Source organism: Taudactylus pleione, unplaced genomic scaffold, assembly GCF_031769625.1.
Source record: "Taudactylus pleione unplaced genomic scaffold, aTauple2 ptg000770l, whole genome shotgun sequence".
In the NCBI taxonomy this organism is placed as follows: domain Eukaryota; kingdom Metazoa; phylum Chordata; class Amphibia; order Anura; family Myobatrachidae; genus Taudactylus; species Taudactylus pleione.
In genome coordinates, this window is record NW_028285172.1 from 78,213 (window position 1) to 150,301 (window position 72,089).

General features: G+C 43.8%; 1 protein-coding gene across 3 annotated transcripts; it reads right to left on the minus strand.

Annotated features, from left to right (window-relative positions):
- Positions 1–3,929: 3,929 nt before the first annotated feature.
- On the minus strand, positions 3,930–43,169 carry FBXO44 (F-box protein 44). Of its 3 annotated transcripts, none has more exons than XM_088457579.1 (6): positions 43,019–43,169; positions 16,419–16,696; positions 14,245–14,371; positions 9,418–9,513; positions 9,151–9,286; positions 3,930–6,413 (listed from the first exon to the last, which is right to left on the minus strand). In XM_088457579.1, the coding sequence occupies exons 2-6, from the start codon at positions 16,675–16,677 to the stop codon at positions 6,264–6,266; spliced, it is 768 nt and encodes a 255-aa protein (XP_088313705.1). In that variant the 5' UTR covers positions 16,678–16,696; positions 43,019–43,169; the 3' UTR covers positions 3,930–6,263. The 3 variants fall into 3 exon arrangements, with proteins under 3 accessions (XP_088313705.1, XP_088313707.1, XP_088313706.1); XM_088457581.1 differs by lacking the exon at positions 43,019–43,169 and adding an exon at positions 41,899–41,920; XM_088457580.1 differs by lacking the exon at positions 43,019–43,169 and adding an exon at positions 24,092–24,149.
- Between the last annotated feature and the right edge of the window lie 28,920 nt (positions 43,170–72,089).

The following is a 72,089-nucleotide window of genomic DNA, read 5'->3' on the forward strand; positions in this document are numbered from 1 at the left end:
CACATAAATCTGGTGTTGCCACCACAGACTGACATGTAGATATGGGGGAGGGGGTGGACACACGGGGTCCGAGTTGCTGAGTGTCGGTGGCGTACTGGGGATGTGGATAGTGCAGGGTGGGAGGGCCCTGCTTGTGGGAGCTTACAGTCTAGGGGAATGGGGGAAAACTAGGATGAGATAATGAGGGAGGATAGGGGGAACGAGTGAAGATTGTGAGGAGAGATTATATTATACTAGCTGGGATACTCTGGTTGCCTGTGTTGAAGAATGGACCTTGAAGTACATCTGCAGCCTTCATATATTACATTGGAGACCATGGCTGGTGACCATGAGCTTGGAGGAAATGAGTAACTGTCGGTGCAGTGTGACAGTTGGAGGATATTAGGAACTGTCGGTGCAGTGTTACAGTTGGAGGATATTAGGAACTGTCAGTGCAGGTGCAGTGTGACAGTTGATCCTACTGCTCGACCTGCTCCCCACTGGTACATATCAGCTTGTGCCTTAAGATCACTGCAGTTTTAGGCACTTGAAGATATCCTGAGTGTACTTGCTTAAACCAAAGTTTCACAGACTCCACCAACTACTTGGTGGGCACTATGTAGCGCTCCATGACCCTGACTAACTTCACACAGCCTAATCCTGGTTAAATTACATCACCATGCCAAATTTGGTGAAGCTACAGTAGGTATAAAACTCTGGCCGTGCATAAAGGATGGACGGACACGATCTCTCTCTCTCATTTTGTTACAGGAAATCTGTTTAAAGAAAAACAATATAACGTTTTCTTGGGTGTATAAGTGAAGAAACTCCTATAGGGAAATCCATATAGATGGGTCAGGTGATCTGGATTTGACACACAATGTGTTAGAGCAGACGATCTCAAACTCCTCCATTACAGTCCAGGTTTTAAGGATATCCATGATTGAGTCCAGATGGTTAAATCAAATTGACCGAGGTGCTAATTAAGTCACCCCTGCACAAGCATGGATATCCTTAAAACCTGGACTGTAAAAGGTGGAGTTTGGGAACTGTGTTAGGGAAAAGGACCAATGTGAAGCGTCAGTTGTCTAATATCCACAGAGGTCTCTTACACGGGGTTCAATGTGTCCAATAAATTATTACACTGGCTCAGATGCCCCACTCTCCAGCTGGCACATACAGAGGGTACAGAGATACTGAATGTACAGCGATAGAGAGGGTATAAAATGTACAGAGAGACAGAATATACAAAGGTACAGAGCCATAGAGAGTACATTCTGTATCGCTGTATCCCCTGTGCTCTCTGCACCTTTGTACATTCTCTATTCGATATAGAGAGTACAGAGATACAGAGGGTACTGTCACCTCCCCTTCCCTCTCTTATTGGCTTCTGTCACCTCCCCTCCCCTCCCCTTTTCTTATTGGCTTCTGTCACCTCCCCTCTCCTTTTCTTATTGGCTTCTGTCACCTCCCCTCTCTTCTTATTGGCTTCTGTCACCTCCCCTCCCCTCTCTTATTGGCTTCTGTCACCTCCCCTCCCCTCTCTTATTGGCTTCTCTCCCCTCCCCTCTCTTATTGGCTTCTGTCACCTCCCCTCCCCTCTCTTATTGGCTTCTGTCACCTCCCCTCTCCTTTTCTGAAATAATAATGGTGGTAGACAGAACATGGTTAGTAATACTCACATAATATAGGTGCAATGTATATTTGGGAAGCAGGAGCATAGCTGAGAATGGAGCTTCCCATAGGTGTCCCCCCTCCAGTGACAGCTGCTTGGGGCAGTCATCGCAGTAATAAGCTGGGCACCCTGTGTAATATCACTCTATTATATATTCTGATCATTTAACTTAAATTGACAGAATACATGTGCTAATCTCCTCTATAGACTAATAACAATGATTCAAAGGAGATAATAGTCAGATCCTAGGAGCTATACATAAATAAAGCAGTGCCAAATGAACGACCCCTTAATGTCAGATAGTGCATCCCTGAAGCATTCTATTCCCCCAATGGGACCTCAATGCCCAGCGCTATATTGTCACTGTTTATCTATTCAGTATAACCCCCCCAGGCTGGCCATACCCCACTAGCACGCCAGCGCTATGACATGCACTTTCTCCAGGAGCCATGTTTCCATGCTACTCCACTGCTAGTGAGGCTACAGTCACTTGAGCTGCTGTGAGAAAACTGACCCCGCCCCCATATATGAATCGACCAATCTCCACAGCAAGCTCTCATTCATTACACTGGCTCAGATATAAGATCCTCCCTCCTGGCTGCTGCATATGGGTGGAAGACACCACTGTGGCCACAATACAGTATATACTAGTAGAAAACACTTAATATATATATTTATTTGATCTCGGTAAAATAAAATTTTAGATACAGTATGTATCAATGATAAATAGCCAGTTCAAATAAAATACATTAATCACTTGTTATAGAGCACTATTATGCTTAAACAAAGATAGCAGTGAATGGAAATTAGTATGCAGACAGTTAGCGGCCAGTCCTAGTAAGTACACAACACCGGGTACCGGGTTTATTTTGGCAACCACTGAAATCATGCGTCTCCCTGTTCTTCCTGAACATACTAATGCACTGGAAATATACATTACCACACACAATTGTTACTGGAGCTGATGTAATTGTATGAGATCTTGTGCATTCCGCAGGGGCCCGGTACAGTTATGGGAGTAATTTAGTTACCAGCTAATTGTCTGACCAGATGGCCCCACGCATGGGCTGATTTATACAGACAAATACAAGAAATTGCCAACACGATGAGAACTATCTAAGCATCTTCCTGGTTATACCGGATATGATCAGATGGGCAACAGCCAAGTGCAGCTATCACCAGCAGACAGCAGGGATCAGCTACTGTAGGCACTATATACACAATAAAGTATATACACAGTAAAGTATAGAAACCAAGCAGAGTCTTTCACCAGACGAATGGACGCTGCGGTTCTGGGTTCATTCTGCACCTAAATGTAATGTATGAGAGTGAGCTATACTATATTCAGTACGACGCAGGCTGCCTCATAGGTAATGTATGAGAGTGAGCTATACTATATTCAGTACGACGCAGGCTGCCTCATAGGTAATGTATGAGAGTGAGCTATACTATATTCAGGAGGACACAGGATGCCTCATAGGTAATGTATGAGAGTGAGCTATACTATATTCAGTACGACGCAGGCTGCCTCATAGGTAATGTATGAGAGTGAGCTATACTATATTCAGGAGGACGCAGGCTGCCTCATAGGTAATGTATGAGAGTGAGCTATACTATATTCAGGAGGACACAGGATGCCTCATAGGTAATGTATGAGAGTGAGCTATACTATATTCAGTACGACGCAGGCTGCCTCATAGGTAATGTATGAGAGTGAGCTATACTATATTCAGGAGGACACAGGATGCCTCATAGGTAATGTATGAGAGTGAGCTATACTATATTCAGTACGACGCAGGCTGCCTCATAGGTAATGTATGAGAGTGAGCTATACTATATTCAGTACGACGCAGGCTGCCTCATAGGTAATGTATGAGAGTGAGCTATACTATATTCAGGAGGACACAGGATGCCTCATAGGTAATGTATGAGAGTGAGCTATACTATATTCAGTACGACGCAGGCTGCCTCATAGGTAATGTATGAGAGTGAGCTATACTATATTCAGTACGACGCAGGCTGCCTCATAGGTAATGTATGAGAGTGAGCTATACTATATTCAGGAGGACACAGGATGCCTCATAGGTATAGTATAGCTCACTCTCATACATTACCTATGAGGCAGCCTGCGTCGTACTGAATATAGTATAGCTCACTCTCATACATTACCTATGAGGCAGCCTGCGTCGTACTGAATAATTGAATATAGTATATCTCACTCTCATATATTACATTATTCAGTACGACGCAGGCTGCCTCATAGGTAATATATGAGAGTGAGCTATACTATATTCAGAGGATACAGGCTGCCTCATAGGTAATGTATGAGAGTGAGCTATACTCTATTCAGTATGACGCAGGATGCCTCATAGGTAATGTAATGCATTCCTATCCAACTTGCAATTTCTTTCCAATGTTCTCTCCATCTATATCATAGACAAAGGCTTGTTGTACATTGTGTGACAGTGTAAAGCCGCCCGTGTGAAGCTCTATCATTCTGCCATATACAATACTATAAATGCATATTATATCACCCTGACTGCAGCCTGGAGAGATTTCCATTTGCACTTCAGAATTTATTTTTTTTAAACTGCGTTATCCTGGGCCCAATGGAGTGATAGCGAGCGCGGAGATGGGCCAGGCTGCATTACTAATCGGGCGTTTGGTTAGATGGGAGGGGGCAGGAGGGTAACATCTGTGACTGGCAAATGGTTTCCATTAATATTTTCCCTGCACATAACAAAAGCTGTGAGGCCAGGAGACAGCACATGTCCCTCATCAGTAACGGATTAGGGATTCCGCCATGAGAAGGGGGATTGTACATAAATAGGAGTGATTAGTGGAGGAGGGGACGTCCATGTTATTACAGCATCCGCCCGTGATCAGGGAACCCTAATTGTGTGCGGCCTGTGGCAGGCAATGGGGCGAGGACAAAGGTTATTGGACGCAGGGCAGGACGTTATCTGACCTATATACCTGAGCATTATATACAGTAAATATGATAAAATATAATCTGGGCAGACGATGTGACCTGATGGTCTCCCTAGTGACGGTCTCTTACCACAGGGGGAAGGGGGGGCATCTAATCTTAGCACAGGGGGAAGGGGGGCATCTAATCTTAGCACAGGGGGAAGGGGGGCATCTAATCTTAGCACAGGGGGAAGGGGGGGCATCTAATCTTAGCACAGGGGGAAGGGGGGGCATCTAATCTTAGCACAGGGGGAAGGGGGGGCATCTAATCTTAGCACAGGGGGAAGGGGGGCATCTAATCTTAGCACAGGGGGAAGGGGGGCATCTAGAAGCCTTATAATGACGTCATTCTCAGGTTGATTGTCAGGAGAGGATGGTGACATTGATGCAAATATAAACTGATGATGATCCATCAAGCCTAGAATTATGCAGGTGAATCAATACGTAATAAAGAACAATTTCTGTTTTCAAAGTCACATTAACCTTGTTGGGAAGCTCGGCCAGCCAATGACAGGAGAGCTGCGATGACATCACTCAGGGGGACGCCCGATGCGGAGATGTGTATTAGTGGAAATAGTCAGACTTTGGAGCTGCGCCGATTTCTCGCCATCGGAAGATACAACCTGTCTGTTCCATTTCCTATCAGCTTTCGGTCTTTGGGCTGAGCGGTTATACACATATTGTCTATTATTAATGTCGGCTTTTTATTATCATCATGAATCTGTATAATGAAGCATTGGGCTCTATTTGTAAGTGTTTCTTCATTATTCAGTTCCTGTATGGCCAGCGAGGAAGCGCTCACTGTACGTCCATGTCACCGTCAGACTAGCGAGGAAGCGCTCACTGTACGTCCACGTCACCCTCAGACTAATGAGGAAGCGCTCACTGTACTGTACGTCCATGTCACCCTCAGACTAATGAGGAAGCGCTCACTGTACGTCCACGTCACCCTCAGACTAATGAGGAAGCGCTCACTGTACGTCCACGGCACAGTCAGACTAGTGAACGGATAGATAGTCACAATTGCGCACTCTCTGAGACAAAGATGATTAGGGCCTGGATATCTCAGGGGTGGCAGGGCACTGGGTGATACAGACACTTACACCCCTTATGTAACAGTGAGCACAGTGGTGATAAATGATAATAGAAGGTAAAACAGTGAGCACAGTGGTGATAAATGATAATAGAAGGTATAACAGTGAGCACAGTGGTGATAAATGATAATAGAAGGTATAACAGTGAGCACAGTGGTGGTAAATGATAATAGAAGGTATAACAGTGAGCCCGGCCTTCTATATGTTAGGGGCTGGGATCTGCACAAGCTCAGGCCTGACAGATGCCCTAAGGCCGCGCCCAACAGAAGGAGGACCACGGGGAGAATTAGTGCAATATATTTGCAGCATTTTGCAGGGACCACAATGCTAACAACAGTGTACAGACCACATATCTGGTAAAGCAGAATTATATTACACAAAGTCACACGGTAGAAATAATATCCGATCAGTCTGGTTGTTATACACAGCGTCCTGCAGGAGATGCCATTTTGTCAGGAACACGGAGCCAGCTGCACCTTTCTTCTGAGATCAGAACGCGCTCAGCAGAACTTTATGCAGCTGGAATCGCCTTAGCGTCCTCTCAGTTACACAGTGATATTCCCGGGGTCCACGGTCACACTGCTATTGGTGACTCTTATACCGTACCAGCCAGCCCAGAACTGGGTGTCTTGCCCACCGTGCTGGAAGAGTATATAGCGAACTCCAGGACCGTAGCTGGTGAAGGTGTGCTCCATCTGGAAGACAGGGAACACAAAGCCTTCGTCACAGTCCAGTAAGTGACAGATCAGTATTTACCAGATTACAGACAGGGGGGCTATGGATCCTGTAGGTGCTGCGCCCTGTCACCAACGCCATGATTCTGTAATAGAGATAACTATTGGATGATGCAATGCAGACATGATTAGTCCACGTAATGCAGTATCCAATCACACCGGGCTACTCAACCAAGCCTACTCCAACTGTACATACACCAGCAGGTCACTGGCCAGGCGGCTGCCAGTCTTCACTATTACTATCTGCATGGTCAATACCGATAGTATGAGAGATATCAGCCACAAAGCATCACGGTTTAGAAGAAGCTATTTTTATCCTTTAAAGGGCAAAACAAACTTCTGCAGCTTTAAATCTGAGCTCTACATCGCCGAAATCTCGCTGCTACCCGCAAACCGCAGGCGGCCTTCTTCATTACAAAAGAACACAGAAAGCGGTAGTTCAATGGTGCACCACCCGATTTGATAAAAGTTATATTTTAAATCTAATAAGTATTATTTAAGAAAGATATTTCCCCTCCGGGAGTAGGTTGACGAAATATTGAAATTGAAAATAAAAATAAATAAATTAAATAAAAATTGTGTTAAAACCAGTGTGTCAGGGATATACTCAGTCTATTGACTATATTGACTAAGCGGAACAAACCCCATATACAGCAAATCTTACACTAATGGAATATTGGAGCTATTGTAGTTATTCCATATAAGCTAATAATCTCCACCAGTGTTGGTTATATACACGGATATGACAGTGTGACTTGAAGTTAGGTGGACAGCTGTTGAAAGCTGCTTATACTGTATCACATATTATGCTGATAATTACCCCCGGCAGTCATATATATATTCACTGCACCCGTGTTCAGCATTTATATTGTTTGATAATATAGTAATCATGGTTACCATGATTAAGCTCTAGGCGGGCGAAATGCACATCGGTATGCGTGTGTCAGGGGTCAAAAATCTTTACTGCGGACCGCATATGCAACGCTGACCACGGCAGCAGTGACTGTATCTGACTGCCGGTGGTATTTATTAGCGTGCTATGTGACACTCTGTAACAGCTATTAGCAACTGTATATTTAACTCTGAGCCATACTATAGACTCAGTTTTGAACGCTGACGGCGGCATAGCTGTAGCGGTCCTCCATGTATGTTAAATGTTTGAACACAGTTCCAGTGAATGCACTAGACTGCCAGTGGTAATTAATAATATAGCACATAACTGACTCTATATAAGCTGCCCATATTGATCCACTGTTGATATATTGTTTGATAATATAGTAACAATATAAATGCTGAACACGGGTGCAGTGAATATATATATGACTGCCGGGGGTAATTATCAGCATAATATGTGATACAGTATAAGCAGCTTTCAACAGCTGTCCACCTAACTTCAAGTCACACTGTCATATCCGTGTATATAACCAACACTGGTGGAGATTATTAGCTTATATGGAATAACTACAATAGCTCCAATATTCCATTAGTGTAAGATTTGCTGTATATGGGGTTTGTTCCGCTTAGTCAATATAGTCAATAGACTGAGTATATCCCTGACACACTGGTTTTAACACAATTTTTATTTAATTTATTTATTTTTATTTTCAATTTCAATATTTCGTCAACCTACTCCCGGAGGGGAAATATCTTTCTTAAATAATACTTATTAAAAGTTATATTTTAAATCTATCAAATCGGTTGGTGCACCATTGAACTACCGCTTTCTGTGTTCTTTTGTTGGGATCATTGGCAGTTGGTAGCACACCCCTCCTTCAATAGGTAATTTGTTTCTTTCATTATAATTTGAGGGGGTACCGATTAAGAGCTAGTGCAGTAGTATCTTTTGCTTTATCTACGGCCTTCTTCATTAGTCAGGAACCCGAACTAATTCTTCTAAAGAACTTAATTGCCTATTAATTATAAAGTAAAACGAACATGTATCAATATAGAAACGGCGTCATTGGTCTAAAGCCGACCACACAAGCGGCAAGGTGTTTCCAAATGAGCAATCGCACTTTCTGCACAAGGAGCACAATATACCACACATAAGGCTAGGCAGAGAATATGGGGAAAGGCAACGCAAATCCCTACAGTCCCTACACAAGTGAGCATTCATCCTCTGTGCCCACCGCCTAGTGCATGTGCGCATGACTGTCCCTTAGTCGCAGAGACCGCTGCCCCCGGTCAGTGTGGGCGCTCGCTGACAATCTAGACGGGTACCTGGAAGCTGCAGTTTACGTGGCTTCTGTCTGGCTGCTTCTCCAAGGGTCACAGGACAGTGTAATGCAGCCGATGGGGGCACATGCTGCTACCACTTACCCTCCTACAGTATGTGCCGCGTTACTGTTCCCAATTCTCGCTGGCCAACCACATTATTCCTTTCTACATCACATATGGGCAAAGCGGCATGTCCTGGCTTACCTACAGTATCTGTAATATTGTCTCACGGTCTGTGCTCTCCTACAATCCCCCATTCAGTGGGTTTTACACCCTCAAACAACTTGGAATAATTGGCTTCTACACGTCCAGCATTACTACATAGATCGTCTGTGTTCCCTGGTCCCCATTCGCCTTCACCCACCCAGGCAGAGGCGCTTATTTCTGTCGCTCTCCGGCATCAGCCGCAGTTTGCTGCGCAGTAACGTGATGTATTCTGGGTTATGGCAGCACATGGTCATAGGAATAGAGGGGGGGATACCTGGGACCACTTGGCCTTACTCCATTGCGGTATATAGATCGGCTCTGGCTGGAACTCTTCTATAACAGTATGATCTTTAGACAAGAGTTGTACAAGTACGGTGTATTTACAGCCGCAGTCCTGTCTAGCTGCGTACCTGGGGGGACAAAACAAGAACCCTCAGCAGAATGCATTATAAACGCTCATCCCACCCATGCCTACTGCTGGCAGTGCCAATGGGCGCACACTCCCTTAGCAACCGCTGATATTACTATGGCAAACACTTGCCAGTCCTTGATGACTATAGCCGGCTGCATAACATCCATCATTGCGTCACCGTAGCCTTCCTCCCGCAGGACAATGAGCTGCGATTTTATGCAGCACCTGAAAACAATATAAATAATATCAGCTATTAAACATGTTACGGAGCGTATTTGTGATTGTGAATGAGGATGAACAGATGCGCAAACTGCAGAAATAATCCTAATAAAACAGCAATTACATAGTTATTAATGCAAAGCTGCACACAACGATCATCATATATATGTATAGCGCCATCATATTACGCAGTATTCACCATAGACCAACAACTTCAGCGCTTACGCCATTAAGCGGAGGATGTTTTATTACGGTACATTGGTAATAATGGTTTGAGCCTACTAGGGAGACCAATCCCAGGGATTCTTTTTGAAAACCCGGAATTCGGGATTGATAAATGCTCGATCCTGGGATTCCCGGGATTGAGTTGTTCAATGAGGCGGACAGGGCGTGCCTGAAGGGGCGGGCTGGGGCTGCGCAGCGTTACCTCTGATGTCACGTTCTGCGTACAGCAGGGGGCCAGGCAACGTCTGAGCGAGTGCTGCAGGTGCTCAGTGCTGCCCGGCATTAAAGAAAGAAACGTAAACAGCGCAAAAATAACCTGCGCTCGCTGCTCCCGATCCCAGGATTGGCCTCCGTAGTGCCTACTCTCAGCATTTGTGCCAACTGAAGCTGCTCCAAATACTTTAATACAAGGAATATATACTAAGACAATCAATCAGAGCAATATTGTCTTAGTATATATTTCTTATATTAATGAGAGCAATATTGTATTACAGGTTGAGTCTCCCATATCCAAATATTCCGAAATACGGAATATTCCGAATTACGGAATATTTTTAGTATGACTGAGAAAGTGAAACCTTTGCTTTCTGATGGTTCAATGTACACAAGCTTTTTTAAAGCACAAAATCATTAAAATAAAGTATAAAATGACCTTCAGGCTGTGTGTATAAGGTGTATATGTGTACATACATGAAATTCATTTATGTTTCAAACTTTTTTTGATGCTCTAAATTATTAAAAATATTATATAACATGACCTGCAAGCTGTGTGTACGAGGTGCATATAGAACATAAATGCATTCTGTGTTTAGATTTGGGTCCCATACCCAAGATAAATCATTATGGTATGCAAATATTCCAAAATACGGAATATTCCGATATCCAAAATACCCCTGGTCCCAAGCATTTTGGATATGGGAGACTCAACCTGTAGTATATATTCCTTATATTAATCAGAGCAATACTGTATTAGTATATATTCCTTATATTAATCAGAGCAATACTGTATTAGTATATATTCCTTATATTAATGAGAGCAATATTGTATTAGTATATATTCCTTATATTAATCAGAGCAATACTGTATTAGTATATATTCCTTATATTAATGAGAGCAATATTGTATTAGTATATATTCCTTATATTAATCAGAGCAATACTGTATTAGTATATATTCCTTATATTAATCAGAGCAATACTGTATTAGTATATATTCCTTATATTAATGAGAGCAATATTGTCTTAGTATATATTCCTTATATTAATCAGAGCAATACTGTATTAGTATATATTCCTTATATTAATCAGAGCAATACTGTATTAGTATATATTCCTTATATTAATCAGAGCAATACTGTATTAGTATATATTCCTTATATTAATCAGAGCAATACTGTATTAGTATATATTCCTTATATTAATGAGCAATACTGTATTAGTATATATTCCTTATATTAATCAGAGCAATACTGTATTAGTATATATTCCTTATATTAATCAGAGCAATATTGTCTTAGTATATATTCCTTATATTAATGAGAGCAATATTGTCTTAGTATATATTCCTTATATTAATCAGAGCAATACTGTATTAGTATATATTCCTTATATTAATGAGAGCAATACTGTATTAGTATATATTCCTTATATTAATCAGAGCAATACTGTATTAGTATATATTCCTTATATTAATGAGCAATATTGTCTTAGTATATATTCCTTATATTAATCAGAGCAATATTGTCTTAGTATATATTCCTTATATTAATCAGAGCAATACTGTATTAGTATATATTCCTTATATTAATCAGAGCAATACTGTATTAGTATATATTCCTTATATTAATCAGAGCAATACTGTATTAGTATATATTCCTTATATTAATCAGAGCAATACTGTATTAGTATATATTCCTTATATTAATCAGAGCAATACTGTATTAGTATATATTCCTTATATTAATGAGCAATACTGTATTAGTATATATTCCTTATATTAATGAGAGCAATACTGTATTAGTATATATTCCTTATATTAATGAGAGCAATATTGTCTTAGTATATATTCCTTATATTAATGAGAGCAATATTGTCTTAGTATATATTCCTTATATTAATGAGAGCAATACTGTATTAGTATATATTCCTTATATTAATCAGAGCAATACTGTATTAGTATATATTCCTTATATTAATGAGCAATACTGTATTAGTATATATTCCTTATATTAATGAGAGCAATATTGTCTTAGTATATATTCCTTATATTAATCAGAGCAATACTGTATTAGTATATATTCCTTATATTAATCAGAGCAATACTGTATTAGTATATATTCCTTATACTAATGAGAGCAATACTGTCTTAGTATATATTCCTTATATTAATCAGAGCAATACTGTATTAGTATATATTCCTTATATTAATCAGAGCAATACTGTATTAGTATATATTCCTTATATTAATCAGAGCAATACTGTATTAGTATATATTCCTTATATTAATGAGCAATACTGTATTAGTATATATTCCTTATATTAATGAGAGCAATATTGTATTAGTATATATTCCTTATATTAATGAGAGCAATACTGTATTAGTATATATTCCTTATATTAATGAGAGCAATACTGTATTAGTATATATTCCTTATATTAATGAGAGCAATATTGTCTTAGTATATATTCCTTATATTAATCAGAGCAATACTGTATTAGTATATATTCCTTATATTAATGAGAGCAATACTGTATTAGTATATATTCCTTATATTAATCAGAGCAATACTGTATTAGTATATATTCCTTATATTAATCAGAGCAATACTGTATTAGTATATATTCCTTATATTAATCAGAGCAATACTGTATTAGTATATATTCCTTATATTAATCAGAGCAATACTGTATTAGTATATATTCCTTATATTAATGAGCAATACTGTATTAGTATATATTCCTTATATTAATGAGAGTAATACTGTATTAGTATATATTCCTTATATTAATGAGAGCAATATTGTCTTAGTATATATTCCTTATATTAATGAGAGCAATACTGTATTAGTATATATTCCTTATATTAATGAGCAATACTGTATTAGTATATATTCCTTATATTAATGAGAGCAATATTGTCTTAGTATATATTCCTTATATTAATCAGAGCAATACTGTATTAGTATATATTCCTTATATTAATCAGAGCAATACTGTATTAGTATATATTCCTTATACTAATGAGAGCAATACTGTCTTAGTATATATTCCTTATATTAATGAGAGCAATACTGTATTAGTATATATTCCTTATATTAATGAGAGCAATATTGTCTTAGTATATATTCCTTATATTAATGAGAGCAATATTGTATTAGTATATATTCCTTATATTAATGAGAGCAATATTGTATTACAGGTTGAGTCTCCCATAGGGGACCGTACAGTTCTTCTGATTACCCTTTTTATTTTAAGAAATTGTTATGCATTTATAGATGTCAAACCATTATCACATCTTCAATTTAACACCTATTGTGACTTTGTCATATTAAATTAAAACATTCTGTCTTTGTGTTCTTGAGTACATAATTTAGGTCTCAGAATTGCATTGGTTTATATAACACTGCATTTACACATTTAATAGTTTAATTTATAGTAATGCTGATCTAAAGCAGCAGTTAGTTTAAAAAGGTAAAAATCAACCTGGCTGAGCCATAGAATCCACCCCGTACTCACTGGTAAACCCATAACGGCACCGGATTAGTTACACACACGTACCCATAAAAGGTAACACATGAGTTACACACACGTACCCATAAAAGGTAACACATGAGTTACACACACGTACCCATAAGAGGTAACACATGAGTTACACACACGTACCCATAAGAGGTAACACATGAGTTACACACACGTACCCATAAGAGGTAACACATGAGTTACACACACGTACCCATAAGAGGTAACACATGAGTTACACACACGTACCCATAAGAGGTAACACATGAGTTACACACACGTACCCATAAGAGGTAACACATGAGTTACACACACGTACCCATAAAAGGTAACACATGAGTTACACACACATACCCATAAGAGGTAACACATGAGTTACACACACATACCCATAAGAGGTAACACATGAGTTACACACACGTACCCATAAGAGGTAACACATGAGTTACACACACGTACCCATAAGAGGTAACACATGAGTTACACACACATACCCATAAGAGGTAACACATGAGTTACACACACGTACCCATAAGAGGTAACACATGAGTTACACACACGTATCCATAAGAGGTAACACATGAGTTACACACACGTACCCATAAGAGGTAACACATGAGTTACACACACGTACCCATAAAAGGTAACACATGAGTTACACACACATACCCATAAGAGGTAACACATGAGTTACACACACATACCCATAAGAGGTAACACATGAGTTACACACACATACCCATAAGAGGTAACACATGAGTTACACACACATACCCATAAGAGGTAACAAAGTATTTCTTTATCCTGTCCTCCGGGAAGCTTTGTCCGTGGTCTCCGGGAAGATTCTCCACTTTCCATCCATCTCCTAAATCTTCATTTTTATGCCAGAAGTTAAAGTCATCTGTAGCAAAATAAAACATGGGGGGGGGGGGAGATAATCAGGAGCCACAGATCCAGAAGGGAAAATGTGGGAGTTTCTCAGAGCAACCAGACAGAGATTGGTTACTATGGACAATACCACAGAGTTCTCATCATGGACATTCAGCAAATTCTGCAGGAATGAAATTAATACTGTAACAGCCGGCGATTCGTGGGATCTGGCGCGATTACGGTGAGGTGGTCACTAGATCTAAAGCAGCAGTTAGTTTAAAAAGGTAAAAATCAACCTGGCTGAGCCATAGAATCCACCCCGTACTCACTGGTAAACCCATAACGGCACCGGATTAATCACCAGGAACGCTGCCGGTATTCCCAGGTTTTTGCATTGTCAGCATTAAATTCTGTACATCAGACAACTTATAGATTTTAGCATTAATTCGGGGGCAACAAGATGGTGTAGAACATTGTTTGTGCATATTTTCTGAGGTTTAGTTGCTTGTGATCCTAATAATGCTCATATATAATAACCTGTAGGATATCCGCAAACTTTTTGGCACCATCTTTAAACCAAAAACACTGATGTCTCCTATCTGCACAAGTGTGAAGCCTCGCACGTCGTCACATCATGGTATCACATATACACATCTGCCGCGTCACTGTACCTCACATCAGGGGATCACATGTACACATCTGCCGCGTCACTGTACCTCACATCACGGGATCACATATACACATCTGCCGCGTCACTGTACCTCACATCAGGGGATCACATATACACATCTGCCGCGTCACTGTACCTCACATCAGGGGATCACATGTGCACATCTGCCGTGTCACTGTACCTCACATCACGGGATCACATATACACATCTGCCGCGTCACTGTACCTCACATCACGGGATCACATATACACATCTGCCGCGTCACTGTACCTCACATCAGGGGATCACATATACACATCTGCCGCGTCACTGTACCTCACATCAGGGGATCACATGTACACATCTGCCGCGTCACTGTACCTCACATCACGGGATCACATATACACATCTGCCGCGTCACTGTACCTCACATCAGGGGATCACATATACACATCTGCCGCGTCACTGTACCTCACATCAGGGGATCACATGTGCACATCTGCCGTGTCACTGTACCTCACATCACGGGATCACATATACACATCTGCCGCGTCACTGTACCTCACATCAGGGGATCACATATACACATCTGCCGCGTCACTGTACCTCACATCAGGGGATCACATGTGCACATCTGCCGTGTCACTGTACCTCACATCACGGGATCACATATACACATCTGCCGCGTCACTGTACCTCACATCAGGGGATCACATATACACATCTGCCGCGTCACTGTACCTCACATCAGGGGATCACATGTGCACATCTTCCGTGTCACTGTACCTCACATCACGGGATCACATATACAGCACATAAGAGCACAGATGACAGCGTATGATAAAGGAGAGAATAAAAGCTCCATTCATACAAAAACAAAACAAGACGGGACAAAGAACAGACCAGAGGAGTGTGAAAGAGCGCCCAGTGACTCCGCCCACTGCGAAGCTCCTAGTCCCCCAGCGGGCGGCACACAGCCCTGGACTACGTCTCCTTGCAGACCGGTGCAGCGCACTGGAGGTAACACACTGCTAATCACATAACATAAAACACACATTTTATTTAAATACATGATGCTGGTGATACATATAAAATTGGCGTCTGATTGATCCATTTAAAGAGGTCGCCACGGCACGAGGGTTAACCCATTCAGAGTGCCACGGGCGCTGGGACCCGCCCACAATAACTATAAAGGCAGCTCCATCAGACAACCAATCGGTATAGAGTGGGAGGAGCATTTCAAGCCTCCATCCCCCAGAATTCCAATGACAAGGTAAACAGTAAAGGATTGGAGGTACAGACACAGGACATTGGAGGTACAGACACAGGACATTGGAGGCACAGACACAGGACATTGGAGGTACAGACACAGGACATTGGAGGTACAGACAGGACATGGAGAGACCTGTGCGTGACGAGGGCGCTCACCTTCAGCACACGGGTTTTTCAGTAAGTTTCTTTTCATGACGTTGAGGAAGTAGAACATTCGCCAGTCGGGCGGATTCCTCCTGCAATGCTTGGGAAGAAACCCATCGCGCTGGCATTTTGTCTTCCATAGAGAGTGCGAGTCTATAATATCTCGCCATTGGGTACAGACCAGACGACAGAGGAGGATCAGATCCCGGGCAGGGACCGAGGACAGGATTTCTACCAGAGCTCCATCGGGAACATCGCTAATGGCGGCCATTTTGTGTGCTGCGCTATTCCTGCAAACGACAGACGGAAAGAAAAGGAAGGAACTATATAGATAACAAAAAATTCAGGCGCAAGAGTATATATAAATAATTATTATTAAACTGAAGAACCCCTTTAGGTCTAAGCAGCTCCTATATAGTGACTAAGTAACACCACAGTTATATAGAAGAAAGGTATTTAGTATAAAGAGCGCTATATTCTGTATCAAATTCATTTAAATTATGCATATAAAATCAAAAACATAAAAAATATATACTGTATATATAAATTATTCACATGTTACATATGTAAAAAGCCTTAATATACCGTATATCACTGCATTAGGCACCTGTCCAGTCTGCCGAACAAAATAGTCTGCGTCAATCTGATTCCAATATAGAGAGTTCTGTACTCAGATGCCCGGTCCCTTAGGTTACAGCGCACTTCAACGTCTTTACGGTAACACCCTTCGCTGCCAGCGCTGGTCTAACCTGGAATCACTTACCCTGGTTACCCGCTCCTCCTGGCCGCATCCCGACGCCTGCGCAATCGATCTGTCAGGCACCAGGACCAGCGCATGCGCACTAGTGGCGGGGAGCCGGGCATGTACATGCCACCGGCATCCAAAGGGCTGAATTGTCTGCAGCCCCTAGGAGCCGGTCAGGGCTGGTGGAAAGGCTGCTAATATAAGCCCGGACTGGCAGTGCCAGGGGGAGGAGACACCTGATCAGAGAAGGGGGAGGAGACACCTGATCAGAGAGGGGGGAGGAGACACCTGATCAGAGAGGGGGGAGGAGACACCTGATCAGAGAGGGGGGAGGAGACACCTGATCAGAGAGGGGGGAGGAGACACCTGATCAGAGAGGGTGGAGGAGACACCTGATCAGAGAGGGGGGAGGAGACACCTGATCAGAGAGGGGGGAGGAGACACCTGATCAGAGAGGGGGGAGGAGACACCTGATCAGAGAGGGGGGAGGAGACACCTGATCAGAGAGGGGGAGGAGACACCTGATCAGAGAGGGGGGAGGAGACACCTGATCAGAGGGGGAGGAGACACCTGATCAGAGAGGGGGAGGAGACACCTGATCAGAGGGGGAGAGGAGACACCTGATCAGAGAGGGGGAGGAGACACCTGATCAGAGAGGGGGAGGAGACACCTGATCAGAGAGGGGGAGGAGACACCTGATCAGAGAGGGGGAGGAGACACCTGATCAGAGAGGGGGAGGAGACACCTGATCAGAGGGGGAGGAGACACCTGATCAGAGGGGGAGGAGACACCTCCCCGTGGGACTGCCTGTTGTGTATGTGACTGGCAGGTGACACTTCCAATAAGAAACCACCTCCAGTCACACAGTGTAGCCAGTTACAGACTGCACTGAGGTGGTGGATATTACTGGAGGGGCTGCAGCCTCGCAGACCCTAGGCCATATCTGCCAGTGTTCAGTAGGTGTCCTCACCCATATGTGGGCAGTAGCTCTGAGTCTTAGTCCTTCTCCTGTGATGCAGGGGAGGGAGAGCGGTGCCCAGGAGGCGGCAGGTTACACAGGCAGCAATCAGCAAGGATCGGCCTAATGTATAAAGGGGAGTATGGACACCGGACAAATGCTCAGCAAGTTATTCCACAGAAAGGGCCACATGCAGGAGCAGCCCTAACAGCGGCTTCCTCACAGGGATCAGGCGTGCGCTGGCCGGGTGCATTCTCTCTCTCTATATATGTCTAGAGCGTCCAATCAAAATGTAGCACCATAATCACGTAATGGATAACATGTGTGACAAGAAAACACCTATATACATACATATCAAATACAAAGATTTTACAATTCTAAAATAGGGGTTCACCAGATAATTGTCAAATACTTATAAGATCTTCATGTAGAGAATATATACAGTCAGGTGCATAAATATTGGGACATTGACAGAATTTTCATATTTTGGCCTCTAGTCACCACCACAATGGCTTTGAAATGAAACAAACAAGATGTGCTTTACCTGCAGACTTTCAGATTTAATTTGAGGGTAATTACATCCAAATCAGGTGATCGGTGTAGGAATTACAACGGTTTCTATATGTGCCTCCCACTTTAAGGGGCCAACAGTAATGGGGCTATCAACTCAAAAGCTATTCATGGACAGGTGTGGGCTATTCCCTCGTTATTTCATTATCAATTAAGCAGGTAAAAGGTCTGGAGTTGATTCTAGGTGTGACATTTGCATTTGGAATCAGTTGTTGTCAACTCTCTATATGAGATCCAAAGAGCTGTCACTATCAGTGAAGCCATCATTAGGCTGAGAAATCAAAGCAAACCCATCAGAGAGATAGCAAAAACATTAGGTGTGGCCAAATCAACTGTTTGGAACATTCTTAAAAAGAAAGAACGCACAAGAGAGCTCAGCAACACCAAAAGACCCGGAAGACCACGGAAATCAACTGTGGTGGATGACAGAAGAATTATTTCCCTGGTGAAGAAAAACCCCTTCACAACAGTTGGCCAAATCAAGAACACTCTCCAGGAGGTAGGTGTATATGTGTCAAAGTCAACAATCAAGAGAAGACTTCACAAGAGTGAATATAGAGGGTTCACCACAAGATGTAAACCATTGGTGAGCCACAAAAACAGGAAGACCAGATTAGAGTTTGCCAAACAACATCTAAAAAGCCATTACAGTTCTGGAACAACATCCTATGGACAGATGAGACAAAGATCAACTTGTACCAGAGTGATGGGAAGAGAAGAGTATGGAGAAGGAAAGGAACTGCTCATGATCCAAAACATACCACCTCATCAGTGAAGCATGGCGGTGGTAGTGTCATGGCGTGGGCATGTATGGCTGCCAATGGAACTGGTTCCCTTGTATTTTTTGATGATGTGACTGCTGACAAAAGCAGCAGAATGAATTCTGAAGTGTTTCAGGCAATATTATATGCTCATATTCAGTCAAATGCTTCAGAACTCATTGGACGGCGCTTCACAGTGGAGATGGACAATGACCCGAAGCATACAGCAAAAGCAACCAAAGAGTTTTTTTAAGGCTAAAAAGTGGAATGTTATGCAATGGCCAAGTCAGTCCCCTGACCTGAATCCGATTGAGCATGGATTTCACTTGATGAAGACAAAACTGAAGGGAAAATGCCCCAAGAACAAGCAGGAACTGAAGACATTTGCAGTAGAGGCCTGGCAGAGCAACACCAGGGATGAAACCCAGTGTCTGGTGATGTCTATGCGTTCCAGTCTTCAGGCTGTAATTGCCTGCAAAGGATTTGCAACAAAGTATTAAAAAGTGAAAGTTAGATTTAGGATTGTTTAGTTTGTCCCATTACTTTTGGCTCATTAAAAAGTGGGAGGCACATATAGAAACCGCTGTAATTCCTACACCGTTCACCTGATTTGGATGTAATTACCCTCAAATTAAATCTGAAAGTCTGCAGGTAAAGCACATCTTGTTTGTTTCATTTCAAAGCAATTGTGGTGGTGACTAGAGGCCAAAATATGAGAATTCTGTCAATGTCCCAATATTTATGCACCTGACTGTGTGTGTGTGTATTATAAAATATAATATATATATATATATATATATATATATATATATATATATTTAAAAAAAAATAATCCGTATTACCGGCACTCCTCCACTATGAGCAAATAATACCTTGCTGTGGTACTCACCCTGGGGCATAGGATCCCCTTCATATACCAAATTCCAATAAGGAGGCACTCACAGACTGGATAGGCATGGAAAAAATGTAATGCTTTACTGCATTAGTGCATTGACGTTTCGGGGTCCATTCCCCGTCGTCAGGATGATGGGGAATGGACGCCGAAACGTCGATGCACTAAAGCATTAGATTTTGTCCACCCCTACCCAGTCTGTGAGTGCCTCCTTATTGGAATTTGGTATAATATATTTGGTATAATATATATACATATATACACACACACACACATATATATTTATACATAAATGTTTGTTTCATTACATTGAAAACAAAAATACATTAATTGGAAACAGGGTGAAGTACAAATATATCTAAAATAATCCCCTGCTATTGGCTATGTTCCAACTTCTCAGTGTGCAGAGCGTCCTGGGTTCAGTGTTACCATCAGAAGCTCCATATCTTAAACTTTATTCAGCTAAAAGCAAAGTGTAAAATAGATAGATGTAGAATAAGCCCATGCTGTTGGCTATATTCCGGTAGCCTAATAGACTAAACCAACCCTTCAATGTACAAAGCGTCATGGGTTCAATTCCTATCAGGAACGCTAGGTTTTAAGATCTTTAGCAAAAAGCTATTTACAATCCCCAAATATATAATAATCCTGCAGATTCTACATTTCTATATTATTCAAGGGATCAATACATTTTGACCATCTCCATTTGAAGACATCTTATTAAAAATAAACATTATAAAAATAAATAATAATAATAATAATAATAAATTAAAGCTTTCAAAGGCTCATCAGCAAACATCTTGTTGGCGTAGTGGGTTGATCCCAAGCACAGATACAAGCTCCAATCCCATCTCTGAAACTTACTTATTATGTTCATAGACTATTATATTCTTACAACTATTTAGAAGGATGAATAATTATCCTAATATACCAGCAGAATCCAAGGTTCAGCCCCTGACCCAAAGTCGCTGCGTGTGAGCGGCAAGAGGGTGATGCCAGATAATCACCGTATCAATATCAAAAGCTTATTACTGAGCAGTGGTGGCTCCAGCGGCCGGGACGCAGCGCACGCCAAATATCATATAGGGGAGCTACACTGTCACCCCAACTGCTGCCACAGATCACCAGCCGGGACTCGCTGGCAGTTGGGGTGACCTCCCCTATTTAAATTTAGGGCTGCGCTGCAACCCCACCCCTGGAGCCGCCACTTTTATTGAGCATTGCGGAAAGGAGTGGTCTGCAGATGATTGCAACTGACCGGTGAGTATTGAGAGAGTCTTCCAACCGCACTAATCGGAATCAACTTTATTGGCCACGTATACAAACATATAAGAGGCTGGGAGGGATCCGATGCACGACCCAAGTAGCAGGACCAGCATGCATTGCAAATAACGTAATAATGGTCATGTGGTCTGTTCATATAGCGAATGAAACCGACAGATCTCCAACATTCTCACCTTCATATTTATCCTAAACCCTCGGATTGGCGACATCATTTCCACCAGCTCTAGGACGTATATTTCCTACATTGTTTTTTCAAAGCCACATTCTCTATGGCTTAGAGGTTTGGATTTAAAGGGGACAATGAATACAAGCAAAGCAAGCCTGATTCTGCATGTATTATTACTGCCCTCCACGCCGAAAATCTGTGGCACCTGGAGCGACATATCTGGATAGGTGAGGTCATGCTGCTGCAACACCTCCTAGTTGGGGATGGCTAATTCTCCTCTCCCCACTCTCTATGGATCAGTGCTGAACTTGGTTGCAGGCAGTGGGCTGAGCTTGGAGACCCTGGGCTGCAACCTCAGGACAGGTGGAGAACAGTGTAACATATAATGCTTATCTGGTGGTCACAGGATACAAGCAGATGCAGGCGTCTTGAAGCGAGAGGATGTTACTTGCTCCAATTATTATGTAATTAAAATGTAAATTATGCTACATTGAAGGTACCAGGACCATCACAGCATACAAATGTTCTTAGATGGTTCAGGTGTAATACAACCCTCTAAATCAGGGGATACTGAAATGACTCCCTCCAGCTGCAGTGGAACTACACATCGCAGCACGCATAGTTCCACAGCAGCTGAAGGGTCACATGTTGAACCCCCCTGCTCTATATGGTCAATAGTATACATGTACGCATAGACCAGGCTTGCAGAGCCTTATAAAAGCCACACCGGGGGAAATGCAGCCCGTCATTTAAACCAATCCAGGTGAATTGGGCTCTGGGCATGGTACCAGAGAAGTTTCATCATTTTTTAACATTGTTGCCCATTCCCTGGGCAGGGGGACATTTCCAGATGTCTGAAAGTTTAGGAGGGTTAGAATCTTATCTGATCTGCTCCAGGGTCTATCTCGCCTCTCTGGCCAAAATTGCGTTACAGAGGGTAGGGATGGCCATCGATGATTTCATACCATCGAGGTTAACTACCAATGGTACCACCATCGACGGTTTTGCCAAGTGATGGTCATCCCTGCTCTATTACTCACTGGGCAAATCAATCAGCGGTCGGGGCAGGGTTCCACTTGAAGTGTCAGGGAACGGAGCTAGACTCTGCATTCCAGCGCCAGGGAGAAAGAAAAAAACATCATGGGGATGTGTCACCGATGGCAGAAAGCCATTGGACCTATGCGCCAGTGGGAGGGGATAGGAGATGGCAGGGCAGGCACCAGTGGGAGGGCATAGGAGCGAGCAGGGCAGGCACCAGTGGGAGGGCATAGGAGCGAGCAGGGCAGGCACCAGTGGGAGAGGATAAGAGCGAGCAGGGCATGCACCAGTGGGAGAGGAGAAGAGCGAGCAGGGCAGGCACCAGTGGGAGGGGATAGGAGCAAGCAGGGCAGGCACCAGTGGGAGGGGATAGGAGCAAGCAGGGCAGGCACCAGTGGGAGAGGATAAGAGCGAGCAGGGCAGGCACCAGTGGGAGAGGATAAGAGCGAGCAGGGCAGGCACCAGTGGGAGGGCATAGGAGCGAGCAGGGCAGACACCAGTGGGAGAGGATAGGAGTGAGCAGGGCAGGCACCAGTGGGAGGGGATATGGCTGTAGGAGAAGGTAGGTGAGTTGCATTATAGGGTCACTGGGAAGACCTCACCCTGGCTGCTGCTATGTACAGTTCTGGGGGCCCAATAACATTAATGACATAGGAAAAGGTCAGAGAGTGGCTGTATAACACAACACTCAGGGCAGACAGGAGCTGACCATAGAGAGAAGCCAGGCCAATGGAGATAACCCTCCTCATAGAGCATCGTACAACAGATTAGGAACCAGCATTTATTACAATGCAGAAAGAAAACCACAAGAGCAACAAATATCCCCTAAGAAACCAAACATACAAATAGAAACTGGTGTGCGAGAGCCAGATGCCTCCCCGGTCCTGCCCTCTCGCTGCTATTCCTATGGGCACACATACACTGTGCACGGGGCGGCTGTGTATCAGATTTGGGGGCCTCTTGTGACGCAGGTTGCGCGGACGTCAGGGGTCCCCGGATGGTGAGATGTGCAGCTCATTGTGGGGTCACACAAACATAAGACAGACAGGTGGGTGAGTCAGATGTACAGAGCCCAGCACGTTATATACAAGAGCACACACTCTAATGCACATAGCCTAGACTCTGCCACAACAATGTACATATTAGCAGGGATGTATCTAGGGGTCCGAGTACCGCTGGCAAAGTAAGGGACTGGTACCACCACCCCCCCATCCCCCGAGTGCCATTCTGGCCAATAGGAAGATACCCCCTGCACATTAGTGATACATTACCACTTGTATGCGAGCGTAGCGGCAGGCAGATCACACTCCCAGCATGCCGTGTACAGCCATGATCTACAAGTGAAAGCAAATGCTGGATGTAAGGGGGGAACCTCAGTGTCAGTACGGTCACTTTCACTTTCATGTGTGCTCTAATGACAGGCCTGTAACCCCTACCATAGGAACACGCTGGGGTCCCAAACATGCCTCAAAGCCTTCCTGCCAGGGCCACCAGCACACCTTCCAACACAGACTGCACACCCTAAACACACATATATACACACACACCCCCTAAACACACACACATATATACACACACCCCCCCTAAACACACACACATATATACACACACACACATATATACACACACACCCCCTAAACACACACACACACACATATATATACATACACACACACACACACGTGTATATATATATATATATATATATATATATATATAGTGATGCAGTCAGATTAGGGGGTCCCTCTCCTGGGTAGGGGACTCCTTCCTTACACACACAGCAGCCAGGAAACAGTACGCCAGACTGGATTCGAGTACAAGCTGGTCGGCGCCAGTCTTTATTGTGCAAAACAGAAACAGCAAAAGAAACCATAAACATAAAACCTAGCCCTGGCCGGGCTCTAACTTTACAGGTGGTTCCCTCACTACCAGAACCTGGCAGGGCCTAATGCCCTCACCAGCAACAAAGGCACAGCACTTAGTTAGGTTTTCAAGTGTCTCTGAGCAAACTCCCTGCCTGCTCTCCCAGGTGAGACACTCAGCCCTAAACACACTAGGCTTATATTGGCCACTCTCAGGTGGAAACCCTAACAAGCCTGTTACCAGGCTGCAAGGCCCAAAACCTGGAGCGGCCGTGGGTGGAGCCCTCCCTCTCCTCTCACCCACAACCCCCAGGTCCCAAACCGGCTTTTCAAAAAGCCGAGACTCAAGCCTGCTACACTGCAGACTTTCTCCTGGGGGTTTAAAACACATAAGACAGGAATCTGGGACAAATGTACCTGCCACAGACCACTTTACCAGTGATCCTATCACATATCCCCCCACTTTGTTTCGACCTGTGGGGCGGAACAACTGAAGCCCCCAAACAATGAACACGTGACAACGCGTCTGCATTGGCCAGCTGGCTTCCTGGCCTGTGTTCCACTGAAAACTTAAAAGTTTGTAACGCCAAGAGCCACCTCGAAATTCTCGCATTACTGTCCTTATTTTTGGACATCCACTTCAAAGGGGCATGATCAGTGATCAATTTGAACTTTCTTCCAACCAAGTAGTACCTGAGAGCCTCTAACGCCCACTTTATGGCCAACGCCTCCTTCTCCACTGTGGCATAGTTTCTCTCATGTACATTCAACTTTCTACTTCGATAGAAAATAGGGTGTTCCTCACCCTCCTTGTTCTGGGACAGGACCGCTCCTATACCTACTTCTGATGCATCGGTTTGTACTATGAATTCCCTGTCAAAATTAGGAGTCATCAGGACTGGTTGGGAACACAACGCTACTTTCAACTCCTGAAAAGCTTTTTCTGCCTCAGGACTCCATTCTATCATGACTTTTTGTTTGCCTTTGGTCAGGTCAGTCAGTGGGACTGCCATGGTGGCAAAGTTGGGTATAAACCTCCTGTAGTACCCCGTAATTCCCAAGAAGGCTCTCACCTGCTTCTTATTCAGAGGCCGTGGCCAGTTTTGTATGGCATCAACCTTATTGAGCTGAGGCTTTATCAGGCCTCTGCCAATGGTGTATCCCAGATATTTTACTTCCTCCATGCCTAGACAACACTTTTTTGGGTTGGCTGTCAAACCTGCCTTATAGATGGAGTCCAACACTGCTTGTACCCTGGGTAAGTGAGACTGCCAATCAGGACTATGAATGACCACGTCATCCAGATAAGCAGCCGCATACCGTCTATGGGGCCTTAGAATCCTGTCCATCATTCTTTGAAAGGTAGCAGGTGCCCCATGTAGCCCGAAGGTGTCTTTTGTTTGGCGCTCTCGGTTAACGGTACTTGCCAATACCCTTTGGTTAGGATAAAGAGTGGTTAAATACCTTGCCCTCCCTAGTCTCTCAATCAGTTCATCCACTCTTGGCATCGTGTAGGCATCGAATTTTGAGACACTGTTCAACTTTCGGAAGTCATTGCAGAAACGCACACTCCCGTCGGGCTTTGGAATCAACACAATGGGACTTGACCATTCACTATGTGATTCTTCAATAACCCCTAACTCTAGCATATTTTTAATTTCTTTCAACACCGATTCTCTTTGTGCTTCTGGTAACCTATAGGGCTTTAGATTAACTTTAACCCCTGGGTCAGTGATGTCATGTTTAATGACCGAGGTTTTCCCAGGTACGTCAGAGAACAGCACCCTATTTCTAATCAGAAACTCCTTGACCTCTTGTTGTTGAATTGCCGACAGGGTTTTTGCCACTGTCACTTCGGGAACTAAGGGCCCTGGATTTACTGGAGGGGCTCGGACGGCCGACAGTGCTGTTCTATCTTTCCAGGGCTTTAACAGATTTATATGGTATATCTGTTCCGGCTTTCTTTTCCCCGACTGGTAGACTTTGTAATTGACCTGCCCCACTCTTTCGAAGATTTCAAAGGGCCCTTGCCATTTAGCCAAAAGTTTATTTTCCACAGTGGGAACCAATACTAACACTCTGTCCCCAGGAGCAAAGCTGCGTAACCGAGCATTGCGGTTGTATACCCTCTGCTGTGCCTGTTGAGCCTGTTCCAGGTGCTCTCTCACTATCGGCACTACGGCAGCAATTCTCTCTTGCATTTAAGAAACATACTCAGTCACCGTTTTGTAAGGACTAGACTGCCCCTCCCATGTCTCTTTGGCACTGTCTAGTAACCCCCTTGGGTGTCTCCCATACAACAAGTCGAAGGGTGAAAACCCGGTGGAGGACTGGGGAACTTCTCTTATGGCCAACAATAAATACGGCAATAAGTAATCCCAATCCCTACCATCCTTGTCGACCACTTTCCAAAGCATGTGTTTTAACGTCTTGTTAAACCTCTCGACCAGCCCATCGGTTTGGGGGTGATAAACCGAAGTTCTTAACTGTTCAATTTTGAACAGGCGACATAACTCTCATGACTTTTGACATAAACGGTGTACCCTGGTCAGTTAGTATCTCCTTAGGTATACCCAGCCTGCTAAAGACATGAACTAGCTCTCTGGCAATGGTCTTGGTTGACGTATTGCGCAACGGGATCGCTTCCGGGTACCTGGTAGCGTAATCCATTATGACCAGAATATACTGGTGTCCCCTGGCAGACTTCATTAAGGGTCCAACCAAATCCATCGCTATTCTTTCAAACGGCACCTCTATAATAGGCAATGGAACTAGTGGACCCTTAAAATGTGGCCTGGGAGCATGATACTGACACTCAGGGCAGGATGCGCAAAAGTCAGACACCTCTTTATGAAGCCCGGGCCAGAAAAACCTCTGCATTATTCGCTCAGTGGTTTTCTCTACCCCTAGATGGCCTGCCGTTATATGACCATGGGCCAGATCCAACACTGTTCTTCTGTAGGCTTTGGGAACTATTAGTTGTTCCACAATATCTTCCCCCTTCTTAGTCACCTGATATAACAAATCCTGACACATTGCCATGTGGGGATAGGACAAAGGACTATCAGGGTCTATAGGTTTACCATCAACTACTTTTACATTCTCCCTGGCTTTTACCAAAGTAGGGTCATTCAACTGCTCCACGGCAAAGACCTCTCTTCTGACCTCTAAATCAGCACCCCCAACAACACTTCCCACCTCAATGGGAGGCACATCAGTTGGCGGGCCACCGTCACGCTCCGTATTCTCTAGTTCACCAATCATAGTAGAAAAAGGGAATAACTCTGACTCAGAAGAAACTGCCTCCTCCACTACATCGACAACCTTCTTAAATGGATCGGGGCTGTTCACCTCTGGAACAAAACGGCTTTCCCACAACTTCCAGAAGTGAGCAAAGTCTCTCCCCAATATGGCATCGTACGTCAGACCATGCACCAAACCCACAGAAACTATAGCAGAACCACATGGTGTCTCGATGTTCACCTCGGCCGTAACATAATATCGAGTATCCCCATGTATGCAGGTCACACCAACAGTTTTCCCCTCACGCCGCAAGGGGTTCACCAGCTCAGCTTTTATAAGTGTCACCAAGCTACCAGAGTCTAACAGTGCCTCTACTCGGTTGCCATCTACAGTGAGTACACACATGTGCTTATCAGTCTCAGCCTGCCGGTCAGCCGTACAGGCTATCTGTGCAAAGAAAGACCCCCTGCGGTAGACATGAGCAGTATTACATTGCATAGGTTCAGTTGTAAGTGAACAATTAGCGGCAATATGGCCGAAGTCACCACATCGGAAACACTGAGTCATATTAATGTCTAGTCGTTTACGGGGCAAGAACCTTCCTGGCCTGGCAGGCCTGTCTCCAGGTTCTACACCCTTAGTCTTAGGTACATCCCACCGCCCAGCACCCTTCTCCCCTGGAACAGTCTTACCAGTGTCTGTGGGAGTTCGCCGGTGCGCCATCGGGGCTCGGTGGGGCATATTCATCAGCTCCTCAGCCGCCACGTACCTCTCCACCAGCTCGACCAACTGGTCCACGGACTTAGGGTCTGCATGGCTCACCCACTTGCACAGAGTCACATGTAATGATCGCAGGTACTGGTCCATCACGACCCTTTCCACGATCTGTGGTCCCGTCAGCGTCTCAGGCTGTAGCCATTTTGAGGACAGATGGACGAGGTCATGCATCTGTGAACGTGGAGGCTTGTCCCTATGGAACTCCCAGCGGTGGACCCGTTGGGCACGAACAAAGGTGGTGACTCCCAAGCGAGTTAGGATCTCCTGTTTTAGTTTTTTATAGTCCTTGGCATCAGCCAGGCATAAGTCGAAATAGGCCTTTTGTGGCTCCCCAGACAGAAAAGGTGCCACCAGACTTGCCCACTGCTCCTTGGGCCAACTCTCCCTTTCGGCCGTTCTTTCAAATGCGGTGAGATAGGCCTCCACATCATCGCTCGAAGTCATCTTTTGGAGGAAGTGACTGGCTCGTATGGAGTGAGAGGTGGTGGGAGGACCAGTAGTAACATCTCTGGGCTGGGCGACCAGGTGCTGTACCACCTCTTTTATGGCCTGGATGTTATCCGCTAAGGCCTGGCGGGTTTCCTCGATGGTGACCTGTTGTTGCCTCTGGGCTGTCTCCAAGGCCAACAGTTGCACCCTGGTGGATTCCTGCTGAGCTGCTGTAGCTTGGAGCAAGGCCTTAATAATGTCCTCCATTTTGTCCTGGGGTGTAGGTTGGAAGCTGAACCTTGCCTCTCTGAGCATTGGCTGACGCCTCCTCTATGGGACTCCAAGGACACAGTGTTATTTCCACACTCACAAATTGGGTGTCTGTCCCTTTAATTTTTAAACGGAAAGTTTTCCTCTCACTGCAACTTCAGTGTGTGTGGTTGCCCGCATTCGCCACCATATTGTGAAGCAGTCAGATAAGGGGGTCCCTCTCCTGGGTAGGGGACTCCTTCCTTACACACACAGCAGCCAGGAAACAGTACGCCAGACTGGATTCGAGTACAAGCTGGTCGGCGACAGTCTTTATTGTGCAAAACAGAAACAACAAAAGAAACCATAAACATAAAACCCAGCCCTGTCGGGGCTCTAACTTTACAGGTGGTTCCCTCACTACCAGAATCTGGCTGGGCCTAATGCCCTCACCAGCAACAAAGCACAGCACAACACTCACAGATAGGTATCCAAGTGTCTCTGAGCAAACTCCCTGTCTGCTCTCCCAGGTGAGACACTCAGTCCTCAACACACTAGGCTTATATTGGCCACTCTCAGGTGGGAACCCTAACAAGCCTGTTACCAGGCTGCAAGGCCCAAAACCTGGAGTGGCCGTGGGTGGAGCCCTCCCTCTCCTCTCACCCACAACCCCCAGGTCCCAAGCCAAGACTCAAGCCTGCTACACTGCAGACTTTCTCCTGGGGGTTTAGAACACATAAGACAGGAATCTGGGACAAATGTACCTGTCACAGACCACTTTACCAGTGATCCTATCGCAATATTATATATTTATATTAGTTAAGCTCCTGTATTTTTTATTTTTGTGCATATATCAAATGTCTCCACAGGTAGCACCTCCAATAATATGGGAATCTGTATGATTGACCGCCAGACCCTTGCTCGGCGGTTGGAATCCTGACAGCAGCATCCAGGCAGAGAAATCCCGATCGTCGAAGGTAAGTATATACTAACCTATTTCTAACCCCCTAACCCTAACCTTTCCCCCAAGTGCCTAACCCTAATCCCCCCTCTATGTGCCTAAACCTATCCCCCCTTCCCCACCACCTAAACCTAAGTCCCCCCCCGGGGTACCTAACCCTAACCATCCCTCCCCCTAGCCTAACCCTAAGTCCCCCCCCAGGAGCCTTAAACCTAACCTCCCCCCCCACGCGCGCAGCTATCCGCACCCGGCATCCCTACGATCGGGATGCCGGGCGCCGGTCTCCTGGCGTCGGTAAAATGGCAGGAATCTAAATTTACACACCTGTCATTTAACCCTAGCTGGGATTAAGTAGTCGGGAAGCCGGCTGTCAGGAAAGATAGATAGATAGATAAATATATATCTATCTCTATGTGTATCTATCTATCTATCTATCTATCTATCTATCTGTGTTCAGTCTAAGGCCCATCCATTTCCTATATGAAGCCAAAAAATGCATAACGTAGCACACCTGGGAAGCCTGAGACACTTTCCACTCAGACTAGCCCCCTGATTACATTGGTTACAGCGTGGAGTCTGGCATAGTAATATACACACCAGTCAGACTAGCCCCCTGATTACATTGGTTACAGCGTGGAGTCTGGCATAGTAATATACACACCAGTCAGACTAGCACCCTGATTACATTGGTTACAGCATGGAGTCTGGCATAGTAATATACACACCACTCAGACTAGCACCCTGATTACATTGGTTACAGCATGGAGTCTGGCATAGTAATATACACACCAGTCAGACTACCACCCTGATTACAATGGTTACAGCATGGAGTCTGGCATAGTAATATACACACCACTCAGACTAGCACCCTTATTACATTGGTTACAGCATGGAGTCTGGCATAGTAATATACACACCAGTCAGACTAGCACCCTGATTACATTGGTTACAGCATGGAGTCTGGCATAGTAATATACACACCAGTCAGACTAGCACCCTGATTACATTGGTTACAGCATGGAGTCTGGCATAGTAATATACACACCAGTCAGACTAGCCCCCTGATTACATTGGTTACAGCATGGAGTCTGGCATAGTAATATACACACCACTCAGACTAGCACCCTGATTACATTGGTTACAGCATGGAGTCTGGCATAGTATTATACACACCACTCAGACTAGCCCCCTGATTACATTGGTTACAGCATGGAGTCTGGCATAGTAATATACACACCAGTCAGACTAGCCCCCTTATTACATTGGTTACAGCATGGAGTCTGGCATAGTAATATACACACCAGTCAGACTAGCACCCTGATTACATTGGTTACAGCATGGAGTCTGGCATAGTAATATACACACCACTCAGACTAGCAACCTGATTACATTGGTTACAGCATGGAGTCTGGCATAGTAATATACACACCACTCAGACTAGCAACCTGATTACATTGGTTACAGCATGGAGTCTGGCATAGTAATATACACACCAGTCAGACTAGCACCCTGATTACATTGGTTACAGCATGGAGTCTGGCATAGTAATATACACACCAGTCAGACTAGCACCCTTATTACATTGGTTACAGCATGGAGTCTGGCATAGTAATATACACACCAGTCACACTAGCACCCTGATTACATTGGTTACAGCACAGAGTCTGGCATAGTAATATACACACACCAGTCAGACTAGCACCCTGATTACATAGGTTACAGCACGGAGTCTGGCATAGTAATATACACACCAGTCAGACTACCACCCTGATTACAATGGTTACAGCATGGAGTCTGGCATAGTAATATACACACCAGTCAGACTAGTACCCTGATTACATTGGTTACAGCATGGAGTCTGGCATAGTAATATACACACCAGTCAGACTAGCACCCTGATTACATTGGTTACAGCATGGAGTCTGGCATAGTAATATACACACCACTCAGACTAGCACCCTGATTACATTGGTTACAGCATGGAGTCTGGCATAGTAATATACACACCACTCAGACTAGCAACCTGATTACATTGGTTACAGCATGGAGTCTGGCATAGTAATATACACACCAGTCAGACTAGCACCCTGATTACATTGGTTACAGCATGGAGTCTGGCATAGTAATACACACCACTCAGACTAGCAACCTGATTACATTGGTTACAGCATGGAGTCTGGCATAGTAATATACACACCACTCAGACTAGCAACCTGATTACATTGGTTACAGCATGGAGTCTGGCATAGTAATATACACACCAGTCAGACTAGCACCCTGATTACATTGGTTACAGCATGGAGTCTGGCATAGTAATATACACACCAGTCAGACTAGCACCCTTATTACATTGGTTACAGCATGGAGTCTGGCATAGTAATATACACACCAGTCACACTAGCACCCTGATTACATTGGTTACAGCACAGAGTCTGGCATAGTAATATACACACACCAGTCAGACTAGCACCCTGATTACATAGGTTACAGCATGGAGTCTGGCATAGTAATATACACACACCAGTCAGACTAGCACCCTGATTACATAGGTTACAGCATGGAGTCTGGCATAGTAATATACACACCACTCAGATTAGCACCCTGATTACATTGGTTACAGCATGGAGTCTGGCATAGTAATATACACACCACTCAGACTAGCACCCTTATTACATTGTTTACAGCATGGAGTCTGGCATAGTAATATACACACCAGTCAGACTAGTACCCTGATTACATTGGTTACAGCATGGAGTCTGGCATAGTAATACACACACCACTCAGATTAGCCCCCTGATTACATTGGTTACAGCATGGAGTCTGGCATAGTAATATACACACCAGTCAGACTAGCACCCTGATTACATTGGTTACAGCATGGAGTCTGGCATAGTAATATACACACACCACTCAGATTAGCACCCTGATTACATTGGTTACAGCATGGAGTCTGGCATAGTAATATACACACACCAGTCAGACTAGCACCCTGATTACATAGGTTACAGCATGGAGTCTGGCATAGTAATATACACACCACTCAGATTAGCACCCTGATTACATTGGTTACAGCATGGAGTCTGGCATAGTAATATACACACCACTCAGACTAGCACCCTTATTACATTGTTTACAGCATGGAGTCTGGCATAGTAATATACACACCAGTCAGACTAGTACCCTGATTACATTGGTTACAGCATGGAGTCTGGCATAGTAATACACACACCACTCAGATTAGCCCCCTGATTACATTGGTTACAGCATGGAGTCTGGCATAGTAATATACACACCAGTCAGACTAGCACCCTGATTACATTGGTTACAGCATGGAGTCTGGCATAGTAATATACACACCAGTCAGACTAGCCCCCTGATTACATTGGTTACAGCATGGAGTCTGGCATAGTAATATACACACCAGTCAGACTAGCACCCTGATTACATTGGTTACAGCATGGAGTCTGGCATAGTAATATACACACCAGTCAGACTAGCACCCTGATTACATTGGTTACAGCATGGAGTCTGGCATAGTAATACACACCAGTCAGACTAGCACCCTGATTACATTGGTTACAGCATGGAGTCTGGCATAGTAATATACACACCAGTCAGACTAGCCCCCTGATTACATTGGTTACAGCATGGAGTCTGGCATAGTAATATACACACCAGTCAGACTAGCACCCTGATTACATTGGTTACAGCATGGAGTCTGGCATAGTAATATACACACCAGTCAGACTAGCACCCTGATTACATTGGTTACAGCATGGAGTCTGGCATAGTAATATACACACCAGTCAGACTAGCCCCCTGATTACATTGGTTACAGCATGGAGTCTGGCATAGTAATATACACACCACTCAGACTAGCACCCTGATTACATTGGTTACAGCATGGAGTCTGGCATAGTAATATACACACCACTCAGACTAGCACCCTGATTACATTGGTTACAGCATAGAGTCTGGCATAGTAATATACACACCAGTCAGACTAGCCCCCTGATTACATTGGTTACAGCATAGAGTCTGGCATAGTAATATACACACCACTCAGACTAGCACCCTGATTACATTGGTTACAGCATAGAGTCTGGCATAGTAATACACACCAGTCAGACTAGCACCCTGATTACATTGGTTACAGCATGGAGTCTGGCATAGTAATATACACACCACTCAGACTAGCACCCTGATTACATTGGTTACAGCATGGAGTCTGGCATAGTAATATACACACCACTCAGACTAGCCCCCTGATTACATTGGTTACAGCATGGAGTCTGGCATAGTAATATACACACCAGTCAGACTAGCCCCCTGATTACATTGGTTACAGCATGGAGTCTGGCATAGTAATATACACACACCAGTCACACTAGCACCCTGATTACATTGGTTACAGCATGGAGTCTGGCATAGTAATATACACACCACTCAGACTAGCCCCCTGATTACATTGGTTACAGCATGGAGTCTGGCATAGTAATACACACACCACTCAGACTAGCACCCTGATTACATTGGTTACAGCATGGAGTCTGGCATAGTAATATACACACCACTCAGACTAGCCCCCTGATTACATTGGTTACAGCATGGAGTCTGGCATAGTAATATACACACCAGTCAGACTAGTACCCTGATTACATTGGTTACAGCATGGAGTCTGGCATAGTAATATACACACCAGTCAGACTAGCACCCTGATTACATTGGTTACAGCATGGAGTCTGGCATAGTAATACACACACCACTCAGACTAGCCCCCTGATTACATTGGTTACAGCATGGAGTCTGGCATAGTAATATACACACCACTCAGACTAGCACCCTGATTACATTGGTTACAGCATGGAGTCTGGCATAGTAATATACACACCACTCAGACTAGCCCCCTGATTACATTGGTTACAGCATGGAGTCTGGCATAGTAATACACACACCACTCAGACTAGCACCCTGATTACATTGGTTACAGCATGGAGTCTGGCATAGTAATATACACACCACTCAGACTAGCCCCCTGATTACATTGGTTACAGCATGGAGTCTGGCATAGTAATATACACACCAGTCAGACTAGCCCCCTGATTACATTGGTTACAGCATGGAGTCTGGCATAGTAATATACACACCAGTCAGACTAGCACCCTGATTACATTGGTTACAGCATGGAGTCTGGCATAGTAATATACACACCAGTCAGACTAGCACCCTGATTACATTGGTTACAGCATGGAGTCTGGCATAGTAATACACACACCAGTCAGACTAGCACCCTGATTACATTGGTTACAGCATGGAGTCTGGCATAGTAATATACACACCAGTCAGACTAGCACCCTGATTACATTGGTTAGAGCATGGAGTCTGGCATAGTAATACACACACCAGTCAGACTAGCCCCCTGATTACATTGGTTAGTGCATGGAGTCTGGCATTGTAATATACACACCAGTCAGACTAGTACCCTGATTACATTGGTTACAGCATGGAGTCTGGCATAGTAATATACACAACAGTCAGACTAGCACCCTGATTACATTGGTTACAGCATGGAGTCTGGCATAGTAATATACACACCAGTCAGACTAGCCCCCTGATTACATTGGTTACAGCATGGAGTCTGGCATAGTAATACACACACCAGTCAGACTAGCACCCTGATTACATTGGTTACAGCATGGAGTCTGGCATAGTAATATACACACCAGTCAGACTAGCACCCTGATTACATTGGTTACAGCATGGAGTCTGGCATAGTAATATACACACCAGTCAGACTAGCCCCCTGATTACATTGGTTACAGCATGGAGTCTGGCATAGTAATATACACACCACTCAGACTAGCACCCTGATTACATTGGTTACAGCATGGAGTCTGGCATAGTATTATACACACCACTCAGACTAGCCCCCTGATTACATTGGTTACAGCATGGAGTCTGGCATAGTAATATACACACCAGTCAGACTAGCCCCCTGATTACATTGGTTACAGCATGGAGTCTGGCATAGTAATATACACACCACTCAGACTAGCAACCTGATTACATTGGTTACAGCATGGAGTCTGGCATAGTAATATACACACCACTCAGACTAGCAACCTGATTACATTGGTTACAGCATGGAGTCTGGCATAGTAATATACACACCAGTCAGACTAGCACCCTGATTACATTGGTTACAGCATGGAGTCTGGCATAGTAATATACACACCAGTCAGACTAGCACCCTTATTACATTGGTTACAGCATGGAGTCTGGCATAGTAATATACACACCAGTCACACTAGCACCCTGATTACATTGGTTACAGCACAGAGTCTGGCATAGTAATATACACACACCAGTCAGACTAGCACCCTGATTACATAGGTTACAGCATGGAGTCTGGCATAGTAATATACACACACCAGTCAGACTAGCACCCTGATTACATTGGTTACAGCATGGAGTCTGGCATAGTAATATACACACACCACTCAGATTAGCACCCTGATTACATTGGTTACAGCATGGAGTCTGGCATAGTAATATACACACACCAGTCAGACTAGCACCCTGATTACATAGGTTACAGCATGGAGTCTGGCATAGTAATATACACACCACTCAGATTAGCACCCTGATTACATTGGTTACAGCATGGAGTCTGGCATAGTAATATACACACCACTCAGACTAGCACCCTTATTACATTGTTTACAGCATGGAGTCTGGCATAGTAATATACACACCAGTCAGACTAGTACCCTGATTACATTGGTTACAGCATGGAGTCTGGCATAGTAATACACACACCACTCAGATTAGCCCCCTGATTACATTGGTTACAGCATGGAGTCTGGCATAGTAATATACACACCAGTCAGACTAGCACCCTGATTACATTGGTTACAGCATGGAGTCTGGCATAGTAATATACACACCAGTCAGACTAGCCCCCTGATTACATTGGTTACAGCATGGAGTCTGGCATAGTAATATACACACCAGTCAGACTAGCACCCTGATTACATTGGTTACAGCATGGAGTCTGGCATAGTAATATACACACCAGTCAGACTAGCACCCTGATTACATTGGTTACAGCATGGAGTCTGGCATAGTAATACACACCAGTCAGACTAGCACCCTGATTACATTGGTTACAGCATGGAGTCTGGCATAGTAATATACACACCACTCAGACTAGCACCCTGATTACATTGGTTACAGCATGGAGTCTGGCATAGTAATATACACACCAGTCAGACTACCACCCTGATTACAATGGTTACAGCATGGAGTCTGGCATAGTAATATACACACCACTCAGACTAGCACCCTTATTACATTGGTTACAGCATGGAGTCTGGCATAGTAATATACACACCAGTCAGACTAGCACCCTGATTACATTGGTTACAGCATAGAGTCTGGCATAGTAATATACACACCAGTCAGACTAGCCCCCTGATTACATTGGTTACAGCATAGAGTCTGGCATAGTAATATACACACCACTCAGACTAGCACCCTGATTACATTGGTTACAGCATAGAGTCTGGCATAGTAATACACACCAGTCAGACTAGCACCCTGATTACATTGGTTACAGCATGGAGTCTGGCATAGTAATATACACACCACTCAGACTAGCACCCTGATTACATTGGTTACAGCATGGAGTCTGGCATAGTAATATACACACCAGTCAGACTAGCGCCCTGATTACATTGGTTACAGCATGGAGTCTGGCATAGTAATATACACACCACTCAGACTAGCCCCCTGATTACATTGGTTACAGCATGGAGTCTGGCATAGTAATATACACACCAGTCAGACTAGCCCCCTGATTACATTGGTTACAGCATGGAGTCTGGCATAGTAATATACACACACCAGTCACACTAGCACCCTGATTACATTGGTTACAGCATGGAGTCTGGCATAGTAATATACACACACCACTCACACTAGCACCCTGATTACATTGGTTACAGCATGGAGTCTGGCATAGTAATATACACACCACTCAGACTAGCCCCCTGATTACATTGGTTACAGCATGGAGTCTGGCATAGTAATACACACACCACTCAGACTAGCACCCTGATTACATTGGTTACAGCATGGAGTCTGGCATAGTAATATACACACCACTCAGACTAGCCCCCTGATTACATTGGTTACAGCATGGAGTCTGGCATAGTAATATACACACCAGTCAGACTAGTACCCTGATTACATTGGTTACAGCATGGAGTCTGGCATAGTAATATACACACCAGTCAGACTAGCACCCTGATTACATTGGTTACAGCATGGAGTCTGGCATAGTAATATACACACCAGTCAGACTAGCACCCTGATTACATTGGTTACAGCATGGAGTCTGGCATAGTAATATACACACCACTCAGACTAGCCCCCTGATTACATTGGTTACAGCATGGAGTCTGGCATAGTAATATACACACCACTCAGACTAGCACCCTGATTACATTGGTTACAGCATGGAGTCTGGCATAGTAATACACACACCACTCAGACTAGCACCCTGATTACATTGGTTACAGCATGGAGTCTGGCATAGTAATATACACACCACTCAGACTAGCCCCCTGATTACATTGGTTACAGCATGGAGTCTGGCATAGTAATACACACACCACTCAGACTAGCACCCTGATTACATTGGTTACAGCATGGAGTCTGGCATAGTAATATACACACCACTCAGACTAGCCCCCTGATTACATTGGTTACAGCATGGAGTCTGGCATAGTAATATACACACCAGTCAGACTAGCACCCTGATTACATTGGTTACAGCATGGAGTCTGGCATAGTAATATACACACCAGTCAGACTAGCACCCTGATTACATTGGTTACAGCATGGAGTCTGGCATAGTAATATACACACCAGTCAGACTAGCACCCTGATTACATTGGTTACAGCATGGAGTCTGGCATAGTAATATACACACCAGTCAGACTAGCACCCTGATTACATTGGTTACAGCATGGAGACTGGCATAGTAATATACACACCACTCAGACTAGCCCCCTGATTACATTGGTTAGAGCATGGAGTCTGGCATAGTAATACACACACCAGTCAGACTAGCCCCCTGATTACATTGGTTAGTGCATGGAGTCTGGCATTGTAATATACACACCAGTCAGACTAGTACCCTGATTACATTGGTTACAGCATGGAGTCTGGCATAGTAATATACACAACAGTCAGACTAGCACCCTGATTACATTGGTTACAGCATGGAGTCTGGCATAGTAATATACACACCAGTCAGACTAGCCCCCTGATTACATTGGTTACAGCATGGAGTCTGGCATAGTAATACACACACCAGTCAGACTAGCACCCTGATTACATTGGTTACAGCATGGAGTCTGGCATAGTAATATACACACCAGTCAGACTAGCACCCTGATTACATTGGTTACAGCATGGAGTCTGGCATAGTAATATACACACCAGTCAGACTAGCACCCTGATTACATTGGTTACAGCATGGAGTCTGGCATAGTAATATACACACCAGTCAGACTAGCACCCTGATTACATTGGTTACAGCATGGAGTCTGGCATAGTAATATACACACCAGTCAGACTAGCACCCTGATTACATTGGTTACATCATGGAGTCTGGCATAGTAATATACACACCACTCAGACTAGCACCCTGATTACATTGGTTACAGCATGGAGTCTGGCATAGTAATATACACACCACTCAGACTAGCACCCTGATTACATTGGTTACAGCATGGAGTCTGGCATAGTAATATACACACCAGTCAGACTAGTACCCTGATTACATTGGTTACAGCATGGAGTCTGGCATAGTAATATACACACCACTCAGACTAGCCCCCTGATTACATTGGTTACAGCATGGAGTCTGGCATAGTAATATACACACCAGTCAGACTAGCCCCCTGATTACATTGGTTACAGCATGGAGTCTGGCATAGTAATATACACACCAGTCAGACTAGCACCCTGATTACATTGGTTACAGCATGGAGTCTGGCATAGTAATATACACACCACTCAGACTAGCCCCCTGATTACATTGGTTACAGCGTGGAGTCTGGCATAGTAATATACACACCAGTCAGACTAGCACCCTGATTACATTGGTTACAGCATGGAGTCTGGCATAGTAATATACACACCACTCAGACTAGCCCCCTGATTACATTGGTTACAGCATGGAGTCTGGCATAGTAATATACACACCACTCAGACTGGCACCCTGATTACTTTGGTTACAGCATGGAGTCTGGCATAGTAATATACACACACCAGTCACACTAGCACCCTGATTACATTGGTTACAGCACAGAGTCTGGCATAGTAATATACACACCACTCAGACTAGCACCCTGATTACATTGGTTACAGCATGGAGTCTGGCATAGTAATACACACCAGTCAGACTAGCACCCTGATTACATAGGTTACAGCATGGAGTCTGGCATAGTAATATACACACACCAGTCAGACTAGCACCCTGATTACATAGGTTACAGCATGGAGTCTGGCATAGTAATATACACACCACTCAGATTAGCACCCTGATTACATTGGTTACAGCATGGAGTCTGGCATAGTAATATACACACCACTCAGACTAGCACCCTTATTACATTGTTTACAGCATGGAGTCTGGCATAGTAATATACACACCAGTCAGACTAGCACCCTGATTACATTGGTTACAGCATGGAGTCTGGCATAGTAATATACACACCAGTCAGACTAGCCCCCTGATTACATTGGTTACAGCATGGAGTCTGGCATAGTAATATACACACCAGTCAGACTAGCCCCCTGATTACATTGGTTACAGCATGGAGTCTGGCATAGTAATATACACACCAGTCAGACTAGCACCCTGATTACATTGGTTACAGCATGGAGTCTGGCATAGTAATATACACACCAGTCAGACTAGCACCCTGATTACATTGGTTACAGCATGGAGTCTGGCATAGTAATATACACACCAGTCAGACTAGTACCCTGATTACATTGGTTACAGCATGGAGTCTGGCATAGTAATATACACACCAGTCAGACTAGCACCCTGATTACATTGGTTACAGCATGGAGTCTGGCATAGTAATATACACACCAGTCAGACTAGCACCCTGATTACATTGGTTACAGCATGGAGTCTGGCATAGTAATATACACACCAGTCAGACTAGCACCCTGATTACATTGGTTACAGCATGGAGTCTGGCATAGTAATATACACACCACTCAGACTAGCACCCTTATTACATTGGTTACAGCATGGAGTCTGGCATAGTAATACACACACCACTCAGACTAGCACCCTGATTACATTGGTTACAGCATGGAGTCTGGCATAGCAATACACACACCAGTCAGACTAGCACCCTGATTACATTGGTTACAGCATGGAGTCTGGCATAGTAATATACACACCAGTCAGACTAGCCCCCTGATTACATTGGTTACAGCATGGAGTCTAGCATAGTAATATACACACCACTCAGACTAGCACCCTGATTACATTGGTTACAGCGTGGAGTCTGGCATAGTAATATACACACCAGTCAGACTAGCACCCTGATTACATTGGTTACAGCATGGAGTCTGGCATAGTAATACACACACCACTCAGACTAGCACCCTGATTACATTGGTTACAGCATGGAGTCTGGCATAGTAATATACACACCACTCAGACTAGCACCCTGATTACATTGGTTACAGCATGGAGTCTGGCATAGTATTATACACACCACTCAGACTAGCCCCCTGATTACATTGGTTACAGCATGGAGTCTGGCATAGTAATATACACACCAGTCAGACTAGCCCCCTGATTACATTGGTTACAGCATGGAGTCTGGCATAGTAATATACACACCACTCAGACTAGCAACCTGATTACATTGGTTACAGCATGGAGTCTGGCATAGTAATATACACACCAGTCAGACTAGCACCCTGATTACATTGGTTACAGCATGGAGTCTGGCATAGTAATATACACACCAGTCAGACTAGCACCCTGATTACATTGGTTACAGCATGGAGTCTGGCATAGTAATATACACACCAGTCAGACTAGCACCCTGATTACATTGGTTACATTGTGTGGGATACATACAGAGCAGCCAGTAATTACCCTGTATACACATAATACACGTATGTGCCCCCGGCAGTGTAATAATACATGTATGTGCCCCCGGCAGTGTAATAATACATGTATGTGCCCCTGGCAGTGTAATAATACATGTATGTGCCCCTGGCAGTGTAATAATACACGTATGTGCCCCCTGCAGTGTAATAATACATGTATGTGCCCCCTGCAGTGTAATAATACATGTATGTGCCCCCGGCAGTGCAGTTTGGTTTGGGTGGGGGCAGTTACTGCTGTCATGTGTTGCTCCCATCTCAGAATCAGCCCCAGAGACGTACACGGACCAGTTCTTCTACAATGTGCTAAATACAGATATAAAGTGCTGAAGCCCCTTGGGAGGGTAGAATCCTATTGGCGAATGATGGCAGCCCCCAGACCCATTCAGCTGAGCAGGAGAGGAGAGGAGAGATCAGTGAGTATGTGTCCTGTAATTACAGCCCAGCAGCAGAGAGTTACTTACAGCCAGGGGGGCACAGGACCCCTAATCTCCAATCCCCTCCAGCACTATACACAGCAATGCAGCACTCCTAGGAGGCACCAGGAAGAGCAAGGAGGCACCGGGGTCAGTTCCCAGGGGCAGGACAAACAGCTGCAGCAATTTACGTGTAAGAGCAGCATTAGCTCCCCCTAGTGGCTGTAAGGTGGTAAAGCAGGTTCATAGCAGGAATGCAAATCAGCCAACAGATAAACCCCCATAGATCAGCAATCACTTCAGGTAATTCTGCGTTTTGCACATGATTGGCCCCATTTATCAAACTACTTGATGAAAAGTTTTAAATAGCGTTGTTCCTCGCCATGATGTTTCTTTTTCCTGCCCTTGTATTTAACATTGTAAAATGTCACTGCGAGAGCTAGCGTTATATATGTCTTGTCAGCGCTGGCAATACAAGGTAAGCGCCGAGTGTAGCTCTAAGCCCGCACATGCGTAGTCTCCGCTCATAGAGCCAATGCCTCAGTAAGCCCGTCAGGCCGACTTAAGATTCTACACATCCTGGTCACATACTTCCCAACTTTTCTACTCCTCGAAGAGGGACACTTCATACACGACCGTAAAGGGGCGGGACTTTACTAGAAGGGGCGTGGCTTCTTAGAAATGGGGCGGAGCCTAGTGGCAATCCCCGATTGTGTCATTTTAAGGGGTGTGTCCAGCACTCTCCGAGATGCCTATGCAGGGCAGCGGTATGTGCTCTCCCCAACTTCCCCCCACTGTGGCAACACTGCGGCAACACTGCGGCCTGTGGGTGGACAATTGGGAGGTATGTGTTCAGAATGTTCCCGTAGAAACCCGGCAGCTGCAAAGCATGCTGGCCTTTCTTCTGGTGTCAAGGGGCGGGCGCTGGCAAGACATTGCGGGCCGCTGTCTATCAGCGGGGACAAACTGGCGAATTGAAATGTGCTTAAAAACAGCGCTATCAGCAATAATAAATACAAATATATTTTGCACTGGAAATAAATTTGAAGGTATATAAATGGGGGATGATTGTGTAATTAAATCTGTAATGTATGGGGGTCACAGATCGCAGATTCCCACCAATAAGTGATTGGAATTTGTGAATTAGATTGTCCAACATGTTGGATTTCACAGACCAATCAGGAATGTAGTGTATGGTAACAATCATCAGATTTGCAGATGTTACTAGTAACTAGAGATGAGCGGGTCCCCAGAACCGGAACCACCCGAACTTTGGGATCCGGGGCGAGAACTGAGTCCAGTTTGGGTTTTCCCGCCAGACTCGGATCTCAAAATGAACGTCATCCTCCCGCTGTCTGATTCTCACGGGGCTTTGGATACTATAAAGGTTCCTACGCTCGCCGCCATTTTCATTCCGGCTGTGGAGAGTGAAGAGGAAGCTAGGGAGGGGGCTGTGCTGTTGTTATCCATAGGGGCTGGCTGCTGTTGCTATGCATACGGGCTGGCTGCTGTTGTCATAGGGGCTGGCTGCTGTTGTCTATAGGGGCTGGCTGCTGTTATCATAGAGGCTGGCTGTTGTTGTCCATAGGGTCTGGCTGCTGTTGACTATAGGGGCTGGCTGCTGTTGTCATAGGGGCTGGCTGCTATTGTCTATAGGGGCTGGCTGCTGTTATCATAAAGGCTGGCTGTTGTTGTCCATAGGGGCTGGCTGCTGTTGTCTATATGGGCTGGCTGTTGTTGTCCACTCCATAGGGGCTGGAACATCCTTGCCTGTGTGTGCTATTTACCAGTGTCATATCTTAGTACAGCAGTGCTAAAGAACATCCTTTCCTGTGTGTGCTATTTACCAGTGTCATATCTTAGTCCAGCAGTGCTACAGAACATCCTTGCCTGTGTGTGCTATTTACCAGTGTCATACCTTAGTACAGCAGTGCTACAGAACATCCTTGCCTGTGTGTGCTATTTACCAGTGTCATACCTTAGTACGGCAGTGCTAAAGAACATCCTTGCCTGTGTGTGCTATTTACCAGTGTCATATCTTAGTACAACAGTGCAACAGAACATCCTTGCCTGTGTGTGCTATTTACCAGTGTCATATCTTAGTACGGCAGTGGTACAGAACATCCTTGTCTGTGTGTGCTATTTACCAGTGTCATATCTTAGTACAGCAGTGCTACAGAACATCCTTTCCTGTGTGTGCTATTTACCAGTGTCATATCTTAGTACAGCAGTGCTACAGAACATCCTTACCTGTGTGTGCTATTTACCAGTGTCATATCTTAGTACAGCAGTGCTACAGAACATCCTTGCCTGTGTGTGCTATTTACCAGTGTCATATTATTGTACAGTAGTGCTACAGAACATTCTTGCCTGTGTGTGCTATTTACCAGTGTCATATCTTAGTACGGCTGTGCTACAGAACATCCTTGCCTGTGTGTGCTATTTACCAGTGTCATATGTTAGTACAACAGTGCTACATAACATCCTTTCCTGTGTGTGCTATTTACCAGTGTCATATGTTAGTACAGCAGTGCTACAGAACATTCTTGCCTGTGTGTGCTATTTACCAGTGTCCGATCTTAGTACAGCAGTGCAACAGAACATTCTTGCCTGTGTGTGCCATTTACCAGTGTCCTATCTTAGTACAACAGTGCTACAGAACATCCTTGCCTGTGTGTGCTATTTACCAGTGTCATATGTTAGTACAACAGTGCTACATAACATCCTTTCCTGTGTGTGCTATTTACCAGTGTCATATGTTAGTACAGCTGTGCTACACAACATCCTTGCCTGTGTGTGCTATTTACCAGTGTCATATTATTGTACAGCAGTGCTACAGAACATCCTTGCCTGTGTGTGCTATTTACCAGTGTTATATCATAGTACGGCAGTGCTACAGAACATCCTTGCCTGTGTGTGCTATTTACCAGTGTCATATCTTAGTACGGCAGTGCTACAGATCATCCTTGCCTGTGTGTGCCATTTACCAGTGTCATATCTTAGTACAGCAGTGTTACAGAACATCCTTGCCTGTGTGTGCTATTTACCAGTGTCATATCTTAGTACAGTAGTGCTACACAACATCCTTGCCTGTGTGTGCTATTTACCAGTGTCATATCTTAGTACGGCAGTGCTACAGAACATCCTTGCCTGTGTGTGCTATTTACCAGTGTCATATCTTAGTACAACAGTGCAACAGAACATCCTTGCCTGTGTGTGCTATTTACCAGTGTCATATCTTAGTACGGCAGTGGTACAGAACATCCTTTCCTGTGTGTGCTATTTACCAGTGTCATATCTTAGTACAGCAGTGCTACAGAACATCCTTGCCTGTGTGTGCTATTTACCAGTGTCATATCTTAGTACGGCAGTGGTACAGAACATCCTTGCCTGTGTGTGCTATTTACCAGTGTCATATCTTAGTACAGCAGTGCTACAGAACATCCTTTCCTGTGTGTGCTATTTACCAGTGTCATATCTTAGTACAGCAGTGCTACAGAACATCCTTGCCTGTGTGTGCTATTTACCAGTGTCATATCTTAGTACAGCAGTGCTACAGAACATCCTTGCCTGTGTGTGCTATTTACCAGTGTCATATTATTGTACAGCAGTGCTACAGAACATTCTTGCCTGTGTGTGCTATTTACCAGTGTCATATCTTAGTACGGCAGTGCTACAGAACATTCTTGCCTATGTGTGCTATTTACCAGTGTCATATCTTAGTACGGCTGTGCTACAGAACATACTTGCCTGTGTGTGCTATTTACCAGTGTCCGATCTTAGTACAGCAGTGCAACAGAACATTCTTGCCTGTGTGTGCCATTTACCAGTGTCCTATCTTAGTACAACAGTGCTACAGAACATCCTTGCCTGTGTGTGCTATTTACCAGTGTCATATGTTAGTACAACAGTGCTACATAACACCCTTTCCTGTGTGTGCTATTTACCAGTGTCATATGTTAGTACAGCAGTGCTACACAACATCCTTGCCTGTGTGTGCTATTTACCAGTGTCATATCTTAGTCCAGCAGTGCTACAGAACATCCTTGCCTGTGTGTGCTATTTACCAGTGTCATATTATTGTACAGCAGTGTTACAGAACATCCTTTCCTGTGTGTGCTATTTACCAGTGTCATATCTTAGTACAGCAGTGCTACAGAACATCCTTGCCTGTGTGTGCTATTTACCAGTGTCATATCATAGTACAGCAGTGCTACAGAACATCCTTGCTTGTGTGTGCTTTTTACCAGTGTCATATCTTAGTACAGCAGTGCTAAAGAACATCCTTTCCTGTGTGTGCTATTTACCAGTGTCATATCTTAGTACAGCAGTGCTACAGAACATCCTTGCTTGTGTGTGCTATTTACCAGTGTCATATTATTGTACAGCAGTGCTACAGAACATCCTTGCCTGTGTGTGCTATTTACCAGTGTCATATCTTAGTCCAGCAGTGCTACAGAACATCCTTGCCTGTGTGTGCTATTTACCAGTGTCATATCTTAGTACGGCAGTGCTACAGAACATCCTTGCCTGTGTGTGCTATTTACCAGTGTCATATCTCAGTACGGCAGTGCTACAGAACATCCTTGCCTGTGTGTGCCATTTACCAGTGTCATATCTCAGTACGGCAGTGTTACAGAACATCCTTGCCTGTGTGTGCCATTTACCAGTGTCATATCTTAGTACGGCAGTGCTACACAACATCCTTGCCTGTGTGTGCCATTTACCAGTGTCATATCTTAGTACAGCAGTGCTACAGAACATCCTTGCTTATGTGTGCTATTTACCAGTGTCATATTATTGTACAGCAGTGCTACAGAACATCCTTGCCTGTGTGTGCTATTTACCAGTGTCATATCTTAGTCCAGCAGTGCTACAGAACATCCTTGCCTGTGTGTGCTATTTACCAGTGTCATATCTCAGTACAGCAGTGCTACAGAACATCCTTGCCTGTGTGTGCTATTTACCAGTGTCATATCTCAGTACGGCAGTGCTACAGAACATCCATGCCTGTGTGTGCTATTTACCAGTGTCATATCTTAGTACGGCAGTGTTACAGAACATCCTTGCCTGTGTGTGCCATTTACCAGTGTCATATCTTAGTACGGCAGTGCTACACAACATCCTTGCCTGTGTGTGCCATTTACCAGTGTCATATCTTAGTACAGCAGTGCTACAGAACATCCTTGCTTGTGTGTGCTATTTACCTGTGTCATATCTTAGTACAGCAGTGCTACAGAACATCCTTGCTTGTGTGTGCTATTTACCAGTGTCATATTATTGTACAGCAGTGCAACAGAACATCCTTGCCTGTGTGTGCTATTTACCAGTGTCATATCTTAGTCCAGCAGTGCTACAGAACATCCTTGCCTGTGTGTGCTATTTACCAGTGTCATATCTTAGTACATCAGTGCTACCGAACATCCTTGCCTGTGTGTGCTATTTACCAGTGTCATATCTTAGTACAGCAGTGCTACCGAACATTCTTGCCTGTGTGTGCCATTTACCAGTGTCCTATCTTAGTACAACAGTGCTACAGAACATCCTTGCCTGTGTGTGCTATTTACCAGTGTCATATGTTAGTACAACAGTGCTACATAACATCCTTTCCTGTGTGTGCTATTTACCAGTGTCATATCTTAGTACAGCAGTGCTACAGAACATCCTTGCTTGTATGTGCTATTTACCAGTGTCATATTATTGTACAGCAGTGCTACAGAACATCCTTGCCTGTGTGTGCTATTTACCAGTGTCATATCTTAGTCCAGCAGTGCTACAGAACATCCTTGCCTGTGTGTGCTATTTACCAGTGTCATATTATTGTACAGCAGTGTTACAGAACATCCTTGCCTGTGTGTGCTATTTACCAGTGTCATATCTTAGTACAGCAGTGTTACAGAACATCCTTGCCTGTGTGTGCTATTTACCAGTGTCATATCTTAGTACAGCAGTGCTACAGAACATCCTTGCCTGTGTGTGCTATTTACCAGTGTCATATCTTAGTACAGCAGTGCTACAGAACATCCTTGCCTGTGTGTGCTCTTTACCAGTGTCATATCTTAGTACAGCAGTGTTACAGAACATCCTTGCCTGTGTGTGCTATTTACCAGTGTCATATCTTAGTACAGCAGTGTTACAGAACATCCTTGCCAGTGTGTGCTATTTACCAGTGTCATATCTTAGTCCAGCAGTGCTACAGAACATCCTTGCCTGTGTGTGCTATTTACCAGTGTCATATCTTAGTACAGCAGTGTTACAGAACATCCTTGCCAGTGTGTGCTATTTACCAGTGTCATATCTTAGTACAGCAGTGCTACAGAACATCCTTGCCTGTGTGTGCTATTTACCAGTGTCATATCTTAGTACAGCAGTGTTACAGAACATCCTTGCCTGTGTGTGCTATTTACCAGTGTTATATCATAGTACAGCAGTGCTACAGAACATCCTTGCCTGTGTGTGCTATTTACCAGTGTCATATCTTAGTACAGCAGTGCTACAGAACATCCTTGCCTGTGTGTGCTATTTACCAGTGTCATATCATAGTACAGCAGTGCTACAGAACATCCTTGCCTGTGTGTGCTATTTACCAGTGTCATATCTTAGTACGGCAGTGCTACAGAACATCCTTGCCTGTGTGTGCCATTTACCAGTGTCATATCTTAGTACGGCAGTGTTACAGAACATCCTTGCCTGTGTGCCATTTACCAGTGTCATATCTTAGTACGGCAGTGCTACAGAACATCCTTTCCTGTGTGTGCTATTTACCAGTGTCATATCTTAGTACGGCAGTACTACAGAACATCCTTTCCTGTTTGTGCTATTTACCAGTGTCATATCTTAGTACGGCAGTGCTACAGAACATCCTTGCCTGTGTGTGCTATTTACCAGTGTCATATCTTAGTACAGCAGTGCTACAGAACATCCTTGCCTGTGTGTGCTATTTACCAGTGTCATATCTTAGTACAGCAGTGTTACAGAACATCCTTGCCTGTGTGTGCTATTTACCAGTGTCATATCATAGTACAGCAGTGCTACAGAACATCCTTGCCTGTGTGTGCCATTTACCAGTGTCATATCTTAGTACAGCAGTGCTACAGAACATCCTTGCCTGTGTGTGCTATTTACCAGTGTCATATCTTAGTACAACAGTGCTACATAACATCCTTTCCTGTGTGTGCTATTTACCAGTGTCATATCTTAGTACAACAGTGCTACATAACATCCTTGCCTGTGTGTGCTATTTACCAGTGTCATATTATTGTACAGCAGTGCTACACAACATCCTTGCCTGTGTGTGCTATTTACCAGTGTCATATTATTGTACAGCAGTGTTACAGAACATCCTTGCCTGTGTGTGCCATTTACCAGTGTCATATCTTAGTACAGCAGTGCTACAGAACATCCTTGCCTGTGTGTGCTATTTACCAGTGTCATATCTTAGTACAGCAGTGCTACAGAACATCCTTGCCTGTGTGTGCTATTTACCAGTGTCATATCTTAGTATGGCAGTGTTACAGAACATCCTTGCCTGTGTGTGCTATTTACCAGTGTAATTTCTTAGTACAGCAGTGCTACAGAACATCCTTGCCTGTGTGTGCTATTTACCAGTGTCATATCTTAGTATGTCATATCTTAGTACAGCAGTGCTACAGAACATCCTTGCCTGTGTGTGCTATTTACCAGTGTAATTTCTTAGTACAGCAGTGCTACACAACATCCTTGCCTGTGTGTGCTATTTACCAGTGTCATATCTTAGTACAGCAGTGTTACAGAACATCCTTGCCTGTGTGTGCTATTTACCAGTGTCATATCTTAGTACAGCAGTGGTACAGAACATCCTTGCCTGTGTGTGCTATTTACCAGTGTCATATCTTAGTACGGCAGTGCTACAGAACATCCTTGCCTGTGTGTGCTATTTACCAGTGTCATATCTTAGTACAACAGTGCTACATAACATCCTTTCCTGTGTGTGCTATTTACCAGTGTCATATGTTAGTACAGCAGTGCTACACAACATCCTTGCCTGTGTGTGCTATTTACCAGTGTCATATTATTGTACAACAGTGCTACATAACATCCTTGCCTGTGTGTGCTATTTACCAGTGTCATATCTTAGTACAGTAGTGCTACACAACATCCTTGCCTGTGTGTGCTATTTACCAGTGTCATACCTTAGTACGGCAGTGCAACAGAACATCCTTGCCTGTGTGTGCTATTTACCAGTGTCATATCTTAGTACAGCAGTGCTACAGAACATCCTTTCCTGTGTGTGCTATTTACCAGTGTCATATCTTAGTACAGCAGTGCTACAGAACATCCTTGCCTGTGTGTGCTATTTACCAGTGTCATATCTTAGTACAGCAGTGCTACAGAACATCCTTGCCTGTGTGTGCTATTTACCAGTGTCATATTATTGTACAGCAGTGCTACAGAACATTCTTGCCTGTGTGTGCTATTTACCAGTGTCATATCTTAGTACGGCAGTGCTACAGAACATTCTTGCCTATGTGTGCTATTTACCAGTGTCATATCTTAGTACGGCTGTGCTACAGAACATACTTGCCTGTGTGTGCTATTTACCAGTGTCCGATCTTAGTACAGCAGTGCAACAGAACATTCTTGCCTGTGTGTGCCATTTACCAGTGTCCTATCTTAGTACAACAGTGCTACAGAACATCCTTGCCTGTGTGTGCTATTTACCAGTGTCATATGTTAGTACAACAGTGCTACATAACATCCTTTCCTGTGTGTGCTATTTACCAGTGTCATATGTTAGTACAGCAGTGCTACACAACATCCTTGCCTGTGTGTGCTATTTACCAGTGTCATATCTTAGTCCAGCAGTGCTACAGAACATCCTTGCCTGTGTGTGCTATTTACCAGTGTCATATTATTGTACAGCAGTGTTACAGAACATCATTTCCTGTGTCTGCTATTTACCAGTGTCATATCTTAGTACAGCAGTGCTACAGAACATCCTTGCCTGTGTGTGCTATTTACCAGTGTCATATCATAGTACAGCAGTGCTACAGAACATCCTTGCTTGTGTGTGCTTTTTACCAGTGTCATATCTTAGTACAGCAGTGCTAAAGAACATCCTTTCCTGTGTGTGCTATTTACCAGTGTCATATCTTAGTACAGCAGTGCTACAGAACATCCTTGCTTGTGTGTGCTATTTACCAGTGTCATATTATTGTACAGCAGTGCTACAGAACATCCTTGCCTGTGTGTGCTATTTACCAGTGTCATATCTTAGTCCAGCAGTGCTACAGAACATCCTTGCCTGTGTGTGCTATTTACCAGTGTCATATCTTAGTACGGCAGTGCTACAGAACATCCTTGCCTGTGTGTGCTATTTACCAGTGTCATATCTCAGTACGGCAGTGCTACAGAACATCCTTGCCTGTGTGTGCCATTTACCAGTGTCATATCTCAGTACGGCAGTGTTACAGAACATCCTTGCCTGTGTGTGCCATTTACCAGTGTCATATCTTAGTACGGCAGTGCTACACAACATCCTTGCCTGTGTGTGCCATTTACCAGTGTCATATCTTAGTACAGCAGTGCTACAGAACATCCTTGCTTATGTGTGCTATTTACCAGTGTCATATTATTGTACAGCAGTGCTACAGAACATCCTTGCCTGTGTGTGCTATTTACCAGTGTCATATCTTAGTCCAGCAGTGCTACAGAACATCCTTGCCTGTGTGTGCTATTTACCAGTGTCATATCTTAGTACAGCAGTGCTACAGAACATCCATGCCTGTGTGTGCCATTTACCAGTGTCATATCTCAGTACGGCAGTGTTACAGAACATCCTTGCCTGTGTGTGCCATTTACCAGTGTCATATCTTAGTACGGCAGTGCTACACAACATCCTTGCCTGTGTGTGCCATTTACCAGTGTCATATCTTAGTACAGCAGTGCTACAGAACATCCTTGCTTGTGTGTGCTATTTACCAGTGTCATATTATTGTACAGCAGTGCTACAGAACATCCTTGCCTGTGTGTGCTATTTACCAGTGTCATATCTTAGTACAGCAGTGCTACAGAACATCCTTGCTTGTGTGTGCTATTTACCAGTGTCATATTATTGTACAGCAGTGCTACAGAACATCCTTGCCTGTGTGTGCTATTTACCAGTGTCATATCTTAGTACAGCAGTGCTACAGAACATCCATGCCTGTGTGTGCCATTTACCAGTGTCATATCTCAGTACGGCAGTGTTACAGAACATCCTTGCCTGTGTGTGCCATTTACCAGTGTCATATCTTAGTACGGCAGTGCTACACAACATCCTTGCCTGTGTGTGCCATTTACCAGTGTCATATCTTAGTACAGCAGTGCTACAGAACATCCTTGCTTGTGTGTGCTATTTACCAGTGTCATATTATTGTACAGCAGTGCTACAGAACATCCTTGCCTGTGTGTGCTATTTACCAGTGTCATATCTTAGTCCAGCAGTGCTACAGAACATCCTTGCCTGTGTGTGCTATTTACCAGTGTCATATCTTAGTACGGCAGTGCTACAGAACATCCTTGCCTGTGTGTGCTATTTACCAGTGTCATATCTCAGTACGGCAGTGCTACAGAACATCCTTGCCTGTGTGTGCCATTTACCAGTGTCATATCTCAGTACGGCAGTGTTACAGAACATCCTTGCCTGTGTGTGCCATTTACCAGTGTCATATCTTAGTACGGCAGTGCTACACAACATCCTTGCCTGTGTGTGCCATTTACCAGTGTCATATCTTAGTACAGCAGTGCTACAGAACATCCTTGCTTATGTGTGCTATTTACCAGTGTCATATTATTGTACAGCAGTGCTACAGAACATCCTTGCCTGTGTGTGCTATTTACCAGTGTCATATCTTAGTCCAGCAGTGCTACAGAACATCCTTGCCTGTGTGTGCTATTTACCAGTGTCATATCTTAGTACAGCAGTGCTACAGAACATCCATGCCTGTGTGTGCCATTTACCAGTGTCATATCTCAGTACGGCAGTGTTACAGAACATCCTTGCCTGTGTGTGCTATTTACCAGTGTCATATTATTGTACAACAGTGCTACATAACATCCTTGCCTGTGTGTGCTATTTACCAGTGTCATATCTTAGTACAGTAGTGCTACACAACATCCTTGCCTGTGTGTGCTATTTACCAGTGTCATACCTTAGTACGGCAGTGCTACAGAACATCCTTGCCTGTGTGTGCTATTTACCAGTGTCATATCTTAGTACAACAGTGCAACAGAACATCCTTGCCTGTGTGTGCTATTTACCAGTGTCATATCTTAGTACAGCAGTGCTACAGAACATCCTTTCCTGTGTGTGCTATTTACCAGTGTCATATCTTAGTACAGCAGTGCTACAGAACATCCTTGCCTGTGTGTGCTATTTACCAGTGTCATATCTTAGTACAGCAGTGCTACAGAACATCCTTGCCTGTGTGTGCTATTTACCAGTGTCATATTATTGTACAGCAGTGCTACAGAACATTCTTGCCTGTGTGTGCTATTTACCAGTGTCATATCTTAGTACGGCAGTGCTACAGAACATTCTTGCCTATGTGTGCTATTTACCAGTGTCATATCTTAGTACGGCTGTGCTACAGAACATACTTGCCTGTGTGTGCTATTTACCAGTGTCCGATCTTAGTACAGCAGTGCAACAGAACATTCTTGCCTGTGTGTGCCATTTACCAGTGTCCTATCTTAGTACAACAGTGCTACAGAACATCCTTGCCTGTGTGTGCTATTTACCAGTGTCATATGTTAGTACAACAGTGCTACATAACATCCTTTCCTGTGTGTGCTATTTACCAGTGTCATATGTTAGTACAGCAGTGCTACACAACATCCTTGCCTGTGTGTGCTATTTACCAGTGTCATATCTTAGTCCAGCAGTGCTACAGAACATCCTTGCCTGTGTGTGCTATTTACCAGTGTCATATTATTGTACAGCAGTGTTACAGAACATCCTTTCCTGTGTGTGCTATTTACCAGTGTCATATCTTAGTACAGCAGTGCTACAGAACATCCTTGCCTGTGTGTGCTATTTACCAGTGTCATATCATAGTACAGCAGTGCTACAGAACATCCTTGCTTGTGTGTGCTTTTTACCAGTGTCATATCTTAGTACAGCAGTGCTAAAGAACATCCTTTCCTGTGTGTGCTATTTACCAGTGTCATATCTTAGTACAGCAGTGCTACAGAACATCCTTGCTTGTGTGTGCTATTTACCAGTGTCATATTATTGTACAGCAGTGCTACAGAACATCCTTGCCTGTGTGTGCTATTTACCAGTGTCATATCTTAGTCCAGCAGTGCTACAGAACATCCTTGCCTGTGTGTGCTATTTACCAGTGTCATATCTTAGTACGGCAGTGCTACAGAACATCCTTGCCTGTGTGTGCTATTTACCAGTGTCATATCTCAGTACGGCAGTGCTACAGAACATCCTTGCCTGTGTGTGCCATTTACCAGTGTCATATCTCAGTACGGCAGTGTTACAGAACATCCTTGCCTGTGTGTGCCATTTACCAGTGTCATATCTTAGTACGGCAGTGCTACACAACATCCTTGCCTGTGTGTGCCATTTACCAGTGTCATATCTTAGTACAGCAGTGCTACAGAACATCCTTGCTTATGTGTGCTATTTACCAGTGTCATATTATTGTACAGCAGTGCTACAGAACATCCTTGCCTGTGTGTGCTATTTACCAGTGTCATATCTTAGTCCAGCAGTGCTACAGAACATCCTTGCCTGTGTGTGCTATTTACCAGTGTCATATCTTAGTACAGCAGTGCTACAGAACATCCATGCCTGTGTGTGCCATTTACCAGTGTCATATCTCAGTACGGCAGTGTTACAGAACATCCTTGCCTGTGTGTGCCATTTACCAGTGTCATATCTTAGTACGGCAGTGCTACACAACATCCTTGCCTGTGTGTGCCATTTACCAGTGTCATATCTTAGTACAGCAGTGCTACAGAACATCCTTGCTTGTGTGTGCTATTTACCTGTGTCATATCTTAGTACAGCAGTGCTACAGAACATCCTTGCTTGTGTGTGCTATTTACCAGTGTCATATTATTGTACAGCAGTGCTACAGAACATCCTTGCCTGTGTGTGCTATTTACCAGTGTCATATCTTAGTCCAGCAGTGCTACAGAACATCCTTGCCTGTGTGTGCTATTTACCAGTGTCATATCTTAGTACAGCAGTGCTACCGAACATCCTTGCCTGTGTGTGCTATTTACCAGTGTCATATCTTAGTACAGCAGTGCTACCGAACATTCTTGCCTGTGTGTGCCATTTACCAGTGTCCTATCTTAGTACAACAGTGCTACAGAACATCCTTGCCTGTGTGTGCTATTTACCAGTGTCATATGTTAGTACAACAGTGCTACATAACATCCTTTCCTGTGTGTGCTATTTACCAGTGTCATATGTTAGTACAGCAGTGCTACAGAACATCCTTGCCTGTGTGTGCTATTTACCAGTGTTATATCATAGTACGGCAGTGCTACAGAACATCCTTGCCTGTGTGTGCTATTTACCAGTGTCATATCTTAGTACGGCAGTGCTACAGATCATCCTTGCCTGTGTGTGCCATTTACCAGTGTCATATCTTAGTACAGCAGTGTTACAGAACATCCTTGCCTGTGTGTGCTATTTACCAGTGTCATATCTTAGTACAGCAGTGCTACACAACATCCTTGCCTGTGTGTGCTATTTACCAGTGTCATATCTTAGTACAGCAGTGTTACAGAACATCCTTGCCTGTGTGTGCTATTTACCAGTGTCATATCTTAGTACAGCAGTGCTACAGAACATCCTTGCCTGTGTGTGCTTTTTACCAGTGTCATATCTTAGTACAGCAGTGCTACAGAACATCCTTGCCTGTGTGTGCTATTTACCAGTGTCATATCTTAGTACAGCAGTGCTACAGAACATCCTTGCTTGTATGTGCTATTTACCAGTGTCATATTATTGTACAGCAGTGCTACAGAACATCCTTGCCTGTGTGTGCTATTTACCAGTGTCATATCTTAGTCCAGCAGTGCTACAGAACATCCTTGCCTGTGTGTGCTATTTACCAGTGTCATATTATTGTACAGCAGTGTTACAGAACATCCTTGCCTGTGTGTGCTATTTACCAGTGTCATATCTTAGTACAGCAGTGTTACAGAACATCCTTGCCTGTGTGTGCTATTTACCAGTGTCATATCTTAGTACAGCAGTGCTACAGAACATCCTTGCCTGTGTGTGCTATTTACCAGTGTCATATCTTAGTACAGCAGTGTTACAGAACATCCTTGCCTGTGTGTGCTATTTACCAGTGTCATATCTTAGTACAGCAGTGTTACAGAACATCCTTGCCAGTGTGTGCTATTTACCAGTGTCATATCTTAGTCCAGCAGTGCTACAGAACATCCTTGCCTGTGTGTGCTATTTACCAGTGTCATATCTTAGTACAGCAGTGTTACAGAACATCCTTGCCAGTGTGTGCTATTTACCAGTGTCATATCTTAGTACAGCAGTGCTACAGAACATCCTTGCCTGTGTGTGCTATTTACCAGTGTCATATCTTAGTACAGCAGTGTTACAGAACATCCTTGCCTGTGTGTGCTATTTACCAGTGTTATATCATAGTACAGCAGTGCTACAGAACATCCTTGCCTGTGTGTGCTATTTACCAGTGTCATATCTTAGTACAGCAGTGCTACAGAACATCCTTGCCTGTGTGTGCTATTTACCAGTGTCATATCATAGTACAGCAGTGCTACAGAACATCCTTGCCTGTGTGTGCTATTTACCAGTGTCATATCTTAGTACGGCAGTGCTACAGAACATCCTTGCCTGTGTGTGCCATTTACCAGTGTCATATCTTAGTACGGCAGTGTTACAGAACATCCTTGCCTGTGTGTGCCATTTACCAGTGTCATATCTTAGTACGGCAGTGCTACAGAACATCCTTTCCTGTGTGTGCTATTTACCAGTGTCATATCTTAGTACGGCAGTACTACAGAACATCCTTTCCTGTTTGTGCTATTTACCAGTGTCATATCTTAGTACGGCAGTGCTACAGAACATCCTTGCCTGTGTGTGCTATTTACCAGTGTCATATCTTAGTACAGCAGTGCTACAGAACATCCTTGCCTGTGTGTGCTATTTACCAGTGTCATATCTTAGTACAGCAGTGTTACAGAACATCCTTGCCTGTGTGTGCTATTTACCAGTGTCATATTATAGTACAGCAGTGCTACAGAACATCCTTGCCTGTGTGTGCCATTTACCAGTGTCATATCTTAGTACAGCAGTGCTACAGAACATCCTTGCCTGTGTGTGCTATTTACCAGTGTCATATCTTAGTACAACAGTGCTACATAACATCCTTTCCTGTGTGTGCTATTTACCAGTGTCATATCTTAGTACAACAGTGCTACACAACATCCTTGCCTGTGTGTGCTATTTACCAGTGTCATATTATTGTACAGCAGTGTTACAGAACATCCTTGCCTGTGTGTGCCATTTACCAGTGTCATATCTTAGTACAGCAGTGCTACAGAACATCCTTGCCTGTGTGTGCTATTTACCAGTGTCATATCTTAGTACAGCAGTGCTACAGAACATCCTTGCCTGTGTGTGCTATTTACCAGTGTCATATCTTAGTATGGCAGTGTTACAGAACATCCTTGCCTGTGTGTGCTATTTACCAGTGTAATTTCATAGTACAGCAGTGCTACAGAACATCCTTGCCTGTGTGTGCTATTTACCAGTGTCATATCTTAGTATGTCATATCTTAGTACAGCAGTGCTACAGAACATCCTTGCCTGTGTGTGCTATTTACCAGTGTAATTTCTTAGTACAGCAGTGCTACAGAACATCCTTGCCTGTGTGTGCTATTTACCAGTGTCATATCTTAGTACAGCAGTGTTACAGAACATCCTTGCCTGTGTGTGCTATTTACCAGTGTCATATCTTAGTACAGCAGTGGTACAGAACATCCTTGCCTGTGTGTGCTATTTACCAGTGTCATATCTTAGTACGGCAGTGCTACAGAACATCCTTGCCTGTGTGTGCTATTTACCAGTGTCATATCTTAGTACAACAGTGCTACATAACATCCTTTCCTGTGTGTGCTATTTACCAGTGTCATATCTTAGTACAACAGTGCTACATAACATCCTTGCCTGTGTGTGCTATTTACCAGTGTCATATTATTGTACAGCAGTGCTACACAACATCCTTGCCTGTGTGTGCTATTTACCAGTGTCATATTATTGTACAGCAGTGTTACAGAACATCCTTGCCTGTGTGTGCCATTTACCAGTGTCATATCTTAGTACAGCAGTGCTACAGAACATCCTTGCCTGTGTGTGCTATTTACCAGTGTCATATCTTAGTACAGCAGTGCTACAGAACATCCTTGCAAGGGTGTGCTATTTACCAGTGTCATATCTTAGTATGGCAGTGTTACAGAACATCCTTGCCTGTGTGTGCTATTTACCAGTGTAATTTCTTAGTACAGCAGTGCTACAGAACATCCTTGCCTGTGTGTGCTATTTACCAGTGTCATATCTTAGTATGTCATATCTTAGTACAGCAGTGCTACAGAACATCCTTGCCTGTGTGTGCTATTTACCAGTGTAATTTCTTAGTACAGCAGTGCTACACAACATCCTTGCCTGTGTGTGCTATTTACCAGTGTCATATCTTAGTACAGCAGTGTTACAGAACATCCTTGCCTGTGTGTGCTATTTACCAGTGTCATATCTTAGTACAGCAGTGGTACAGAACATCCTTGCCTGTGTGTGCTATTTACCAGTGTCATATCTTAGTACGGCAGTGCTACAGAACATCCTTGCCTGTGTGTGCTATTTACCAGTGTCATATCTTAGTACAACAGTGCTACATAACATCCTTTCCTGTGTGTGCTATTTACCAGTGTCATATGTTAGTACAGCAGTGCTACACAACATCCTTGCCTGTGTGTGCTATTTACCAGTGTCATATTATTGTACAACAGTGCTACATAACATCCTTGCCTGTGTGTGCTATTTACCAGTGTCATATCTTAGTACAGTAGTGCTACACAACATCCTTGCCTGTGTGTGCTATTTACCAGTGTCATACCTTAGTACGGCAGTGCTACAGAACATCCTTGCCTGTGTGTGCTATTTACCAGTGTCATATCTTAGTACAACAGTGCAACAGAACATCCTTGCCTGTGTGTGCTATTTACCAGTGTCATATCTTAGTACAGCAGTGCTACAGAACATCCTTTCCTGTGTGTGCTATTTACCAGTGTCATATCTTAGTACAGCAGTGCTACAGAACATCCTTGCCTGTGTGTGCTATTTACCAGTGTCATATCTTAGTACAGCAGTGCTACAGAACATCCTTGCCTGTGTGTGCTATTTACCAGTGTCATATTATTGTACAGCAGTGCTACAGAACATTCTTGCCTGTGTGTGCTATTTACCAGTGTCATATCTTAGTACGGCAGTGCTACAGAACATTCTTGCCTATGTGTGCTATTTACCAGTGTCATATCTTAGTACGGCTGTGCTACAGAACATACTTGCCTGTGTGTGCTATTTACCAGTGTCCGATCTTAGTACAGCAGTGCAACAGAACATTCTTGCCTGTGTGTGCCATTTACCAGTGTCCTATCTTAGTACAACAGTGCTACAGAACATCCTTGCCTGTGTATGCTATTTACCAGTGTCATATGTTAGTACAACAGTGCTACATAACATCCTTTCCTGTGTGTGCTATTTACCAGTGTCATATGTTAGTACAGCAGTGCTACACAACATCCTTGCCTGTGTGTGCTATTTACCAGTGTCATATCTTAGTCCAGCAGTGCTACAGAACATCCTTGCCTGTGTGTGCTATTTACCAGTGTCATATTATTGTACAGCAGTGTTACAGAACATCCTTTCCTGTGTGTGCTATTTACCAGTGTCATATCTTAGTACAGCAGTGCTACAGAACATCCTTGCCTGTGTGTGCTATTTACCAGTGTCATATTATTGTACAGCAGTGTTACAGAACATCCTTGCCTGTGTGTGCTATTTACCAGTGTCATATCTTAGTACAGCAGTGTTACAGAACATCCTTGCCTGTGTGTGCTATTTACCAGTGTCATATCTTAGTACAGCAGTGCTACAGAACATCCTTGCCTGTGTGTGCTATTTACCAGTGTCATATCTTAGTACAGCAGTGTTACAGAACATCCTTGCCTGTGTGTGCTATTTACCAGTGTCATATCTTAGTACAGCAGTGTTACAGAACATCCTTGCCAGTGTGTGCTATTTACCAGTGTCATATCTTAGTCCAGCAGTGCTACAGAACATCCTTGCCTGTGTGTGCTATTTACCAGTGTCATATCTTAGTACAGCAGTGTTACAGAACATCCTTGCCAGTGTGTGCTATTTACCAGTGTCATATCTTAGTACAGCAGTGCTACAGAACATCCTTGCCTGTGTGTGCTATTTACCAGTGTCATATCTTAGTACAGCAGTGTTACAGAACATCCTTGCCTGTGTGTGCTATTTACCAGTGTTATATCATAGTACAGCAGTGCTACAGAACATCCTTGCCTGTGTGTGCTATTTACCAGTGTCATATCTTAGTACAGCAGTGCTACAGAACATCCTTGCCTGTGTGTGCTATTTACCAGTGTCATATCATAGTACAGCAGTGCTACAGAACATCCTTGCCTGTGTGTGCTATTTACCAGTGTCATATCTTAGTACGGCAGTGCTACAGAACATCCTTGCCTGTGTGTGCCATTTACCAGTGTCATATCTTAGTACGGCAGTGTTACAGAACATCCTTGCCTGTGTGTGCCATTTACCAGTGTCATATCTTAGTACGGCAGTGCTACAGAACATCCTTTCCTGTGTGTGCTATTTACCAGTGTCATATCTTAGTACGGCAGTACTACAGAACATCCTTTCCTGTTTGTGCTATTTACCAGTGTCATATCTTAGTACGGCAGTGCTACAGAACATCCTTGCCTGTGTGTGCTATTTACCAGTGTCATATCTTAGTACAGCAGTGCTACAGAACATCCTTGCCTGTGTGTGCTATTTACCAGTGTCATATCTTAGTACAGCAGTGTTACAGAACATCCTTGCCTGTGTGTGCTATTCACCAGTGTCATATTATAGTACAGCAGTGCTACAGAACATCCTTGCCTGTGTGTGCCATTTACCAGTGTCATATCTTAGTACAGCAGTGCTACAGAACATCCTTGCCTGTGTGTGCTATTTACCAGTGTCATATCTTAGTACAACAGTGCTACATAACATCCTTTCCTGTGTGTGCTATTTACCAGTGTCATATCTTAGTACAACAGTGCTACACAACATCCTTGCCTGTGTGTGCTATTTACCAGTGTCATATTATTGTACAGCAGTGTTACAGAACATCCTTGCCTGTGTGTGCCATTTACCAGTGTCATATCTTAGTACAGCAGTGCTACAGAACATCCTTGCCTGTGTGTGCTATTTACCAGTGTCATATCTTAGTACAGCAGTGCTACAGAACATCCTTGCCTGTGTGTGCTATTTACCAGTGTCATATCTTAGTATGGCAGTGTTACAGAACATCCTTGCCTGTGTGTGCTATTTACCAGTGTAATTTCATAGTACAGCAGTGCTACAGAACATCCTTGCCTGTGTGTGCTATTTACCAGTGTCATATCTTAGTATGTCATATCTTAGTACAGCAGTGCTACAGAACATCCTTGCCTGTGTGTGCTATTTACCAGTGTAATTTCTTAGTACAGCAGTGCTACAGAACATCCTTGCCTGTGTGTGCTATTTACCAGTGTCATATCTTAGTACAGCAGTGTTACAGAACATCCTTGCCTGTGTGTGCTATTTACCAGTGTCATATCTTAGTACAGCAGTGGTACAGAACATCCTTGCCTGTGTGTGCTATTTACCAGTGTCATATCTTAGTACGGCAGTGCTACAGAACATCCTTGCCTGTGTGTGCTATTTACCAGTGTCATATCTTAGTACAACAGTGCTACATAACATCCTTTCCTGTGTGTGCTATTTACCAGTGTCATATCTTAGTACAACAGTGCTACATAACATCCTTGCCTGTGTGTGCTATTTACCAGTGTCATATTATTGTACAGCAGTGCTACACAACATCCTTGCCTGTGTGTGCTATTTACCAGTGTCATATTATTGTACAGCAGTGTTACAGAACATCCTTGCCTGTGTGTGCCATTTACCAGTGTCATATCTTAGTACAGCAGTGCTACAGAACATCCTTGCCTGTGTGTGCTATTTACCAGTGTCATATCTTAGTACAGCAGTGCTACAGAACATCCTTGCCTGTGTGTGCTATTTACCAGTGTCATATCTTAGTATGGCAGTGTTACAGAACATCCTTGCCTGTGTGTGCTATTTACCAGTGTAATTTCTTAGTACAGCAGTGCTACAGAACATCCTTGCCTGTGTGTGCTATTTACCAGTGTCATATCTTAGTATGTCATATCTTAGTACAGCAGTGCTACAGAACATCCTTGCCTGTGTGTGCTATTTACCAGTGTAATTTCTTAGTACAGCAGTGCTACACAACATCCTTGCCTGTGTGTGCTATTTACCAGTGTCATATCTTAGTACAGCAGTGTTACAGAACATCCTTGCCTGTGTGTGCTATTTACCAGTGTCATATCTTAGTACAGCAGTGGTACAGAACATCCTTGCCTGTGTGTGCTATTTACCAGTGTCATATCTTAGTACGGCAGTGCTACAGAACATCCTTGCCTGTGTGTGCTATTTACCAGTGTCATATCTTAGTACAACAGTGCTACATAACATCCTTTCCTGTGTGTGCTATTTACCAGTGTCATATGTTAGTACAGCAGTGCTACACAACATCCTTGCCTGTGTGTGCTATTTACCAGTGTCATATTATTGTACAACAGTGCTACATAACATCCTTGCCTGTGTGTGCTATTTACCAGTGTCATATCTTAGTACAGTAGTGCTACACAACATCCTTGCCTGTGTGTGCTATTTACCAGTGTCATACCTTAGTACGGCAGTGCTACAGAACATCCTTGCCTGTGTGTGCTATTTACCAGTGTCATATCTTAGTACAACAGTGCAACAGAACATCCTTGCCTGTGTGTGCTATTTACCAGTGTCATATCTTAGTACAGCAGTGCTACAGAACATCCTTTCCTGTGTGTGCTATTTACCAGTGTCATATCTTAGTACAGCAGTGCTACAGAACATCCTTGCCTGTGTGTGCTATTTACCAGTGTCATATCTTAGTACAGCAGTGCTACAGAACATCCTTGCCTGTGTGTGCTATTTACCAGTGTCATATTATTGTACAGCAGTGCTACAGAACATTCTTGCCTGTGTGTGCTATTTACCAGTGTCATATCTTAGTACGGCAGTGCTACAGAACATTCTTGCCTATGTGTGCTATTTACCAGTGTCATATCTTAGTACGGCTGTGCTACAGAACATACTTGCCTGTGTGTGCTATTTACCAGTGTCCGATCTTAGTACAGCAGTGCAACAGAACATTCTTGCCTGTGTGTGCCATTTACCAGTGTCCTATCTTAGTACAACAGTGCTACAGAACATCCTTGCCTGTGTGTGCTATTTACCAGTGTCATATGTTAGTACAACAGTGCTACATAACATCCTTTCCTGTGTGTGCTATTTACCAGTGTCATATGTTAGTACAGCAGTGCTACACAACATCCTTGCCTGTGTGTGCTATTTACCAGTGTCATATCTTAGTCCAGCAGTGCTACAGAACATCCTTGCCTGTGTGTGCTATTTACCAGTGTCATATTATTGTACAGCAGTGTTACAGAACATCCTTTCCTGTGTGTGCTATTTACCAGTGTCATATCTTAGTACAGCAGTGCTACAGAACATCCTTGCCTGTGTGTGCTATTTACCAGTGTCATATCATAGTACAGCAGTGCTACAGAACATCCTTGCTTGTGTGTGCTTTTTACCAGTGTCATATCTTAGTACAGCAGTGCTAAAGAACATCCTTTCCTGTGTGTGCTATTTACCAGTGTCATATCTTAGTACAGCAGTGCTACAGAACATCCTTGCTTGTGTGTGCTATTTACCAGTGTCATATTATTGTACAGCAGTGCTACAGAACATCCTTGCCTGTGTGTGCTATTTACCAGTGTCATATCTTAGTCCAGCAGTGCTACAGAACATCCTTGCCTGTGTGTGCTATTTACCAGTGTCATATCTTAGTACGGCAGTGCTACAGAACATCCTTGCCTGTGTGTGCTATTTACCAGTGTCATATCTCAGTACGGCAGTGCTACAGAACATCCTTGCCTGTGTGTGCCATTTACCAGTGTCATATCTCAGTACGGCAGTGTTACAGAACATCCTTGCCTGTGTGTGCCATTTACCAGTGTCATATCTTAGTACGGCAGTGCTACACAACATCCTTGCCTGTGTGTGCCATTTACCAGTGTCATATCTTAGTACAGCAGTGCTACAGAACATCCTTGCTTATGTGTGCTATTTACCAGTGTCATATTATTGTACAGCAGTGCTACAGAACATCCTTGCCTGTGTGTGCTATTTACCAGTGTCATATCTTAGTCCAGCAGTGCTACAGAACATCCTTGCCTGTGTGTGCTATTTACCAGTGTCATATCTTAGTACAGCAGTGCTACAGAACATCCATGCCTGTGTGTGCCATTTACCAGTGTCATATCTCAGTACGGCAGTGTTACAGAACATCCTTGCCTGTGTGTGCCATTTACCAGTGTCATATCTTAGTACGGCAGTGCTACACAACATCCTTGCCTGTGTGTGCCATTTACCAGTGTCATATCTTAGTACAGCAGTGCTACAGAACATCCTTGCTTGTGTGTGCTATTTACCTGTGTCATATCTTAGTACAGCAGTGCTACAGAACATCCTTGCTTGTGTGTGCTATTTACCAGTGTCATATTATTGTACAGCAGTGCTACAGAACATCCTTGCCTGTGTGTGCTATTTACCAGTGTCATATCTTAGTACAGCAGTGCTACCGAACATCCTTGCCTGTGTGTGCTATTTACCAGTGTCATATCTTAGTACAGCAGTGCTACCGAACATTCTTGCCTGTGTGTGCCATTTACCAGTGTCCTATCTTAGTACAACAGTGCTACAGAACATCCTTGCCTGTGTGTGCTATTTACCAGTGTCATATGTTAGTACAACAGTGCTACATAACATCCTTTCCTGTGTGTGCTATTTACCAGTGTCATATGTTAGTACAGCAGTGCTACAGAACATCCTTGCCTGTGTGTGCTATTTACCAGTGTTATATCATAGTACGGCAGTGCTACAGAACATCCTTGCCTGTGTGTGCTATTTACCAGTGTCATATCTTAGTACGGCAGTGCTACAGATCATCCTTGCCTGTGTGTGCCATTTACCAGTGTCATATCTTAGTACAGCAGTGTTACAGAACATCCTTGCCTGTGTGTGCTATTTACCAGTGTAATTTCTTAGTACAGCAGTGCTACAGAACATCCTTGCCTGTGTGTGCTATTTACCAGTGTCATATCTTAGTATGTCATATCTTAGTACAGCAGTGCTACAGAACATCCTTGCCTGTGTGTGCTATTTACCAGTGTAATTTCTTAGTACAGCAGTGCTACACAACATCCTTGCCTGTGTGTGCTATTTACCAGTGTCATATCTTAGTACAGCAGTGTTACAGAACATCCTTGCCTGTGTGTGCTATTTACCAGTGTCATATCTTAGTACAGCAGTGGTACAGAACATCCTTGCCTGTGTGTGCTATTTACCAGTGTCATATCTTAGTACGGCAGTGCTACAGAACATCCTTGCCTGTGTGTGCTATTTACCAGTGTCATATCTTAGTACAACAGTGCTACATAACATCCTTTCCTGTGTGTGCTATTTACCAGTGTCATATGTTAGTACAGCAGTGCTACACAACATCCTTGCCTGTGTGTGCTATTTACCAGTGTCATATTATTGTACAACAGTGCTACATAACATCCTTGCCTGTGTGTGCTATTTACCAGTGTCATATCTTAGTACAGTAGTGCTACACAACATCCTTGCCTGTGTGTGCTATTTACCAGTGTCATACCTTAGTACGGCAGTGCTACAGAACATCCTTGCCTGTGTGTGCTATTTACCAGTGTCATATCTTAGTACAACAGTGCAACAGAACATCCTTGCCTGTGTGTGCTATTTACCAGTGTCATATCTTAGTACAGCAGTGCTACAGAACATCCTTTCCTGTGTGTGCTATTTACCAGTGTCATATCTTAGTACAGCAGTGCTACAGAACATCCTTGCCTGTGTGTGCTATTTACCAGTGTCATATCTTAGTACAGCAGTGCTACAGAACATCCTTGCCTGTGTGTGCTATTTACCAGTGTCATATTATTGTACAGCAGTGCTACAGAACATTCTTGCCTGTGTGTGCTATTTACCAGTGTCATATCTTAGTACGGCAGTGCTACAGAACATTCTTGCCTATGTGTGCTATTTACCAGTGTCATATCTTAGTACGGCTGTGCTACAGAACATACTTGCCTGTGTGTGCTATTTACCAGTGTCCGATCTTAGTACAGCAGTGCAACAGAACATTCTTGCCTGTGTGTGCCATTTACCAGTGTCCTATCTTAGTACAACAGTGCTACAGAACATCCTTGCCTGTGTGTGCTATTTACCAGTGTCATATGTTAGTACAACAGTGCTACATAACATCCTTTCCTGTGTGTGCTATTTACCAGTGTCATATGTTAGTACAGCAGTGCTACACAACATCCTTGCCTGTGTGTGCTATTTACCAGTGTCATATCTTAGTCCAGCAGTGCTACAGAACATCCTTGCCTGTGTGTGCTATTTACCAGTGTCATATTATTGTACAGCAGTGTTACAGAACATCCTTTCCTGTGTGTGCTATTTACCAGTGTCATATCTTAGTACAGCAGTGCTACAGAACATCCTTGCCTGTGTGTGCTATTTACCAGTGTCATATCATAGTACAGCAGTGCTACAGAACATCCTTGCTTGTGTGTGCTTTTTACCAGTGTCATATCTTAGTACAGCAGTGCTAAAGAACATCCTTTCCTGTGTGTGCTATTTACCAGTGTCATATCTTAGTACAGCAGTGCTACAGAACATCCTTGCTTGTGTGTGCTATTTACCAGTGTCATATTATTGTACAGCAGTGCTACAGAACATCCTTGCCTGTGTGTGCTATTTACCAGTGTCATATCTTAGTCCAGCAGTGCTACAGAACATCCTTGCCTGTGTGTGCTATTTACCAGTGTCATATCTTAGGACGGCAGTGCTACAGAACATCCTTGCCTGTGTGTGCTATTTACCAGTGTCATATCTCAGTACGGCAGTGCTACAGAACATCCTTGCCTGTGTGTGCCATTTACCAGTGTCATATCTCAGTACGGCAGTGTTACAGAACATCCTTGCCTGTGTGTGCCATTTACCAGTGTCATATCTTAGTACGGCAGTGCTACACAACATCCTTGCCTGTGTGTGCCATTTACCAGTGTCATATCTTAGTACAGCAGTGCTACAGAACATCCTTGCTTATGTGTGCTATTTACCAGTGTCATATTATTGTACAGCAGTGCTACAGAACATCCTTGCCTGTGTGTGCTATTTACCAGTGTCATATCTTAGTCCAGCAGTGCTACAGAACATCCTTGCCTGTGTGTGCTATTTACCAGTGTCATATCTTAGTACAGCAGTGCTACAGAACATCCATGCCTGTGTGTGCCATTTACCAGTGTCATATCTCAGTACGGCAGTGTTACAGAACATCCTTGCCTGTGTGTGCCATTTACCAGTGTCATATCTTAGTACGGCAGTGCTACACAACATCCTTGCCTGTGTGTGCCATTTACCAGTGTCATATCTTAGTACAGCAGTGCTACAGAACATCCTTGCTTGTGTGTGCTATTTACCTGTGTCATATCTTAGTACAGCAGTGCTACAGAACATCCTTGCTTGTGTGTGCTATTTACCAGTGTCATATTATTGTACAGCAGTGCTACAGAACATCCTTGCCTGTGTGTGCTATTTACCAGTGTCATATCTTAGTACAGCAGTGCTACCGAACATCCTTGCCTGTGTGTGCTATTTACCAGTGTCATATCTTAGTACAGCAGTGCTACCGAACATTCTTGCCTGTGTGTGCCATTTACCAGTGTCCTATCTTAGTACAACAGTGCTACAGAACATCCTTGCCTGTGTGTGCTATTTACCAGTGTCATATGTTAGTACAACAGTGCTACATAACATCCTTTCCTGTGTGTGCTATTTACCAGTGTCATATGTTAGTACAGCAGTGCTACAGAACATCCTTGCCTGTGTGTGCTATTTACCAGTGTTATATCATAGTACGGCAGTGCTACAGAACATCCTTGCCTGTGTGTGCTATTTACCAGTGTCATATCTTAGTACGGCAGTGCTACAGATCATCCTTGCCTGTGTGTGCCATTTACCAGTGTCATATCTTAGTACAGCAGTGTTACAGAACATCCTTGCCTGTGTGTGCTATTTACCAGTGTCATATCTTAGTACAGCAGTGCTACACAACATCCTTGCCTGTGTGTGCTATTTACCAGTGTCATATCTTAGTACAGCAGTGTTACAGAACATCCTTGCCTGTGTGTGCTATTTACCAGTGTCATATCTTAGTACAGCAGTGCTACAGAACATCCTTGCCTGTGTGTGCTTTTTACCAGTGTCATATCTTAGTACAGCAGTGCTACAGAACATCCTTGCCTGTGTGTGCTATTTACCAGTGTCATATCTTAGTACAGCAGTGCTACAGAACATCCTTGCTTGTATGTGCTATTTACCAGTGTCATATTATTGTACAGCAGTGCTACAGAACATCCTTGCCTGTGTGTGCTATTTACCAGTGTCATATCTTAGTCCAGCAGTGCTACAGAACATCCTTGCCTGTGTGTGCTATTTACCAGTGTCATATTATTGTACAGCAGTGTTACAGAACATCCTTGCCTGTGTGTGCTATTTACCAGTGTCATATCTTAGTACAGCAGTGTTACAGAACATCCTTGCCTGTGTGTGCTATTTACCAGTGTCATATCTTAGTACAGCAGTGCTACAGAACATCCTTGCCTGTGTGTGCTATTTACCAGTGTCATATCTTAGTACAGCAGTGTTACAGAACATCCTTGCCTGTGTGTGCTATTTACCAGTGTCATATCTTAGTACAGCAGTGTTACAGAACATCCTTGCCAGTGTGTGCTATTTACCAGTGTCATATCTTAGTCCAGCAGTGCTACAGAACATCCTTGCCTGTGTGTGCTATTTACCAGTGTCATATCTTAGTACAGCAGTGTTACAGAACATCCTTGCCAGTGTGTGCTATTTACCAGTGTCATATCTTAGTACAGCAGTGCTACAGAACATCCTTGCCTGTGTGTGCTATTTACCAGTGTCATATCTTAGTACAGCAGTGTTACAGAACATCCTTGCCTGTGTGTGCTATTTACCAGTGTTATATCATAGTACAGCAGTGCTACAGAACATCCTTGCCTGTGTGTGCTATTTACCAGTGTCATATCTTAGTACAGCAGTGCTACAGAACATCCTTGCCTGTGTGTGCTATTTACCAGTGTCATATCATAGTACAGCAGTGCTACAGAACATCCTTGCCTGTGTGTGCTATTTACCAGTGTCATATCTTAGTACGGCAGTGCTACAGAACATCCTTGCCTGTGTGTGCCATTTACCAGTGTCATATCTTAGTACGGCAGTGTTACAGAACATCCTTGCCTGTGTGTGCCATTTACCAGTGTCATATCTTAGTACGGCAGTGCTACAGAACATCCTTTCCTGTGTGTGCTATTTACCAGTGTCATATCTTAGTACGGCAGTACTACAGAACATCCTTTCCTGTTTGTGCTATTTACCAGTGTCATATCTTAGTACGGCAGTGCTACAGAACATCCTTGCCTGTGTGTGCTATTTACCAGTGTCATATCTTAGTACAGCAGTGCTACAGAACATCCTTGCCTGTGTGTGCTATTTACCAGTGTCATATCTTAGTACAGCAGTGTTACAGAACATCCTTGCCTGTGTGTGCTATTTACCAGTGTCATATTATAGTACAGCAGTGCTACAGAACATCCTTGCCTGTGTGTGCCATTTACCAGTGTCATATCTTAGTACAGCAGTGCTACAGAACATCCTTGCCTGTGTGTGCTATTTACCAGTGTCATATCTTAGTACAACAGTGCTACATAACATCCTTTCCTGTGTGTGCTATTTACCAGTGTCATATGTTAGTACAGCAGTGCTACACAACATCCTTGCCTGTGTGTGCTATTTACCAGTGTCATATTATTGTACAACAGTGCTACATAACATCCTTGCCTGTGTGTGCTATTTACCAGTGTCATATCTTAGTACAGTAGTGCTACACAACATCCTTGCCTGTGTGTGCTATTTACCAGTGTCATACCTTAGTACAGCAGTGCTACAGAACATCCTTGCCTGTGTGTGCTATTTACCAGTGTCATATCTTAGTACAACAGTGCAACAGAACATCCTTGCCTGTGTGTGCTATTTACCAGTGTCATATCTTAGTCCAGCAGTGCTACAGAACATCCTTGCCTGTGTGTGCTATTTACCAGTGTCATATTATAGTACAGCAGTGCTACAGAACATCCTTGCCTGTGTGTGCCATTTACCAGTGTCATATCTTAGTACAGCAGTGCTACAGAACATCCTTGCCTGTGTGTGCCATTTACCAGTGTCATATCTTAGTACAACAGTGCTACACAACATCCTTGCCTGTGTGTGCTATTTACCAGTGTCATATTATTGTACAGCAGTGTTACAGAACATCCTTGCCTGTGTGTGCCATTTACCAGTGTCATATCTTAGTACAGCAGTGCTACAGAACATCCTTGCCTGTGTGTGCTATTTACCAGTGTCATATCTTAGTACAGCAGTGCTACAGAACATCCTTGCCTGTGTGTGCTATTTACCAGTGTCATATCTTAGTATGGCAGTGTTACAGAACATCCTTGCCTGTGTGTGCTATTTACCAGT

Excerpts from the sequence above, each read along its gene's own strand:
- FBXO44 (XM_088457579.1), bottom strand. The coding sequence starts at position 16,677 with ATGGCCGCCATTAGCGATGTTCCCGATGGAGCTCTGGTAGAAATCCTG. Across the intron at positions 9,514-14,244 it reads TACTTTGTTACCTCTTATGG|GTGCTGCATAAAATCGCAGC; the intron begins GTATGTGTGTGT and ends TATTGTTTTCAG. Across the intron at positions 6,414-9,150 it reads GTAAGGCCAAGTGGTCCCAG|ATGGAGCACACCTTCACCAG; the intron begins GTATCCCCCCCT and ends CCTGTCTTCCAG.